The sequence below is a fragment of the Triturus cristatus genome, chromosome 3_2 (assembly GCF_964204655.1).
Source record: "Triturus cristatus chromosome 3_2, aTriCri1.1, whole genome shotgun sequence".
Taxonomy (NCBI): domain Eukaryota; kingdom Metazoa; phylum Chordata; class Amphibia; order Caudata; family Salamandridae; genus Triturus; species Triturus cristatus.
Window position 1 is genome coordinate 408,466,942 of NC_140584.1, and position 72,089 is coordinate 408,539,030.

Genomic DNA, 72,089 nt, shown 5'->3' on the forward strand with positions numbered 1-72,089 from the left:
CCATACTACTTGTGGTATTATTATGAAAAAGCTGGACCTTATGGTTTGATGATGTCAAGTATGAATCTACACTGCATGTTTGCCTAAACCTATTGTACCCTCTGAGTCATACTCTAAGACTACATAACATATGAGCGTTTGATGCAGTATCAACCTATAGCAAAGCATTACATTACATAAGGAATATTTGCAGTAACATAATAGACAAATATGTGTTTGTATGAATAAATAAATGCAACCAGGGCTTCAGAAGCAAAAAACACAAAGCACGTGACAGTGGAGGACTTCAGGTCACCCATCAAGCACCACAAATGTGAACCCGCTGTTGACTGAATCTGACATTCGCCCCACAAAGGAACACATCCTTGTATGCTGCTGGCGGCACATCTTCTGTCAGACTCAGTCTGCAATGGAACCGTCCAAAGCATTTGAAAAAAGTCAGCTCCGGACTACTAAAAGCGCCGCGATGCCATACCAAGGGCAGACTGTGCACTATCCAAATGCCAAGAACTCACTCTGGAAGCAATTTCCATCGAAACCAGCTGAAGAAGATTGAATTACCTGCAAATCTCCTGCATTGCATATAATCACCCCCCAATTCCCTGAAAATGAGGCAATTAGCTTCCCTTTTGCCTTGAAATGTAGACAGTTAGCTCAAATCTTTATAAAAGTACTAAAAATGTTGAAAATGACAGAAACAGCCAGTACTAGAATTAGCACAGACTGATTAGCTTTGTTCCATTATTGAATTAAGTAGTCACAGCCCCATCCTGACTAACCCTCATTTCTGTGTGTCCTGAAGCCGGTTTGTCAGACTCTGAGGGCCTGGGATACCTCTTGCTGAGAAGGGAGGGGGGGTGCTGTTACGTCGCCGCCCACAAAGTCAGGCACAGTCAGGAAACTTCGCTTCGTCGAAACGATCAACGTTTCTTGACGCCACTTGACCTCACCTGAGGCATAGTCCAAACTAGCGGGTGCCCCGGATGTCCTAGCAGAAGATATCCCTTAGGTGGGACATCCTGCACCATGACATGCGACAGCCGAAGCTGCAACTCCCCCCTGTGTATATAAGAGGTGTGGGGAGGGTGAAGGGGGATAGTGTGTGGGGTGGGTGTAGGGAAAAGGGGAAGCTGAGCAAGCAGGGGGAAGCCTGGGTGGTGACAGTATAAGGGCAGTTGAGGATGTCACCACACAAAGGAAAGGGCGCAAAGGTGATACCCCTTCAAGAGAGGTGCCCGCGAACAAGGGGCGGTGACTGCTCCTGAGTGACAACAAACCACCAGCTGCCCCAAGGGACCCTTTGGCTTTAAAGCAAAAGGTTTCCCTCGTTCTGCTTCAAAAAGAAATTTGCAAAGTTGTGAGTCATGTTGTTTTACAACTTAGACAAGAGGGAAACAAGGAAGTAGGAGTACAGCAATTTTATTAGCTGTCGTCGGTGTGAGGTGTCTCCAAAGTAGGTGTGAGTGTGCAGAGAGGAGAGGGACGACGGGTAGGTTTCCCGTACAAGGAAGAGGGGCGTAAACCGCCTCGGTCTGCCCACGGATCCGCCGAAGCAGTTCATCTTCTATTAGGGGAGGGCTGAGTACAGGGCATACGCATAACGACATGTTCCAACAAACATACCTGTTTACCTAACCTCAACGAAGGGTTAATGGGAATATAGGGCGTCTTTTTCCCTGATTCCCACACTCTATTCTTTTTTGGTCCTGATGAAGCGCTTAGGGATCCACTAGGGACCAACACACAGCGCGAAACATGTCGACCTCCTTCTACACCTAACACCTTAGTAACTCACCACACGGGTTGAGAGCAGCGGGATCTACTTTGCTTGGCTTCCCCTCTCATTTTTGCAAAATTTGCGTCTCCTTCCCCGTGATACTTTTATCTTGATCCAGAGGAACCCCCGAATAAACTGATCAGGGTATCCCCTGGGTTATTTTATCATCACCCACTATCACCTCCGGACCCACACACCCCCATGCACAAAAACGGCAACTCCTAGAAGATCTCCGTCAGAGTGCCATCTAGTAGGGCCCGTGAGGGACTGCAGCGCCACCCCCATGAGGAGCATTGCCCAATGATGATGCTAGACACTCGCAAGGGTGCGTTAGGGCACAACGATTGACATATAGGAGTACCTTCTCTCCTCTCTGCACACTCACACCTACTTTGGAGACACCTCACAACGACGACAGCTAATAAAATTGCTGTACTCCTACTTCCTTGTTTCCCTCTTGTTTAGGAACTGATACCATCCATAGTGTTTATACATTACCTTTAGGAGCATTGGTTCAGGACCTTTTTCTAATAGCTCCTTGTTCCCCTCTCAGATGTTTGAAGAGTTTTACAACTTAGCACATTTCCCTAGTATGGGAATGTACTATCTGAATGAAGGTAATCAGGACTTTCCACTTCTATGACTGGCTTTCTGGGAAACAGGAGAGAAAACTGAAAAGGCTGCAGGACATGAGAACAGAGGTCCCTTGTACACCCACCATCCTGCAGCCCTAAAGGTACACTGTTTGAGGTGGTCATCATTTTGATGCCAACATCATCCAGAACATCTTTGCTGGTAAAAGAAAAAACTGAATTTGAGCTGAAACAGAATCGAATCGATTCTAAATTCTCCAGGAAGTGTCATCCTCCACATCATCTGTCATCTACTATAGTCCCCTGCCTGCCCTTGACGACTACACCATGTAAATACCAAGAGTATAAAGGCACATGCTGACTCCAGAATTCTAGCGCCCACTAACAGTGGCCCAAAGAGAGCAAGGCGCGTTATTACATGAAGATGATACAATCTGTAACCAAGAAGCACACACGAAGTGGCATGTCAGCCTCCTTCAAAACTCCATTAATCAATACATTGAGTATAAATATTTTTTTAGCCTAGTGCTAGCAATTTTCCGAGCTGCTGAGGGTCATTCATTTTCAGATATGCCTGAGACTGGCGTGGTTAACCGCTTCTTCCTCTCCTTCGGGCGAGGGGACCTCCTCCCCAGACGGGGGATCCCCACCAGAGATCTGGAACAGGCAGATGCCGTCGACTGTCGGCTCTCAGCGTCTCCTCAGGACGGCAGGGACTGTGCGGTTGGGGCTGTGTGTGGCGGCAAAATATGTTACAGATGTAGGGGTGACAGGTAGAACGAAATTAATAGAGAGTGGCTTGGTCGGACCAAGAAAGCATTCTTTCATTTGTAAAAATAAGCAGTCGCGCGAAGGCGTCTAATATTTCAAGGCGCACTTTCATTAGAGGCAGAGCGGCGGTTAGGAATAGAATGCAGCCCTCGCGAAGGCCAAATACTCTCCGAGTACGGTTAAACGTCTCCATGCACCGCCTGCCCTGTTTTGTGCAGGGACATGGTTGTGTAATTAAAGCTTCTGAAGGGGCCTGGATTCCTGAGAAGGCGGGAGCCTCTGGTGATAGAAAGCTGCGTTTGCATTGGCTGAGTGGGGAGACACGGTAGACACCTATCACAAGTCAGTTCACAGGTTTGGCTGCGGTTATGTTCAAGAGGTCTTCTTGGACCATAACTACGGTTAACAAGCACTGGCAAAGCTAATAGGTTCTGCTTACCATCCTAGTGTTTTTTGCAGGTTCGAGATAGGGGGCAACAGGGCACAAGTCCCAAAAAAAGAAGTGGGGGGACTAACCTAATTAGGCAGTATGCAAGTGACATCACAGTGCGTGACATCACGACGCGTGACATCACGGCACATGGCATCACATGACATTACATGTGGCATCACAGGAATTGACCTCATAGGAAGTGGCATCACAACCCACGACTTTAATATGTACGTGTGTTGTAAAATGCTCTGACACTCTGCTTTGGGATGAGTAGCACTATACAAGACTAATAGTCGTTAAATTATTTCAACGCTTCCTCAGGGGTAGTAAGCGCTATATAAATTATATTTATTTTGTGTAAATACTGGGAGAGACCAACACATCTGACATTCTCACAGTGCATGCATATCTAGTAAACAGAGCTTGAACAAAGTGAAAAGCTGCCTCACTTAAGTATGTGTGAAGTGCTAACCTTCGCCTCCCCTCTGCTGCATTTGCTCCCAGGTGTGAGGCTCCTGACTGCTCCCAGCCAAGAGACTCGAACAAAAGGAGGCCTGATGACCCCTCAAATTCGGCCTTTGTTATGGGCCCAGCAGGAGTTACAAATAAGAAAGCCCTGTCCCCGCCTGCACGTTGTTGCTTGTTGTAGATGAAAAGCAGACAACGTGCAGGCGCTACTGAAAGTGTCCCGGTGTTTGGAAATGACACAGGGACAAGTTTAGCACATTATTTATTGGGGCCCAACTTCTTGGCAGGGTGGACGGCGTTCACCCTGTGAAAATAGTGGGTGGACACCGTCCACCAGCGTGTACCCTGACTCAATCCCTGGGGGGCAAGCAACAAGCCTGGGGGGTGGGGGGGAGTGGAGCCAATCAACAAGACGGGGGACAAGAGGGGTGTGGGAGGGGCAAGCAGCAACGCGGAAGGAGGCAGGAGGGGTTGGGCAACCAGGGGCGACTCCTCCGTAATGGCAGAGGGGCGTCACCCCAGAAAAATAAAACATTCTACTTTCATCGTTTAATTTTTCAGTTGCTGGCTGAGTCAGCATGCAATAGGGAGGGGACAGGCCAAGGGAGGGAGGAGGAGGAGTGCTATGTGCACTTCTAAGTGGGCATTAAACTCCCTCCTCTTGTGCTCGCCCGGCGCTCCCCCTCCCATGCTCCGCCTGTTCCCCCTCCCCCGGCCCACCATTTGTTGTTTGTGGAGGCTGCCAATGATAGCAACTACGCCAGAGGAGGCGGGGGGGCAAGGAACATCAATAGGGAGGGGGCAGCCAGGAGGGACAGGGCAAGCAACAACAATGCAGGAGGTGGAACAAGAGATGGAAGCAAGCAACAACAAAGCGAAAGGGATGGGCGAAAGGGACAGGGCAAGCAAAAACAGAATGGCAGGGCAAGCAACAACAATGTGACTGGGCGGGAGGGACGGAGCAAGCAATAACAATGTGAAAGGGATAGGGCAAGCAGCAAAAAAGCAGGAGGGATGGAGCAAGCAACAACACAGAAGGAGGCAGGAGAGACAGGGCAAAAAAGCAGTATGGGGTGGGTAGGATCGAGCAAGCTACAACAATGCGCGAGGAATAAGGCATGCTGCAACAACACTGGAGGGACAGAGCAAGCGTAAAGCAATGAAGGAAGGGCAGGAGGAACAGGGCAAGAAAGAAATAATATGGGAGAAATGGGCCAAGCAAGCAACAATGCAAAAGGGGACGGGAGGGATGGGGCAACCAAGCAACTATGCAGTAGGGGGGTTGTTGGGACAGGACAAGTAAGCAACAATGTGGGATGGGGCGGGTGGGAGAGAGCAAGCAATGGGGCAGGAGGTGGCAAGCAACAACTGTGAGTGGCACTGGGGAAGGCGGCCTGCAAACAAGGCCAATAGGTCTCCCCTATGCGAGATCAAATGATTTTGTTAGTGGTTTTTAGCAATGTTATACAGCAACAGTGCAGCATGGCTGAAATCAAAAATAAGAAACACTATAACGCGGCTAACGCTGGCTACATTATAGTGTTTTTGTTTTTATTTTCAACCATGCTGCACAGCAGCCATACTAAAAATTGACAAAGCAAAATAGCTCTTCTATTTAGCTTTGTCAAGGTTTTTTTAAGCTTTATAGTGCCCTACACACCTGTGCTGTACTGAATGCTCTGTGGCATTGCTACGCCTGTAAGGATGAATTATTGAACCTCACTGCAACAGTGAGTGGTACTCCGACACATGCAACGGGGGCTGAACACACTCACCTATCGCCCAGACCATGAAACTAATTATTTCCCTTTATACAGGGAATGCATTCGAAGTGTCTTCATTACAGGGGAACATATTTTTTGACCATTTATAAAAGTGTTTCTGTCTTGTCTCTCCCAGGACATTGTTAGTATGGACAGCAAGGCAAACTTGCGCTATGTGCTTACCTTGCTTCTTGACAGACTTGTCTGCAGATCCCATGGGTCGACAATCCCGCACACCATGCTAGTTCCCAAAATGTGCAAATAGATGCATAGAGTATTCTTTTCTGGCACAGCTGATGAAAAATGAAAATGGATGTCTAACCAATATGTCTGTTTGCAGAAAGATATATAAATACACCTTTCAAAATGCAAGACTGTGCTAAAGAAAACATGGAAGAGATGTAAAGCACTGAATGGGTGGGGGTGGGCGGGTAAAATGATAGCGACGATGAAGCCAACCAATTGTAAATACCGGGCTTGCTCTAAGCCCTTTTTAGATTTTTTTTGTTGTTAACAAAAGATCTTGCAAGAGACAGTGCAGGTGCTGTCTCCAGTGAGACCGAAGAAGTAGCTTCAAAAGCACCAGAAGTGGAAAGACATTGGGCAAGGAAGCAGTATTTGGGCCATACTCCAGAGGAGGAACAAACACACGAAGACAAAGTGAAGCCAGCACATGCTGACCCAAGAGTAGCAAGGAAATGACATTGGCGATTAAACCAACCAATAGTAAGCCCTAGGCTGGCTCTAGGCACTCCTATAAGTAAACAAAATGTTTCACAAGCGACAGTCTCAGGAGAGACCTAAAAAGACTTTCCCTATCTTCTGTACCCATCTTCAGCCTACTCTGGCAGTCTGTTGTTTAGGCAGATCCCTTCTCTTCACCTATCCTTTCAACATTTCCAAGCTGTTGCGCAAAACAAGTTTCTGGGTCCACAACTGGTCATAGTGGCCATCACCTGCTTCTAGCTCGAAACAAAATGGTCACCTTAGAAAAATACCTGTCACAGAATCGTTCCACGAGCCCCTTGAGCCACAAGGGATCTTGGTGATTGGGGTTTGTGAGAACAATTAGCATGAAGAAGCAAAGGCCTATTTTAACTGCTTCACCAACATCTTTGAATAACGGAATAGTAGCTCGTTGTATGAATGTAACCATTTGTGCTTGTGTTCTGCTAGTTTAAGATCATCCAGCAGCACAACGTGTGGTAGTACTGTGACCCTAGTATTAAATTAGACTCTGGTGAAACACAATGGTGGTTGTGTGATTGAACCGAAGCAAATTAGTCTGTGCTTTGTTTTGCAAATGCTTAGGGGCCAGATATACGACCATTTTTTGTGGTTGCAAACAAGCAAGTGGCCCGTTTGCGACCGCAAAATAGGTCTGTGCAATGTACAAACCCTATTTTGCGAGTCGGTAACCTTTTACCGACTCGCAAACTAGGGTTTGCGACTCGCTATTAGGAAGGAGCGTGCCAAGGGCGTCCCTTCCTAATAACAAGTCGCACTTCTATGTACAATTGTTTTGTGACCACTATTGTGGTCGCAAAACACTCGCAGTTTACCACCTATTTGAATAAGGTGGGAAGCCACTTGCAAACGGGCAGGGGTCGCCAGACGCCCCCTTCCCTTTGTGACTGTCAGCAAAAATATTTTACGAGCAGGCAGTGGTCCCACGAACTAAAAATGTAAACAGAATCATTTCATATATCTTTTTTAAATACAGCCCGTTTTACCATAAGGAAAACGGGCTGCATTTAAAAAAGAAACTGCTTTATTTAAAAAGCAGTCACAGACATGGTGGTCTGCTGACCCCAGCAGGCCACCATCCCTGGGAGTGCTGGCCATTCCCAATGGGGTCGCAAATTGCAACCTGCCTCATGAATATTAATGAAGCAGGTCGTTTGCGACCCCTTTGGGAATCGCAAACAGTGTCTGAGACACTGTTGTACATTCAATTTTGCGAGTCACAAAACAATGCAATTTTCTACTTGCAAAATGGAAGGGTCGTACCTCTGGCCCTAGATGTCTAGGGCAGGTCCTGTGGGTGCCTTTTACCTCATATTTTCAAACAAAGCGCAAGGCTGTTTCAAAGCCCTCATGGCAGCCAAATCGAGAATCTAGGAGCCCTATGGTGCCAATCGAGGGTGTCAAAGCCAGTGGAACAGAAAAAGGGCACATAGCACACGCCTGTATAATGTTTATATGGAAGGTTGTGCTGCAGCGCACATAACTTTGTAAAAATTGTCGATTACTGTTATATATAAGCAGCAGTTTGGCTGTACCACTTTAGAACTGCTAGAAATGTTGTATTTATGCTAGCTCCGTCACTATATGGCTGACTTTATGCTTTTATATATGATCTGTACAGCGTATATATTCAAAACTGTTCAGGCGGTGTTTGTGCTATATTAGAAAATTAATAAATCAATAAACAATCATTCAAATATTGCACAACACAGACTAAATTGTCTCTTGCTGCTCACTTAAATAACAGAGGTTTTTATAACCCATCTCAACAGCCCTCATTATGTTGACCTCAGAGGTCTGACCTGCTATGTGGGTCTTGCCTGGATCCCCTCTCTTTGACCTGTAGATTACTAATCCTTCTCCTCAGAGGGTGCTCCACCCACTGCAATGACTACAATGTATTTCCATTTTACCTAGGATAACAAGATACCCGTGGTGTCTCTTGAAGATAAAAATGAATCCTGCTGGATTGGATTGAGGAACTTTTGTTATTATCTGTATATGAAAAAAGAAATGTTTGGTGTAAAGTTTATAAGAAACACTTCATCGTGGCATTTGAGAAAATGTTAGTGAATTTTGTGTTAAAAAGCCCTATGTTTTTCACGTTTTTGCCTGCCATACCGTGCACTTATTATGTGCATTTGTCATGGGCATCTGTTGGATTTTAATTGCTCTTTATGTTGATAAAGTTGAGGGTTCAATATATGTTTTTCTGCACTTTTGATTTTGTGCAATTTACTTTCTGCAAAAATGGTGTATTCTGTGTTTTGGACTCTCTTCTGGACGTTCCGGAAAAGTATTAATAATAATATTTATTCCAACTTTCACAGTGGAGGAAGCAGTTCAGAAAGTTCCCTAAGGCCAGCACTCTTTTGTCAGGAAGTGTGATGTACTTGGTGCCCCTAGGGTTCATTCAGCATGCCCGAGGCACAATGCGGCTTATTTACAAGGCCCTTGCACCACAAGTGTGTCACTTTTAATATGAGAAAATGTGATGCACTTGTGGTGCAAGAGTCTTGTAAATAGGCCCCTATATATTTGGTGACAATTGTGGTGGGTGCTTTGAGGTAAGAGCACAATCAATGACCAGGCTGTTGTGCGGGGAGTGTAGGCGTAAATCTCAATCAGGCTATAGAACTCTCAAAACTAGGATTGAATCCATTAGTCTTCAAAAACAAGGTATGTGCTGATCAGTTTACCAGATGACGCTGTCATTGGGGAAACTCTGTTCCAGTCATCACAAGCGTCCATTTCACAACATGATCTATTCTGTTGTACTTTTTATTAGTTAACATACCAGGTGAAGAGCGAGTGCAGACAGGAAAATACTCTGAGGTCAAAAAAGCTGTGCAGTGTTGAAATCATGATTTTAACCCACAGAGTACCATTACAGCAGTAGGGAACTGTAAGGGTTCTACTGGATACCCGGCACAACTACTTTCTGCTTCTACAGACAGAGAAGGAAAGAGAGATGGGAAGAGCTAGAGAGAGAGAATGTATCATCATTCTCAAAAACGTAGCTAAATACCTACATTCTTGCCTCAGCCATAGTCTATGAAGGCATCATCTCACGATTAGGGCTGGGCAGAATTGGCGTAGCGCGAATACGAAGAATTTTGGAAAAAATGTGTGGAAAAGGAGCGCACGTCCTGAGGGTCCGTGTGCCCGGGACAGGGGTCCCTCGTGCCCGGGCTCCCTGGCCTGGCTGGGTTGAGAAGCAGGGACCTGCCCCGGGGCCTGGGTTTCGGTCAGGGCCTGGGGTTTGGGAGCCCCCGTCCTGCGGCCTGCCAAGTGTCCATCTGCCCGGGACAAGGGTCCCTGGTGCAGAGCCCCAGAGACCTGCAAGGGTAGGTGGGAGCCCTACCGCTAAGGCTCGGGGCGGGCAGATTGGAGTCCTTTCGGTCCCGGTCATCTGGACGCACCAATCCCCTCGGACATCTAGTCGCACGCAATGCTTTCCAAGTCGCGATGGGGGCTCATTCGCCTCCCCGATCCCAGCCAGGGCTCCAGGAGGTCGGGCAAGTCTGGGCCTAGGGTCCCCTGAGTCTCTCGGTGCGCACGGTTTCCCAGAAAGAGGGGTAGCCTTCCTCTGGATTAGTAGTGGCAGGGTATGCCGGGACACCCCTCCCGGGCTGGCGGTTCTCAGCAGGGGACCAGATGAGCTGGGCACGGACGACACCTCCCCTCTGTCCGGGGGCTCCCTCCTCCAGCCCACGGCGTGGCAAAGTGCCCGGTACGGGCTTCATGTGTCCCGGGCAGTCCTCTGCCGGGCATCTGGGCCCCAGGAGCGCCTGGGGGCCTCCCCATGCCTGAGGCCCAGCGTGGGATCTCCAAGCCCCCCGAGCCCTGCAGCCCCAGAGCCCTGCAGCCCCCAAGCCCTGCAACCCCTGAGCCCTGCAACCCCCGAGCCCTGCAGCCCAAGCCCTGCAAGGGCAGGCGGGAGCCCTCCCGGGAAGGCTCGAGGCAGGCAGATTGGCGTAATTTCGGTCCCGGCCATCTGGTCGCACCAATCCCCTCGGCCAACTGATCGCACGCAATGCTTTCCAATGGGTCGACCAGATGGCCGGGCCGGCCTGGAAGTCCAGATGAGGGCTCATTCGCCTCCCCGATCCCAACCAGGGCTCCAGGAGGTCGGGGCCTCCGCGCCTAGGGTCTCCCGAGTCTGGCAGTGCGCACAGGTTCTCAGAAAGAGGGGTAGCCTTCCTCCGGATTACTAGGGTCAGGGTATGCCGGAACACCCGTCCTGGGCTGGCGGTTCTTTGCCAGGGACCAGATGGGCTATGCCCGGACAACATCTCCCCTCCGGCCGGAGGGCTCCCTCCTCCGGCCCACGGCGTGGCAAAGTACCCGTTACGGGCACCATGGGTCCCGGGCGTTCGGGCCCGAGAGCTCCGGTGGACCTCCCCGTGCCTGAGGCCCAGCCGGGGTACCCGAGCCCCCTGGGAAGCAGAGCCCCCAAGCCCTGCGTGAGCAGGCGGGAGCCCTACCGCGAAGGCTCGGGTCGGGCATATGGGAGTCCTTCCGGTCCTGGTCATCTGGGCGCACCTTTCCCTCGGCCATCTGGTCACACGCAATGCTTTCCAATGGGGCGACCAGATGGCTGGGCCGCCCTGGAAATCCCGATGAGGGCTCATTTGCCTCCCCGATCCCAGCGAAGGCTCCAGGAGGTCAGGCACGTCCGCGCCTAGGGTCCCCTCAGTCTTGCGGTGCGCGCAGTTTATCAGAAAGGGGGGTAGCCTTCCTCTGGATTACTAGGGACAAGGTACTCTGGGTCCCCTCTCGGCCTAGTGGTCCTCAGCCGGCAGCTGGACGAGCCAGGATGCCGCCCCAGCCCTGGGTCCATCCCTGGGCCTGCCGCGTGGCAGGCTGTCCTGGATGGGGTCCGGCGGGCCCGGGGAGCCTCTTCCTGCTGGGCTGGGTCCAGGGGTCCAGGGGCCCCGGGGACGGCGGCCCCCCAACCCCAGGCTCTGTCCTCGGTCCTGCTGTGTGGCAGGGTGCCCGAATGAGGTCCCGCAGGACCGGGGAGGCTTCCCCTTCGTCTCTGGGCCCGGGAGCCACGGCTGGGTCCAGGGGCCCCACCGGGCCCCGGATCGGGTGTTCCAGCCCTGGGCCCCGTCCCCCGGCCTGCTGCCCTGCCAAAGGCCCGGGATGGGGTTCCATCGTGCCCGTGGAGCCTCCCCTTGCACGGCTGGGTTCAGGGGCTCCCTGCGTCCCAGGGAGGGTGTCCTCCCCACCCCGGGCTCCGTCCTCAGTCCCGCTGCGTGGCAGGGTGCCTGGGATGGTGTCCGGCGGGCCTGGGGAGGCTTCCCCTGCACCTCCAGGCCTGGGAGCCATGGCTGGGTCCAGGGGCCTCGTCGGGCCCCAGGTCGGGTGCTCTGGCCCTGGGCCCCCGTCCCCTGGCCTGCCTGCCTACCAAAGGCCTGGGACGGGGTTCTGTCGTGCCCGGGGAGCCACCCCCTGCTCGGCTGGGTTCAGTGGCTCCCAGGGGCCCCGGGGAGGGCGGCCTCCCTACCCCGGGCTCTGTCCTTGTTCCTGCCGCGTGGCAGGGTGCCCGGGATGGGGTCCGGCGGGCCCTGGGATTCTTCCCCTGTGCCTCTAGGCCTGGGAGCCCTGGCTGGGCCCAGGGGCCCCGCCGGGCCCCAGGTCGGGTGCTCCGGCCCTGGGCCCTGTCCCCCGGCCTGCCGCTCTGCCAAAGGCCTGGGACGTGGTTCCGTTGTGCCTGGGGAGCCTCCCCTTGCTTGGTTGGGTTCAGGAGCTGCGGTCGGGGCCCCTGAGGGCCCTGGGAAGGGTGGCCATCCCACCCCGGGCCCGGTGAGGCTTCCTCTGTGCCTCTGGGCCTGGGAGCCCTAGCTGGGTCCAGGGGCCCGCGTCGAATGCTGCTCCACCAAGGGCCCAGGACAGGGGTCCCTCGGTCCTGTGCCAGCCTCCCCTGCTTGTCAAGGTGTCCGTGGGCCCAGGGTCTGAGGGCCCGTCACGTCCACCTCGCAGCCTCCATGGCTGGGGCCCAGCTGGGGCCCTGGCGCCCACTCACTCTTTCATTGGGGCACAGAGCAACCAGATGGCTTCACTTTCGTGCCCGGCAATCTGGTCGCACCTTTTTTACCAGAAAGGGGGGTAATTTTCCTCTGGATTACTAGGGAGAGGGTCAATCAGACCTCCGTGAGGTCTGGCGATTCTGAAACAGGGGAAGGGAGCACCCGGGCCCGCCCGCCGAGGCCCCCAGGGGCCCAGGTACGCACCTGCCTCTCAGCCCCTTTTCGATGGTCCTTTTTCTCCAAGTTTGCTCAGTCAGACCTCTGTGAGGTCTGGCGATGCTGAGACGGGGGAAGGCAGCACTCGGGCCGCCTGCCGGGGCCCCCAGGGGCCCGGGTACGCACCTGCCTCTCAGCCCCTTCCCAATGGTCCTTTTTCTCCAAGTTTGCTCAGTCAGACCTCCGTGAGGTCTGGCGATGCTGAGACGGGGGAAGTCAGCACCCGGTCCCGCCCGCCGGGGACCCAGGGGCCCGGGTACGCACCTGCCTCTCAGCCCCTTCCAGATGGTCCTTTTTCTCCGAGTTTGCTCAGTCAGACCTCCGTGAGGTCCGGCGATGCTGAGACGGGGGAAGGCAGCACCTGGGCCCACCAGCCAGGGCCCCTAGGGGCCCAGGTACGCACCTGCCTCTCAGCCCCTTCCCGATGGTCCTTTTTCTCCGAGTTTGCTTAGTCAGACCTCCGTGAGGTCCGGCGATGATGAGACGGGGGAAGGCAGCACCCTGGCCGCCCGCCGGGGCCCCCAGGGGCCTGAGTAAACACCTGCCTCTCAGCCCCTTCCTAATGGTCCTTTTTCTCCGAGTTTGCTCAGTCAGACCTCCGTGCGGTCCGGCGATGCTGAGACGGGGGAAGGCAGCACCCGGGCCCGCCTGCCAGGGCCCCCAGGGGCCTGGGTACTCACCTGCCTCTCAGCCCTGGGTACTCACCTGCCTCTCAGCCCCTTCTCGATGGTCCTTTTTCTCCAAGTCTGCTTGCCCTGGGAGCAGGCAGGGATGCTAAGGCAGCATACCCCCTGCGCAGGGTGGCCTGCCAAGGGGATGCCCCAGCCGTTCTCTAATCGATTGGGCACTCTTGGTCCGTTTAGGGATGGACTGCTTGGCCAGCATCGGCAGTTTCAAGCAAAGCGCTTCCACCCCACATTGACCGTCTGACTCGAGGGCCTGCCACCTGGCGGGAGACTCTTCACCCTACCCTGCGGAGCGAAGGCCGTGTGGCCCAGGCAGCTCGTGCCCCCCAGTGGTCTGAACTGCCTGAAGGGGTCGGGTGGTGCCAGGCCCTTGGATGCTGCTGCGAAGCAGGTCCAAAGGCCCCGTGCGCCACGTCATCACCCCTCTCTGCCCAGCACCTTTCCACAGCAGCACGAAACGACTGTTCTGAGGGGTGCTGCCGCCGCCAGGCTCCGGAACCCCTGCGTCTTGCTCAGGTTGCGCCTCGGCCTGCCTCTCCCTCCCGGGGGAGACGGCTGGGCCTGCCAGTGCCCATGCGACCGCACCTCTCCACACCCCTCCAGTGAGCCCTGCCGCCCAGGCAGGTGGGCTCCTTCCCCTGGCAGGTTCCCGAGAGATGGAGGGGTGCGCGAAGGTTGCCGTGCGGGGAGATGGGCACGCGGCCCCACCCCGTCAGCAGGTGCGGCTACCTGGTTGATCCTGCCAGTAGCATATGCTTGTCTCAAAGATTAAGCCATGCACGTGTAAGTACACACAGCCGGTACAGTGAAACTGCGAATGGCTCATTAAATCAGTTATGGTTCCTTTGATTGCTCCATCTGTTACTTGGATAACTGTGATAATTCTAGAGCTAATACATGCCGACGAGCGCTGACCTCCCGGTATACGTGCATTTATCAGACCAAGACCAATTCAGGCTCGCCCGGCCGCTTTGGTGACTCTAGATAACCTCGGGCCGATCGCACATCCCCGTGACGGCAACGATACATTCAGATGTCTGCCCTATCAACTTTCGCTGGTACGTTCTGTGCCTACCATGGTGACCACGGGTAACGGGGAATCAGGGTTTGATTCCGGAGAGGGAGCCTGAGAAACGGCTACCACATCCAAGGAAGGCAGCAGGCGCGCAAATTACCCACTCCTGACTCGGGCAGGTAGTGACGAACAATAACAATACTGGACTCTTTCGAGGCCCTGTAATTGGAATGAGTACACTTTAAATCCTTTAACAAGGATCCATTGGAGGGCGAGGTGAGCTACCGCCTGTCCCAGCCCCTGCCTCTCGGCGCGCCCTTGATGCTCTTGAGTGTCCTGGAGGTCCGAAGCGTTTACTTTGGAAAAATTAGAGTGTTCAAAGCAGGCAGGTCGCCTGAATACTTCAGATAGGAATAATGAAATAGGACTCCGGTTCTATTTTGTTGGTTTTCGGAACCGGGGCCATGATTAAGAGGGACGGCCGGGGGCATTCATATTGTGCCGCTAGTAGTGAAATTCTTGGACCGGCGCAAGACGAACCAAAGCGAAAGCATTTGTCAAGAATGTTTTCATTAATCAAGAACGAAAGTCGGAGGTTCGAAGACGATCAGATACCGTCGTAGTTCCGACCATAAACGATGCCGACTAGCGATCCGGCAGTGTTATTCCCATGACCCGCCGAGCAGCTTCCGGGAAACCAAAGACTTTGGGTTCCGGGGGAAGAACAGTTGCAAAGCTGAAACTTAAAGGAGTTGACAAAAGGGCACCACCAGGAGTGGAGTCGGTGGCTTAATTTGACTCAACACGGGAAACCCCATTCGGCCCGGACACGGAAAGGATTGACAGATTGATAGCTCTTTCTCGATTCTGTAGGTGGTGGTACATGGCCGTTCTTAGTTGGTGGAGCAATTTGTCTGGTTAACTCCGATAACGAACAATAACAATACTGGACTCTTTCGAGGCCCTGTAATTGGAATGAGTACACTTTAAATCCTTTAACAAGGATCCATTGGAGGGCAATTCTGATGTCAACAGCCGCGGTAATTCCATCTCCAATAGCGTATATTGAAGTTGCTGCAGTTAAAAAGCTCATAGTTGGATCTTGGGATCGAGCTGGCGGTCCGCCGCGAGGTGAGCTACCGCCTGTCCCAGCCCCTGCCTCTCGGCGCCCCCTTGATGCTCTTGAGTGTCCTGGAGGTCCGAAGCATTTACTTTGGAAAAATTAGAGTGTTCAAAGCAGGCCGGTCGCCTGAATACTTCAGATAGGAATAATGGAATAGGACTTCGGTTCTATTTTGTTGGTTTTCGGAACCGGGGCCATGATTAAGAGGGACGGCCGGGGGCATTCATATTGTGCCGCTAGTAGTGAAATTCTTGGACCGGCGCAAGACGAACCAAAGCGAAAGCATTTGTCAAGAATGTTTTCATTAATCAAGAACGAAAGTCGGAGGTTCGAAGACGATCAGATACCGTCGTAGTTCCGACCATAAACGATGCCGACTAGCGATCCGGCAGTGTTATTCCCATGACCCGCCGAGCAGCTTCCAGGAAACCAAAGACTTTGGGTTCCGGGGGGAGAACAGTTGCAAAGCTGAAACTTAAAGGAGTTGACGAAAGGGCACCACCAGGAGTGGAGTCTGCGGCTTAATTTGACTCAACACGGGAAACCTCATTCGGCCCGGACACGGAAAGGATTGACAGATTGATAGCTCTTTCTCGATTCTGTAGGTGGTGGTACATGGCTGTTCTTAGTTGGTGGAGCAATTTGTCTGGTTAACTCCGATAACGAACGAGACTCCTCCATGCTAACTAGTTAGCGACCCCCAGCGGTCTGTGTCCAACTTCTTAGAGGGACAAGTAGCGTTCAGCCACACGAAATCGAGCAATAACAGGTCTGTGATGCCCTTAGATGTCCGGGGCTGGATGCGCGCTACACTGAACGGATCAGCGTGTGCCTACCCTTCACCGACAGGTGAGGGTAACCCGCTGAACCCCGTTCGTGATAGGGATTGGGGATTGCAATTATTTCCCATGAACGAGGAATTCCCAGTAAGTGCGGGTCATAAGCTTGTGTTGATTAAGTCCCTGCCCTTTGTGCACACTGCCCGTCGCTACTACCGATTGGATGGTTGAGTGAGGTCCTCGGATCGGCCCTGCCGGTGTCGACAATGGCCCTTGCAGAGCGCCGAGAAGATGATCAAACTTGACTATCTAGAGGATAGGTAGGTGAACCTGCGGAAGGATCATTAACGGCGAAGTGGTCCGAGCGACGGACGGCGCCAGCCCGTAGCCCTTGGCCCGCCTCCTGCAAGCACGCACCATAGGCACAGGTGCCCTGGTGCGCCCCGGCCGGCGGAGCGTTCCATGGCCGCATGGGGTGCCTGGGTGAGGACTGGGACTTCGGCGGGCCTCTTCCCCCCCAGGGAGGGCTCGACCGGCATGCGAGGAACCGGGGATGGGGGGCTGCCCCCGTCTCCTATCCCTTTCCTGGGACTGGCTCAGCGGTAGGCCCTCCCGAGATGGAACCCAAGCTCACCCGGCACGACCCACGTGGTTAGGGGGAAACCGAATGGCAGTGCATCCCCGGGCTGGTACCGCCCCACCCTCGAAAGGCCCTGCTACCGGCTGGGCCCTCCCATGTCCGAGTCCCAGCCCTACCGGGTTCTGTGGGACCGAGGAGCGGCCCTTCTCACACGGCAGGGCGGCCTAGAAGAGACGGGCAGAGGGCATGTGAGGGGACCCCGGCTCCTCTCGGTGGGAGGCGTGTGGGATGGGGAACCATCTGGCTCTTCCCTTCCGGAGCCTCCGACCCTGCCGGCCGGCGACGGACGGCTGATGTGCAGGTGAGGCGACCGTCCCTTGTTGCCAGGTACCCTGTTTGACCCGGTCGAAGGGTGTGGTCGGGCTGAGGGGCTTGAAGACTCGCGTGGTCCCTCCTGGGTTACCCCGGGAGGGCCAGCGGCTGCAGGGATGTCTGCTCCCGTTGCTCCGGGTGCCCCCCTCCCTTGCCCCCGCGGTAGACTCCCGGGCCTGGCAATGTTTTTTTCTCCCAACGGTGCAGTCTGACTCCCAGAGTGGAAGCCTTGAACAGGGTACCTGGGCCGTCTCGCCGCACGGGCGGTGGACAGACGGCGTCGCCTTCCTCCCGCACCCGCAGGTGGGCGAATGTTTTCTAAAAGTTGCCCGGGACTCTTGGAGGTGGATCACTCGGCTCGCACGTCGATGAAGAATGCAGCTAGCTGCGAGAATTAGTGTGAATTGCAGGACACATTGATCATCGACACTTCGAACGCACCTTGTGGCCCTGAGTTCCTCCCGGGGCTGCGCCTGTCTGAGGGTCGCTCGATCGTCAATCTCCCCGGGGCTTCCCCGGGACATGGCTGGGGCCGTCACAGGGTAAGCTCCTCTTCCCCTTCATCCCCCCACAAGGTCAGACCCCCGATCGCCCGTGGCAGGGGCCCTCACCGGGTCCTACCACGGAGGTATGCCGCCTGTGCGCCTAGCCCCGAGAAGGGGTCTGGGGACCGGTCCGCCCGGGCCAGTTCCGGGGCGCCTGGCTGCGTGCTGCGCGTGGCTGACTGTGGTATCCCACCGGGCGCCCTCCAGGCGAGGGCGAAACCCCTCCAGATGCGATCCGGGAAAAGAGGGCGTGTGCTGCCGGGACGCCAGGCCCCTGCTCCAGCAGGGGGCTGGCCTTCCCCAGAGACCGACTCCCCGGCGTTGCTCAGGGGGCCCAAGTCCTTCTGATCGAGGCTCACCCCGCGGACGGTGTTAGGCCGGTAGCGCCCCCCGGCGCGCTGGGATCAGGTCTTCTCGGAGTCGGGTTGCTTAGGAATGCAGCCCAAAGTGGGTGGTAAACTCCAGATAAGGCTAAATACGGGCAGGAGACCGATAGGCAACAAGTACTGTAAGGGAAAGTTTAAAAGAACTTTGAAGAGAGAATTCAAGAGGGCGTGAAACCGTCGAGAGGTAAATGGGTGGGGTCCATGCAGTCCGCACGGAGGATTCAACACGGCGGGAAGGTTGGTTGCCCGAGAGTTCCGGATCCCCTCCGTGGGACCGGTACCCGGGCCCTACCCAGCCCCCGTAGGGCACATTTCCTCCACGGCGGTGTGCCGCGATCAGCTCCGGGTCAGCTGGGAAGGCTTCAGGGTGGCAGGTGGTCCTCCATTCCGGCAGAGGGTGTTACAGCCCCCCTGGCAGCAGCATTGCCATGTCCACGGGGCCAAAAGAGATTCAACCGCCTCCGCGCCCTCCCCCGGGCACCCGTCCACGGCCGCCTCTCGAGGCGCGCCAGGGCGGTTGAAGGGGGGACGGGGCCCCCTGCTCCCGGCACGACTGTCGACTGGGGCGGACTGTTCAGTGCGCCCGACTGTGTTGCGCCGCCGGGTGGGGAGGCCCACGCCGGGTGCCAAGGGTCTGCGGCGATGACGGTTACCCACCCGACCCGTCTTGAAACACGGACCAAGGAGTCTAACACGTGCGTGAGTCGGAGGGGCGAGCGAAACCCTATGGTGCAATTAAGGTGAGGGCCGGCGCATGCCGGCTGAGGTGGGATCCCGCCGCGCTTCCAGCAGCGGGCGCACCACCGGCCCGTCTCGCCCACTCTGTCGGTGAGGTGCAGCATGAGCGTGCGTGATAGGACCCGAAAGATGGTGAACTATGCCTTGGCAGGGCGAAGCCAGAGGGATCTCTGGAGGAGGTCCTTAGCAGTCCTGACGTGAAAATCGGTCGTCCGACCTGGGTATAGGGGCGAAAGACGAATCAAACCATCTAGTAGCTGGTTCCCTCCGAAGTTTCCCTCAGGATATCTGGCGCTCGGAGCCCCCAGTTTTATCTGGTAAAGCAAATGATTAGAGGTCTTGGGGCAGAAACGATCTCAACCTATTCTCAAACTTTAAATGGGTAAGAAGCCCGGCTCGCTGGCGTGGAGCCGGGCATGGAATGCGAGTGCCTATTGGGCCACTTTTGGTAAGTAGAACTGGCGCTGCGGGATGAACCGAACGCCAGGTTAGGCACCCAATGCCGATGCTCATCAGACCCCAGAAAAGGTGTTGGTTGATATAGACAGCAGGACGGTGGCTATGGAAGTCGGAATCCACTAAGGAGTGTGTAGCAACTCTCCTGCCGAATCAACTAGCCCTGAAAATGGATGGCGCTGGAGCGTAGGGCCCATACCCGGACATCGCCGGTGTTGAGAGCCACGGCGGCTAAGCCGTGACGAGTATTAGGGCCGCTGCGGTGAGCACGGAAGCCCGTGGTGAGGGCCCGGGTGGAGCTGCCGCAGATGCAGATCTTAGTAGTAGTAGAAAAATATTCAAACAAGAACTTTGATGGCCCGAAGTGGAGAAGGGTTCCATGTGAACAGCAGTTGAACATGGGTCAGTCGGTCCTAAGAGATGGGCGAGCGCCGTTCGGAAGGGACGGGCGATGGCCTCCGTTGCCCTCGGCCGATCGAAAGAGAGTCGGGTTCAGATCCCCGAAACTGGAGTGGCGGAGAAAGGCACCCTCGCAGAGTCCAGTGCTGTAATGCAAACGATCCCGGAGAAGCTGTCGGGAGCCCTGGGGAGAGTTCTCTTTTCTTTGTGAAGGGCAGGGCACCCTGGAATGGGTTTACCCCGAGAGAGGGGACCGAGCCTTGGAAAGCGTTGCAGTTCCGGCAGCGTCCGGTGAGCTCTCGCTGGTCCTTGAAAATCCGGGGGAGATGGTGTAAATATCACGCCGGGCCGTTCCCTTATCCACAGCAGGTCTCCAAGGTGAACAGCCTCTGGCATGTTGGAACAATGTAGGTAAGGGAAGTCGGCAAGTCAGATCCATAACTTCGGGATAAGGATTGACTCTGAGGGCTGGGTCGGTCGGACTGGGGTGCGAAGCGGGGCCGGGCACGTGCCGTGGCTGGACGAGATGCCTCCCTCCGGGGCGGCGGCGACTCTGGACAGTTGCCGGGCCCTTCCTGTGGATCGCCCCAGCTGTGGTGGTCGCCTATCCCCGTGCCCCCTTCCTGGGGGTGCGGGGCCGGCGTTCTGCCTCGGTCAGCGCCTAGCAGCTGACTTAGAACTGGTGTGGACCAGGGGTATCCAACTGTTTAATTAAAAGAAAGCATCGCTAAGGCCCGAGGCGGGTGTTGACTCAATGTGATTTCTGCCCAGTGCTCTGAATGTCAAAGTGAAGAAATTCAATGAAGCGCGGGTAAACGGCGGGAGTAACTATGACTCTCTTAACCTATTCTCAGTTGTAGTGGCCTTTACCTCCCAGTGGTCCCGCCGGTAACTGCCTCTATGGTACTAGACTCTGCGTAGAGAAGTATATAGAGACAGGCTAAACAAGGTTCTATCATGGCAGCGAGCGTGATAGTGAGAAGTGGCGAAGCAAACGAACACATTTCCAGATGGGGTAGTTCCTGGAGAATAAAAACCCCGCTAAGATGGCGTAAGGAGGTGCTGTCTTTTCAAGAAATCATTAACCTCCTCACCGAATTTGACAAACCAGCACTAGCTTCAAACAATGCAACAAACAACAACGATCCAGGTCACGTTATAGGCCTTAGTTCACCCTCCGAAGCAGAAGAAGACACAACAGTAGACCTCAGCGAAACCATTGAATTTGTGGCCTCCTCAGCCAAGAATAACATTGATACAGCCAATTTTGAAAACCTACCGGATGTATACGAAATCAGCAAAGAACTGGTAACAAAGAAAAGTGACTACTCCAAAAAAGTCACATATTGGAAATACCCAAACGAAAAGTATAAATGTGACTTGTGTGGAGACATATTGGGAACCTTCAAAGAATTGAGAAAACATGTCTCCAACAAGCATAAAGGCTTCTATCTCAAAACGTATTGTTCAAAATGTGACAAAGAAGCCGACTATCACAATATTGCATGTCACTATGCAAAATGTAAAGGAAGACCTCAAAAAGGAGAGCTGTCATTCCTGTGCAGCTACTGTGACCTCAGATTTGGAACAAAGATTGGAGTTTCACAACATGCTCGGCACGCACATCCAAGAGCGCAAAATGAGGCTAGACTGGCAGCTCTAGCAAGCAACAAACCATCAAAACTATGGTCACAGGAGGAAATATTGTTATTAACAGAATTGGAAAAAGTGTACGAGAACAAAAGAAACATTAATGCGCTGATGGTCCCACATTTTGACAATAAAAATAGTAAACAAATTGCAGAAAAAAGAAGAGATAGAAGAGATAAGAGCAAAAAATCGACAAAGGATGTACTGCAAGCATCCAATATCTCTGAGAATGACTCCTGCGATGAACCAGAGATTACAGTAGAAGTAACAACAGAAAGGCGCAGAGACTTTATCAATCGAAAACGAGCGCCAAAAATAAGAAACTTTGATGAGCTGAATGATAGAATCACAGAAATCGAAAAGTACACAAAAAACATCCAGCATCATGATGCTGCTATGGATCTGATGGATGAGATAGTGACTTATATATCAGAAAACACCAATGATATAAGTCCTGTACCATCAAATCATACCGAACTAACGAGCGAACCCGATAATGAACCTATGAACTCTGCTCAAGTTGAGCAACAGACTGCCCCTGTACAAAACAAGATACCAAAGAAAGATGGAAGGCCCAATCAAACACACAAGAAAAAATATACAAAAGCAAAGGGCAGTTACAAAGAATATCAGACAATGTTCCAAAAAGACAAAAAGAAAATTGCCAGGATAATCACTGATGGGGCAGAAGATGCCACTTGTCAAATCAGTGCTGATGAAATCTTCCAATACTATAAAGGCATAATTGAAAAAGAAAACAAGAAAAATCCCAAATTCATCCCAATTGACCGGATACCAGATGAATGGGAAATTGGAAGTTTATGTAAAGAAATTACACTGCTCGAAGTAACTAAAGCCTTTGATGAATCAGATTTAAAGAAAGCAGTGGGGCCTGATAAAATTGGTCTGAATGACTTAAATAAAGTGCATAGCAGGCAACCAAGACTACTACCCAGAATCTTATCGTCTTGGCTATTGATGAGAAGAGTACCAGACAGTATTAAGAAGAACCGGTCAATACTAATACCCAAGAATGTACCGATTAGCGAACTCAAAAAGATAAGTAATTGGCGTCCAATTACTATCGGTACGGCATTCATGAAGTTGTGCACGAAAATATTAACTAAAAGACTCACATTTTTCGTTGAAATAAATACGAGACAAAAAGGCTTCATGAAGGTGCGAGGTTGTCTCGAAAATCTGACTCTTCTGCAAAACATTATAAAAGGGGCACGAAAGAACAGAAGCTCGTTGGCAGTGGTGTTCATAGATATATCAAAAGCTTTTGACTCTGTCAGCCATGGTCATATTCTACAGAGTCTTGAAAGACACAGGGTTCCATCATGCATCAGAGACATAATAAAAGACTTATACACTGACTCAACAACATTTTTCAAGGGAAAAAACAATGAAGCAACTCCAGAAATAACAATGAAGTCAGGAGTTAAGCAAGGTGACTCTTTATCCCCACTGCTGTTTAATATTGCCATGGATCCTCTAATCTGTGATCTTCAGAAAGAAGGCAAGGGCTTCACATTTGGTTCCAATAATCTCATCAAGCAAATCACCGCTCTGGCCTTTGCCGATGACATCGCAGTACTCAGCAACACCTGGGAAGGAATGAGTACAAATCTGAAAATCATTGAAAAATTCAGTAAAATAACAGGATTAAAACTTAATGTGAAAAAAACACATGGATTTTATATAAGTCATCATAAAGATAAGATCCTAGTAAACAACTGTAGACCATGGCAATTTGAAAAACAAAACATTGAAAACATCCACCCAGGAGAAAGTGAGAGATACCTCGGACTGAACTTCGATCCACACACCGGCCATTCAAGCAACAACAAAATTAATGAGGTTCTTGTTGACTGGGCTCAAAAACTCAACAATCTACCACTTAAGCCCACACAGAAAATAGAAATATTCTGTCAATACTTGATCCCTAAACTGTCATTTAAACTGGAAATGACAGGAACAGAAGCGAAAACTTTAAACATTCTGGATCAAACAATTAGAAAGTATGTCAAACATTTCCTACACCTTCCTGCATACACATGTGATGGTCTCCTGTACTCGAAAAGATCCTTTGGGGGCCTCAGTATTCCAAAGTTATGTACGACAATTGGTCTGAACAAAGTTAATAACTTATTGTACCTCAGGGAAGCTCCAGACCTGTACATAGCTCATTCATTCATGTATGCAGGAGAAGTAATCAATGAAAAAATTGATAACATCATTAAAACACACAAACTCAACATAGTAGGCAGTAGATCTCTGAGTCATGAACTAAATTTGATAGCAACATATGACTGGAGGAAAGAAGAATTTGAGAAATGGGCAAATCTCCCTGTCCAAGGTGATGGTATAAAATACTTAGCGAGTAATCCAACCTCAAATTTTTGGATCAGCAAACATAACAAAATTAAAGAAAATCAATACATAGCTGCGCTAATGCTGAGAGCAAATGTATTGTATACTAGAGAAACCATCACTAGGGGAAGAAATCGTACATTTGCTACTTGTAGATATTGTAAAGATGTGTGTGAAACAATTGCTCATATTTCAGGTGCATGTCCTAAAACCAAGGACATAAGAATAAAAAGGCATAACAAAGTGTTGGAATTGCTAATTGATAGAGCAAAAAGGTGTGGGTGGATGACATACAGGGAACCTCATATCAAAAATAATCAAGGTGAACTAAGAAAACCAGATGTAGTGTTCACCAAAAATGGTACTGCTGTAGTGGTTGATGTCTCAATTCGTTATGAAAACTCACAGAATTCCCTTGAACTAGCGTATGAGAGTAAAGTTAAATACTACCAGGATCTATCACAGCAAATCAAAGATCTTACCAACTGTAAAACTGTAAAATTTCATGGCTTTATTGTAGGATGTCGGGGTATTTGGCCTCAATGTAATGATGTTGCTCTGGCTGATCTTGGTCTGCAAATGTCGTTCCCATTCAAGAAGAATGTTTGCCTGACTACATTAATGGACACTCTAAAAATGTGCCAAGTATTCATGGACAAATAAACTTCAGGTCAAACACTGAGATGTACACTATCGTACAGCACACATGTCACTTTTACAAAGTATTAGATTTACATATGGTTCAACAGTTACGTAATAGTTAATAGTTAATAGTATAGATGTGGATTTTATAAATGTGAAGTTATAGAAATATTTTTCCAAACTAGATGTGCAATTTATAGATGTGTATTCTTGTTATAGTTGTGTGCTTACATTATAATGATTTAGATATAAATGTGTACATAATGCGTCTTGAATATAATAGGTCTCAAATAACTACATACACATAGTCACTACTTATTGCATTGATTATTGATGTCCTGCTAATCAGGACTGTTCGTAGACAATTTTATATTGTTGGAATAGTACTGCAGGGTGTACTATCTCTGGCCTATACGAGACCCCAGTTCCAGTGAGGACTGCTTAAAGTGTGGCTGTACTCCGGAGCGAACAAATGTTGTATTGTTGGAAGCAAACCCGATTTGACGCTGATGGGCAGCATAATAACCCAGAATGAGCCACCGCGAGGTGGTACAGATAGCCAAATGCCTCGTCATCTAATTAGTGATGTGCATGAATGGATGAATGAGATTCCCACTGTCCCTACCTACTATCTAGCAAAACCACAGCCAAGGGAAAGGGCTTGGCAGAATCAGTGGGGAAAGAAGATACTGTTGAGCTTGACTCTAGTCTGGCACTGTGAAGAGACATGAGAGGTGTAGGATAAGTGGGAGGCCCTTTGGCCGCCGGTGAAATACCACTACTCATCGTTTTTTCACTTACCCGGTGAGGCGGGGGGACGAGCCCTCGTGGGGCTCTCGCTTCTGGCTCCAAGCACCCGGCGCCCGACGGGCGTGACCCGCTCCGGGGACAGTGGCAGGTGGGGAGTTTGATTGGGGCAGTAAACCTGTCAAACGATAACGCAGGTGTCCTAAGGCGAGGTCAGGGAGGACAGAAATCTCCCTGAGAGCAGAAGGGCAAAAGCTTGCTTGATCTCGATTTTCAGTATGAATACAGACTGTGAAAGCGGGGCCTCACGATCCTTCTTACTTTTTGGGTTTCAAGCAGGAGGTAACTACATAAAAGGGACTGGGGGTCTACAAGAAAGCACAGTAAGTGATGTATATGCTGATGGATGGTCTTCTTTTATCCCTGGCAATCCGAGCTGAGCATGATTTCCATCAAATTGTATCATGTAATGGAGCTAAATTGTCAAGCCCTGTAGGTCATTATTATCACGTGGTAATCTGCCACATCCATGAGGGTGACCTTTAGATCATAAGGGTCCCCTCCGTGGCGAGCTCATACGCTCTGCGTGGATGCCATTCCCCACCGAGGCAAACAATTAATGCCACAATGTGTGCAAAAAAACATAGAAAAAACTGTGAAAAAAACTATGTAATGCAGTGCAGTGAAATATAAAAAGGTTATGTGAAAAGATGTTTTGACAATATCTCTTTCCTCACACCTAGTAAAACCAGAAGGAGTTAACTCAAGCTCCCGCTATTGATTCATAGTAGAAAACACTGTAACTCCTTATATATGGTCAACATGTTTCAGCCTAAACGGAAGTGATCCAGGCTTTCTTCAGGACCAAATCGCAGCTACTGCATATTAACCAAGCAACTTCTAAACACTATAATAAGAAGAACCATACAACCTCGCTTGGTGCGAAGCCTTCATTTGCAGGATGCAATCATCACCCTGAGTGGTCAAGGCCCAAACCTCACCTCCCTGGAACCTTCCTCGGGTATAGATGAGGCCCCGCTCTGTCCGTCGGTACCTCTGGACTCCCGCCGAGTTTAGGGAAGGAGGCCAAGCAGGAGGTGTCAGAAAAGTTACCACAGGGATAACTGGCTTGTGGCAGCCAAGCGTTCATAGCGATGTCGCTTTTTGATTCTTCGATGTCGGCTCTTCCTATCATTGTGAAGCAGAATTCACCAAGCGTTGGATTGTTCACCCACTAATAGGGAACGTGAGCTGGGTTTAGACCGTCGTGAGACAGGTTAGTTTTACCCTACTGATGTGTTGTTGCAATAGTAATTCTGCTCAGTATGAGAAGAACCGCAGGTTCAGACATTTGGTGTATGTGCTTGGATGAGGAGCCAATGGGGCGAAGCTACCATCTGTGGGATTATGACTGAACACCTCTAAGTCAGAATCCCTCCTAAACCGTAACAATACCGCAGTGCCGTGGAGCCTCGGTTGGCCTGGGATAGCCGGCCTCTCTCGGTGGGCCGGTGCGTAGAGCCGCTCGCTTGGGGACCGGAGCACAGACGGAAGGGGGCCGCTTCTATTGCCCTTAGTGCACCGCATGTTCGTGGGGCACCCGGTGCTCAATCATTCGTAGACGACCTGATTCTGGGCAGGGTTTCGTAAGTAGCAGAGCAGCTACCTCGCTGCGATCTATTGAAACTCATCCTCTGAGCCTAGCTTTTGTCTCTCTGTGTGCGCCCATGGACGCCCTCCTCCACCACACCCAGGGGTGGGTCCCTCTGCCGACAGGAGGGACACAGAGGGGGTAACGCGGGTTTGCGGGAGGCTGCCTCTACCACATGCCCTCTGGCACGGAGGCCTCCCCCTCCCGTCCCTGCCCCACCAGGGTGCGGGAACGGGGGCCACCATCACTTGCGAGTCGGAAGGGTGACCAGATTGCATGGGCCGGCCGGGCCTCCTCTCCTTCCCGCTGCTCCTGCCCCAGTTGGGCAGGGAGGCGAGCAGCAGCCCCGGGGAAGGAGCCTCCCGAGCGGCTGCCTCGATGCACCTGGCCACCCCTCGCCGGACTGCAAGGGTGATTGGGTACAGCACCCCCCCAGGCCATCTGGGCGCTGGGTCGTCCAGGGCCATCTGGTTGCCTGGCTGAGTGACCAGATGGCCCTGTGGGCCGGGTGACCAGATGGCCCTGCGGGCTGGGTGACCAGATGGCCGGCCTACCGGCCGGCCGGGCTAGCTACCACTTTTGTCCTTCCCCAAAGTTCTGTAAGCCTACGTGGGGGCTTAATAGTCGAGAAAAATGGGCTCCCCGGGCAGGCCGTTGGGGGGAGAGGGTGTGGCCTGGGCTTAACCCTCCTTGATTCCAGCCGAGGGTCCGGGTGCTGGTAACCAGGGGTCCCCCGGGGCCCGGGGAGGCTCTCCCTGGCCTGGCTAGGGTTCGGAAGCTGGGACCGGGCCTGGGGCTTGAGCTCTGTCCAGCAGACCCTGGGGTGAGGGAGCCCCATCCTGCATGCCAGCCGAGGTTCTGGGTGCTGGGGAACACCGGGGCCCGGGGAGGCTCTCCCAAGCCTGGCTAGGGTTCGGAAGCTGGGACAAGGCCTGGGGCTCGAGCTCCATCTTGTGGACCCCAGGGTACTGGAGCCCCCCTGTCCTGCAAGCCAGCCGAGGGTCCGGGCGCTGGGGACTGGGGCCCACCGGGGCCCGGGGAGGCTCTACCCAGCCTGGAAGGGTTCTGAAGCTCAGTCAGGGCCTGGGGCTCGAGCTCCGTCTGGTGGGCCCCGGGGTGTGGGAGCCCCTGTCCTGCAAGCCATCAGAGGGTCCAAGTGCTGGTTACCGGGGTCCATCAGGGCCCGGGGAGGCTCTCCCCAGCCTGGCTAGGGTTCTGAAGCTGGGTCCGGGCCTGGGGCTTAAGCTCCATCTGGCAGGCCCCGGGGTGTGGGAGCCCCCATCCTGCAAGCCATCAGAGGGTCCGGGCGCTGGTTACGGGGGTCTATCAGGGCCCAGGGAGGCTCTCCCCAGCCTGGCTAGGGTTCTGAAAATGGGTCAGAGCCTGGGGCTTGAGCTCCATCCGCAGGCCCTGGGGTGTGGGAGCCCCTGTCTTGCAAGCCATTAGAGGGTCCGGGCGCTGGTTACGGGGGTCCATCAGGACCCGGGGAGGCTCTCTCCAGCCTGGCTAGGGTTCTGAAGCTGGCTCCGGGCCTTGGGCTTGAGCTCCATCTGGCAGGCCCCGGGGTGCGGGATCCCTGCATCCTGCAAGCAAGACAATGGTACGGGGGTCTCATCGGGGCCTGGGAAGGCTCCCCCGGCCTGGCTAGGGTTCGGAAGCTGTGACCGGGACCGGACCCGGGGCTCGTGCTCCGTCCCAGGTTGCGGGAGTCCCCCATCCTGCAAGCCAGCCGAAGGTCCGAGTGGTGAGGACGGGGGTCCACCGGGGAGGATCTCCCCGGCCTGGCTAGGGTTCGGAAGCTAGGACCGGGCCCGGGGCTTGTGCTCTGTCCAGCGGGCACCGGGGTGCGTGAGCCTCCCTTCCTGCAAGCCAGCTCAGGGTCCGGGCGCTGGGGACGTGGGTCCACCTGGGCCCAGGGAGGCTCTCTCCGGCCTGGCTAGGGTTCCGAAGCTGGGACCGGGCCCGGGGCTCGTGCTCCGTCCCAGGGTGCGGAAGCCCTCAATCCTGCAAGCCTGCCGAGGGTCTGGGCACTGGGGACGGGGGTCCACCGGGGCCCGGGGAGGCTCTTCCTGGCCTGGCTAGGGTTCAGAAGCTGGGACCGGGCCTGGGGCTCGTGCTCCATCCCAGGGTGCGGGAGCCCCCGTCCTGCAAGCCAGCCGAGGGTCTGGGCACTGGGAACGGGGAGGTCCACCGGGGTCCGAGGAGGCTCTTCCCGGCCTGGCTAGGGTTCGGAAGCTGGGACCGGGCCTGGGGCTCGTACTGAGTCCCAGGGTCCCAGGTTGCGGGAGCCCCCAGTCCTGGAAGCCAGCCAAGGGTCCAGGAGCTGGTGACGGGGGTCCACCGGGGCCTGGGGAGACTCTCCCCGGCCTAGCTAGGGTTCGGAAGCTGGGACCGGGGCTCGTGCTCCGTCCGGCGGGCCCCAGGGTGCGGGATCCCCCCATCCTGCAAGCCAGCCGATGGTCCGGGCCCTGGGGAAGGGTGTCCACCGGGGCCCGGGGAGACTCTCCCCGGCCTAGCTAGGGTTCGGAAGCTGGGACCGGGGCTCGTGCTCCGTCCTGCGGGCACCGGGGTGCAGGATTCCCCCATCCTGCAAGCCAGCCGAGGGTCCGGGCGCTGGGGGCAGGGGTCCACCGGGGCCTGGGGAGGCTCTCCGTGGCCTGGCTGCTTTCAGAAGCAGGGACCCAGCCGGGGAGCAGGGGTGGCTGGCTTTATCCGCTACGCTGGCGGAGTGGAGTTTTCTGCCCACCCCTACTCACGATGGTCACTTCAGTAAAGTCATTTGACTTCTTGCTTGATCCCCAGCAAGCTCTGAAAGCCGATATGGTTCACAGATGGAAAAAGAACAATTGGTGGACAGAATGCTGAACAATGTCAAATCTTCACTCCAGTACAGAGAACTGGGCCAAAATCCATTGTTATTTGCTCCCCACACCATTTCAGTTTAAACCCAGCCATATGCAAATCAGTCTTGAACCTGTTTGTCCACCCCGAACTGCCAGGCCAGGTCCTCCCTGGACCAAAAACAAGCATCCTGGGACGGTTTTGGGGTATCGCCCATCATCAGCCAGGCTAGCTTGACTCCAGTGGCATGGAGAGCACTGGACCTACATCTAGGCATAACCGTCCAACATATAATGACAAATGCAAAAAGAAAAATTGATGGTCAGAATGCTGAACAATGTCAAACATTCACCCAAGTACAGAGATCTGGGCCTAAATTCATATGTTTTTTTGCTCCCCACACCATTCCTGTTTAAACCAAGCCATATGCAAATCAGTCTTGACTCGTCTTCCCATGGGAACAGTCCAGCCCGAACTGCCAGGCCTGGTCCTCCGTTGGCCAGAAAAAACTATCCTGGGACCAGTTTCGGATTATCAACCCTCATCAGCCAGGCTAGCTTGACTCCAGTTGCATGGAGAGCACGGCACCCACGTCTGGGCATACCCGACCCACTCAGGGTGACAAATGCAAAAAGAACAATTGATGGGTTGAATGTTGAACAATGTCAAACATTCACCCAAGCACCGAGATCTGGGCCTAAATCCATTCCAGTTTAAACCCAGCCATATGCAAATCAGTCTTGACAAGTCTCCCCATGAGAGCAGTCCAGCCTGAAATGCCTAGCCGGGTCCTCCCTAGACCGGAAACAAGCATCCCGGGACCAGTTTCGGGGTATCACCCCCTCATCAGCCAAGCTAGCTTGACTCCAGGGGCATGGAAAGCAAGGGACCCACATCTGGGCATACCCATCCCATTGGTAACAGAGCACAAGTAGTTCAGAACCGGCCACATCTTTTGAAATGTATTCAGCTCTTTACTCAGTCTGGCCTTTTTTAGACCTGTGGCTCAGGCGTGGACTCTGTTTCATGTTGATGTGCTCTTGCTTCTTGCCTGGTTTTCCCAAGAACTCTCTTTCATTAAAGTCTGTTGTAGCTACTTCTGTAGCAACTTGCTGTAGACCCTGGTGTATGCAACATATTTTACCCAATCTGAGGTCTCTTCAAAGCCTTCCTTCTCAGGAAATATTTGCATTTTATTTAAGTGTAGATAAATAATTTTAAAGAGAAGTGCAGAATCAAGCTAACTTGCTGATGATATTCAAATTTTGTGTTTTAGTTCTGGCTTGACAGCACAGCTGTCAAGAGAACTACTGTTAAAAATAGAATGGGCTTTGACTCCCCTAAGAGAAATAGCTCTCTCACACTACAAGCTCTTGGCTATTTGGGATATTAGCTGACCTTTTAAGAAGTGCTTCCTTTGGTTTGCATATGGGTTAGATATTTGGTGTATTATTCTGCCTCCTAAGAAGTGCTTCCATTCGAATGCTTGAGGGACAATGTTACACCTAAAAATACATTCAATAATCACATTTTTGTCACATTAAATGTTTTGTCTCCTATATGTATTCGCTACAGAAAACAAGCTTTTTGCTACCTTTTTCCAATGCCAATAATTTGGCTTTAATGTGCTGCTCTAGTCCTTTTAGATCTCAGTGCCGCTTTTGACACTGTTGCCCATCACACGCTGCTTCAACGTCTGAGAGAAGGTGGCGTGGGGGGCAAGGCGATGGAGTGGTTTTGTTCCTTTCTAGGTGACCACAGTTTGCAGGTGTCACAGAAACCTTTCCTATCCAAAAGCATCAAGCTGGACCAAAGGGTCCCTCAGGGCTCCATACCTAGCCCAACTCTTTTCAATCTCTACATTGCTCCTCTGGCTGAGATTGTGGGGAAATTTGGAGTCATTATGGTGTCATATGCTGACGATACTCAGCTTGTGGTGACTCTTACTCAAGATTCTGAGGCAGCACTGAACTTCTCAATGTGTCTCCAGGAGTTGGCGTACTGGATGGCCTTAAATTGCCTTAAACTGAATGGCAACAAAACAGAGGTTTTAGTGGTAGGTAAGGCCCCCTCGATCTGGTCCTCTACTTGGTGTCCCCAAACCTTGGGCCCGACTCCATCTCCTAAGGACCAGGTAAAGAACCTGGGGATGTGGTTGGACACTAAATTGTCTTTTGAGACTCATACCAGGCGAGTGACAGGAAATTGTGTTGGGGTCCTGCGCACTCTCCGGAAGACTTTAGATATACTCCCCGTGTCAGCCGGAAAAACGATGGTCCACGCTCTTGTGACGTCCCGTCTGGACTACGGTAATGCTCTGTAGTTAGGAGCCAACATTAAATGTGTTCAGAGACTCCAGCGCATCCAGAATGCGGCTGCACTACTCGTATTAATGCTCCCGAGGAGAGCCTCATCTAGCATGGCCCTGGCTTCCCTGCATTGGCACCCGGTGAGGGAACGAGTTTTGTTTAAAGCCATGTGTGTTAGCCTTCGCATTATACAGAAGAAGGACCCTTCCTATCTGCATGACCTCCTTACCCCGTATGTTCCTACACAGGGTTTAAGATCTAGTTTGACGGGTCTGGTCAGCATCCTGAGGATCAGAATAGCCAGGATGGGCGGACGCTCTTTTAGCTTTTTAGCAGCCACCTATTGGAATACGCTCCCGATAGAGCTCCGGCTGGAACCGTCGGAGACTGCTTTTCGGAAAAAGCTCAAGACGTGGCTTTTCCCATCTGACTACTCCACTGTCTGACCTCTCTCTCTGTGCTGTTCTTTTCTGTCTGAATCGGGTCCTTGTCGTAGCGCTGGGACGCACTAGCTAGTGCAGCCATGCGCTTTATAAATTTGATTTGATTTGAAACAACATTTGTGCATGAAATGTGTGCAAACAACATCTATGCGTGTGTGTTTCCATGAATTAGAACATTAATGCCAGACCTATTAGGTTTGCTAAAGGTTGTTTTTTGTGTTGCTAGGAGCACATCAGTGGCATTGGTAGAGATTTCACACTTATTAGTTGCTGTAATACTGAACTGAAGGCCAGATGTACGAATGTTTTTTGGAGCTCATAAACGGCCCGATTCTGCAAATCGGGCCTATTGCGACCTGAAAAAACTTTTGTTTCTGCCGCGAAAAACATGAACGCCATTCCATGAGTAATGCGTGATTGAGGCCATCAGTACTTTACTGGAAAGAACCCCATATACTTAGACTTTGGACAAGATTTATTCCTCTGACTCTCCCAGGACCACATGTCTAATTAATGTACCACACGGACCTATTAAACGTTTGTACCCCTTGAAGTAGGAGGCAGTTCCAGTGTTAATGTGTCCCTTCAATAAAAAGCTTCCCAGCCCTGAAGAAGACCTTCATTGAATAATATAGAAGGCCCAGTACAAAGGTCGAAACACGTCAGAGTATTCACAGGGGTGGCCAGGAGTTATTATCGACCATAAAGATCGTAAATTAATACATGCAACATTGGTGATGTGAATTAAGACATCACCTATAAACAGATAATAGTGTTCCGACCACCACTACAAAGGGCCTAACAGTATGTTCTGGCCTGTGCAGTAGAGGGTTAAAATATGTTACAACCCCACATATTCTAATTGGAGGACACCACATATGTTATTTTTATGTCCTTAAACACACATCTCAAATATGTGTATGTTTGCTCTTTGTTTGATTTGTTCATATTGTAAATTTATGTATTCATGGGTAATGATGTCATGTGTATACATTTGTTTCATTTAAATGTATGTTATTGTTTATAATGATAAAATATATATTGACAAACATAATCCCTTGTGTTAATCTTTATCATCATGAGTACACAGTTAAATTTGTGGACGTGATATATTCAGTGCACAGTGGTTAAGATTTCTTAATTCACCAGTTGTCATTTATTTGACGTCCAGAGAAACAATGGTGTCACATCTTTCTCTGTGAGATGATGTAAGATTGATGGCTTAGGGGCTGTGAGAAGTTGGCCTGGCATATGCTGTTCCTAGTTATAGGGACACCTTGCACCAGTCCAATTCGACTCTTATTGATGATAGGTTTAAGACAACCTTTAAAGAAAGCTATCCTAGTGGTAGCTGTGGAGAGCAGCCTTCAGGCTAAGTCTTGAAGGAGTGTTAAGCTTATTGTTTTACTATAATAACCTCTTGAATAACCAAATGAAAGAGTAGCCCACACAGGTATATATATAAAATATATGTATTTATTCTAGACAGAATCCCACAGTCACTTTATGTGGCTAGTGGCAAAGTTACACTTCAAACAAGCATTTATAAACACAATAAATAGCACAGAAATCAATGGGCCCCAGGGGGGACCAAACCATATACTAAAATAGTGGTATAAGAACCACGACAATTCTACAGGCAATGCCTAGGGCATTCAGGATCGCTTGCCCCTTCAGAATCCACCCACAGTTATGAGGAAGGGGACCCACGGGAGACGCGTGCAGTGCAAAGAGCTGCTATCGGGATCGCAATGTTAGCCTATGGAGAATGTCACGGTTTGAAATAAACAGATTTAAAATACTTCTAGCAGGAGTACAAAGTTAAAACTTTAGACTTAAGCTTTTGAGATGCCCACAACCCTGAGAGTACCGAGGTACCACTGTTACCTGCCCCAGGGAAGCCGGGTGCATAGGTCGTTTCTGCTGTCGGGTCGCGGGCTGATTTTCAATGGAAAAATAGTCAAAAGTTCTGCTAGCAAAAAGCGTCGATGATGCCGTGAAGATCAAAGATGTGAAGAATGTAGAGAAGAACCTGAAAGCAGAGGAGACAGAGTCTGGGTCACGGCAAAGTGACCAGGAGGCTCAAAGCAAGGAGCCCTTCGATGTCGGGTGCTTCAGGTGAGAGGTGCTGTTGCTTGGATCTGCAGCCACGGGCTCCAGGAGGCTTCAAGGAAGGCCAGCTTCCGGAGGGCGACTGTCCCACGTTGGATGAGGGTCGCTGCGGTGTTAGTGTCCGGATTGGATCCACTAAGCCTTGGCAACCGCAACCCACGAAGAATAAACAAATCAGCTACAGTGCAGACCCACGCGGTCTGGGAGAGGTCTCCTTCAAGGAGACTGTAGAGCAGGCCTGGAGCAACCAGGGGAACTCTTGTTTTCAAAGATAGACCTCCGCTAGGGCCCACAAGTTGAGAGACAAGGGACCGTGGGAGGCAGCAATTTGGAGTGCGTAAAAGGGCACCCACCGGAGGGGGCTAGGGCGCTGGTCTTTGGCACAATTGCTGTAGAGTGGTTGGCTCGTAAACGGGCCAAAGCACAACTTCCCCACTGGTCAGGGTCGTGTGCTATGCAAGAAGAGGCCGGGGTCTCGGGGTATTGGGGATCTCGGCACCCACGCGGTCCACGGTGCCCAAACTCGTTGAGCACACTCACTGGCCTCTGGGATGCGCTGGAAATCCACCTCAAGGGTTCTGGAAGTCGTCAAAGTTTGTGAGAGCAGCAAAGTTCCAACCGGGTCACTTGCAGTGTTTCAGGTGCCTGCCAAGCAGGGGGATAACTCCTTTATCCCAAGGGAGATTTCTTCCGTCAGCTGGGCAGCAGCTCGTTGAAGGTCGGTTCTGTAAAGTTCCAAATTAATCTGAGGCTCTGGGGCCATGTTATTCACCTTTATCCCCAAGATTAGGGGAGTGTCCAGAATAGTGTCCACCAATGGCTGGTGAGGCGGGAAAGGGTGGCTACACCCTCTCCCCTTTGTGTGTTTCCCGCCTGGGCGAGGGGCAGGATGCCCCTGAACTAGTTCCAAGCGGTGTATGCAGAATTAGGTCTCTGCAGCTGCCTACGTGCAACTCTGAAAGGACATTTGGTGCACCCACCCTGTTCCAATCCACATTATCCTGTCTGGGGAGATGCTAGCACCTCCCTGCCACAGGAGCCCTATTGTCCAGCTGGCGAGGCTGGGTTTTTCCCCAGCAACAGCCAGCCAGGGTCGTGTAGGTGGCGGGCAGTAGCCATTTTGTGTAACTTGTGCACTTTTAAATTGGTGTCTAATTTCTACCGCTTTTCCCGTATAGCCCTTCTAGCAAGAGTATATGGTATGGCTACACTACAAACAACCCAGTAACGATTTTACGAAGGTTGCAGAGAGGCCCTACTCACGTAGGGGTCCCCCCTCACACATACCTCAGCACCCAGCCCTGTAGGATTACCAGGGCCTGCTATAGGGGTGACCTATGAGAGTATATGTGTTGTAATGGTGTTGGATATAGGGTACCTACATCCCTGTAAGGGGTGCTAGCACCACCTTACCCAGAATACAGTAGTGGTCTGGTGGTGTCAGTTTGTATGGCTGTCCCAGGGTGGCACAATAGGTGCTGCAGCCCTGGTAGGCCTACTGGGGGACCCATGCCCTGGGTACCTAGGGTACCATCTACAAGGGACTGGTAGGGCATGCCCAGCATCCAATTAGGTTTGTACCTAGAGTACTCACATCAGTTTTAGGGAGAAAGCAGATAGGCTGGGGTCCTGGATAGCAGGATCCCAGCCAGACTAGTCAAAAACCACTCAAATACCAGGCAAAAAGTTGGGGGCAACCATTAGTCAGATTCCACTCTCCTACAGGGGCTTTCTCTCAAGGTAGAGTATGACCTGAAAAAAAGCATTTTTAAATGTACAAAGCCATATTTGTAATTCAGTAAGCTATTACTGAATCGTAAATTGGGTTTGCGAGTGGCTATTAGAAAGGGGCATGCCAAGGCCGTCTCTTCCTGCTAACGAGTCTCATTGGTATACAGGAATGTTTTGCGACCAGAAATGCGGTTGCAAAACATTTGCAGTTACCATCCACTTCAAGTTAATGGTAACCCTTTCGCAAAAGGGAAGGGGTTCCCAAGGGCCCCTTCCCCATTGTGAATGAGGGCACCAATATTTTTTAAGAGCAGGCAGTGGTCTCATGGAAAATAAAAAGGAAAACGGGCTGCACTTCAAAATAAAAAATTGCTTTATTTAAAAAGCTGTCACTGGCATGGTGGTCTGCTGACTCCAGCAGGCCACCATGCCTGTGAGTGCCGGCCATTCCCAACAGGTCGCAAATTGGCAGCTGCCTCATTAAAATTAATGAGGCAGGTCTCTTGCGACCCATTGGGAATTGCAAACAGTTTAAAACACACTGTTGCAGATAGCTGTTTGAGATTTCCTAATAGCGAATCGCACTATTACGGAATCGCAAACAGAAGTCTATGTACATCTGGCCCGAGTCTTTTCTGGCTCTGCACCTTGTTTTCGCAGCAGCCTGCCACACTGTTCACGTATCCCTCCGCCAACACAATGTTTGACCAGGGATTAGTAACGTCATAATTGTTATAAACGCCGATCAATGGATAACTGAAAAAGTATTTGGATGAATGCTTCCTTAACCCAAGAAGGACAGCTATAACAGGATTCCTACTCGATATTTCTGCCTTATATTTTCTGAGACAAAGTTTCTATGCCTGCTGAGCCCTGGACATTAGACGTCCCCCTTTAAATACCACCGGACGCGCTAGCCTCCTCTGTCAGCTAGGCCCTAGTGAATCGGTAGGCAAAGGGAGATTGGCTTTATCTATGCTTTCTGTTGGTACTAGTAGGCTGGTGGACTGGGGGCAGTCTGAGTAGTCAGCTGCTTTGCAGTATCCCTTTTCTGTAAGTGTAATGTAAAATCCAGCATTATTTGGCATCAGATGGGTTTAAATTAACTGAAAACCCATAATAAAATAAAAGTTAATTAGAAAAGGGGTCTCCAAAATATGTCTTGCATGGGGCCCGAACACACACTATGGCATTGGCCCCCCATCAAGAATTTTAAAGTACATGGAAACACCACATACTTCTGATGCCTCCCGGGAAGCAGCCTGAATCTCCAGGGGAAATTGCGGGGGAGATTGATGAACCCGTAGAAACCGGCTGGAGAATTATCGATCTCTCAATGGAATTCCTAATTTCTCAGTGGATTTTCAGGATTTCACCTGTAATCCATGTTAATTCTGCACCCGGAGTTAATGGGTCTCTGGGGCTGCCAAATGATCACGTCCTGCGCCCAGAACTTTTAATGAGACTTTAAATGGAAGAGACAGAGGGAGGAAGACAGCGACTCCGAGAGAAAGAAAGGAAATTCTAAGGGAGAAAGGAACCGGGATGGATAAAAATAAGGGAGAGGGAAGAAAAGTAGAGAGAGAAAAAGTTACAGAAGGAGCAAGACAGAGAGGAGGCATGCTAGAAGAGAAAGAGAGAGCAGACAAAAAAAGTGGGAAGGAATGGCACATTAGGATATGCTGCCAAAAGGCACTTAAATCATAGCACTACAATCAGGATGGCTCTCCCTGGGCAAGCTTGCCCTCAAATGTCATTAAGGGATGGAAAGGGTAAAAGTTCTTCTTTGAGTGAAAAACCGGTTTCCAGGCGATAAAGCATTCTTAAATCAAATTGTGGGCTCATACTTTCTGCAATGCACAAGGATAGTCAAAACCACCAGCTGCCATCATGACAACATGAGCCAAGCCACTTGCTGGCACAATGTCATCGTTGACATTTTTGATTTCCAGAAAGACTGTAGTTCCTGGTTATGATCGGTGGCTTACCCAGCCTAACTTGTTGGTCAATTCGTACAATCTATGGGAGTGGAACAAGTGATGTCAGCATGGCAGAAAGTATTCGCCATCTTGGGCGTGCCAACAATACTCAAATCAGACAATGGATCTACCCTCTCATAGTCAACAGTTTGCTGCTTGTGAAAAGCAACTGAGCTGCCATCACCCCCGCATCACCCCCTTATTAGCCACAGGCCAATAGCCAGGTGGAAAGATTGATGAGAATGCTAACCAGAATGCAAAGAATAACGCAACCAGAGCAGAAATCACTAGCAGTGGCCACTAGAGCACTAGTGTTACAGCAATTGCCATAGCATAGAGATATTCACATCTGGTGTGACCACATGTGTAGAAATTCTGCAAGCACAGGACCAAGGCAACATCTGTCTGACATGAGGAGAGAAGAGCCTCCTGCAATAAGGCTACATCCAAGGCAAGAAGGGCAAGACCAACACAACTTCAACCAGGAGATTTAGGGGCATATTTACAAGGGAACTGTCAGAGCGTGGCCTTAAGCCAAGATTGCTAACGCCGCACTCTGACAGTTTCCAAATGCAGGGATGTGCCGTATTTACAAGAATGTGGTGTACCCCCGCGTTTCCCCTAGTGGTGGCGCTGAATTTATCTATCTAGCACCAACGCAGGCCCCCTTGCACCATAGTAAAATAGTGTCTGCGCTGCTGGGAATGATTGCTCATGTGCAAGAAGGTGTACCTTCCTGCACATGAACAATCACTAATGGCGATTTGCTGTTTCCATGTGTACAGCAGAATGCAGCACACATAGAAACAGCAAAACGAGGAGAAATTAATAATATCTCCTCGTTTTGCCAGCTTATGACCAGGTTTTCCCTGGTCTTATTTTTGGCGCTGCCCCATATTTACACCACCCTTGTAAATAGACGGTAGAGTCAAAAAGCAATGGGTGTTGCGGCAGAACGCCGACCACAACACCCATTGCCCACCCCTTTCATGCTAAATGCTGCGTGAAAGGGGGCCTTATTCACAAGGTGGTGTTAAGCCACTTCCACAAGGTTGTGTTAAGCCACATTAAGTGGCTTAACACCACCTTGTAAATAAGGTGAAGGGCTTATCCCCACCAGTCGACACAAAAAGTGACGTTGTGGTGGAGATAAGCTCTTGTAAATATGCCCCTAAGTTTCTCTTCACATAGATCGCAAACCAACCACATTGCACCATCTATTTGATCCTAATGCCTTCGCGGTGGTGCACATTAAAGGTACCATGGCCATGGCAATTAGAAGTGGGCTTTCAGTGAACGGACTTATTTCAGTCTTTAAAAAAGTTCTGAGGCAAGGAAGTCAAAGCCAACGAAAAAGGAGCACTGTAACACACACAGCCATCATAAATGATTTAAAGACCCTGAGCACCATGGGACAATAAAAAATTAAATCACGGAGGTAAGCCAAAAGGAACAACCGTGGCCACTATAACTGACATTAATATGGTGTACTTGTATGCACATCTGAGGCACGGGCACCCAAACTACAGTAAAGTTAAAGTCCTACCTATCAATTCTGTGGCACTCCTTCTGTAATTGTTCTAGTGCTCGCCTGTGTGCCTTTATTCCACCTTTCCACACCACACATTGCATTGACGACGAGGATGAGATCCAAACACGGCACATTACAGGCAAAACCACTGCAATAATGTCAGCAACAAGAGCAAGAAGCTCCAAGAAGATACCCTTCCAGAGTCAGAGCGTTCCCATGATGCCTACTCGATTATGAAGTTTGCTGCCACCAGTCGATTAGTACTTTGTGGAAAGCAAGAGTTCATGATAGAAGGGGAGGGATATGTGATGAACGGGGTACACTCATCTTGTGCACATGTGCAACTTGAAGCGCAGGCCAGAATGCCTGGAATTTTGGGCTCAGTCCTGGTTTGGCCTAGTCTTAGTTTGTGGTCTCATTTTGTGGGGATATTTAAGGACATCCAGAGCATAAGCAGGCAAGAGAAAGCGGAGGAAAAGGGAAAAAACATTAAAAAAATAATATAGATCAACAGACAATGAGAGAAAGATAGAAAGAAAATGTGATAGAAGGTGAAGGAGAACCAGTAGAACGATAAAAGCCATGGAGAGGATAAGATGTCGGCAAATAGGGTCAGTGTGTGACAGAAAGGGAAACAGATGGAAAAAGAGACAGAGAAAAAATAAACAGAGGAGTCTGATCTTAAATGCACACTCGTCTGAATGTGGCAGTGGGGTCCACATAGGTAGAGACCTTCCCACACAGAATTCTGAGGCAGGTCTCGTGCGACCCATTGGGAATTGCAAACAGTGTTAAAAACACTGTTGCAGATAGCTGTTTGAGATTTCCTAATAGCGAATCGCAAACATCCACTATTAGGAAACCGCAAACGGAAGTCTATGTACATCTGGCCCGAGTCTTTTCTGGCTCTGGCTCTGCCCCTTGTTTCCGCAGCCGCCTGCCACACTGTTCACGTATCCCTCTGCCAACACAATGTTTGACCAGGGATTAGTAATGTCATAATTGGTATAAACTCAGATCAATAGATAACTGAAAAAGTATTTGGATGAATGCTTTCTTAACCCAAGAAGGACAGCTATAACAGGATTCCTACTCGATATTTCTGCTTTACATTTTCTGGGACAAAGTTTCTATGCCTGCGGAACCCTGGACATTAGACATCCCCCTTTAAATACCACCGGACGCGCTAGCCTCCTCTGTCAGCTAGGCCCTAGTGAATCTGTAGGCAAAAGGAGATTGGCTTTATCTATGCTTTCTGTTGGTACTAGTAGGCTGGTGGACTCGGGGCAGTCTGACTAGGCAGCTGCTTTGCTGTATCCCTTTTCTGCAAGTGTAATGTAAAATCCAGTATTATTTGGCATCAGATGGGTTTAAATGAACTGAAAACCCATAATAAAATAAAAGTTAATTAGAAAAGGGGGCGCCAAAAAAACCTAGGACCACCCTAGGGGAACATTTGCGTCTTGTGATGAGATGCTTGGCCTTTGACTGCACAGGGGCAAAAGAAAGCAGGCTCAGGGTACTCTCTCTAAGATGACACCAGCCTCTGTTCACTTGTGAGCAGTCTCACTGTGCTGCCTCCTCCATTGGCCGCTGTTCCTGGTTTGGCTCAAGGCTTCCAAAAATTAGGGCTTTGCTCTTAGTGATTAGCAGCAAACAAAACACTGTCTTCAATATCAAAAAGGAAGCCAGTGCCAGGAACAAGACATTAATCTCCCAATACATTAGCCACACTCTCTAGAAATCTATTAATACATACATCTATCTTTGGTCTCCACTAGAAGGCCTAGTGCCTGGGTGGCAATCCTGCATTCTCCTTATGTGCACAGCCGACTGGCATGCAGGTGAACCTTTGTTGATAGTAGTTTTAAATACAATTCAGAAAAAAAATGTTATAATGCGTGGGAGAGTTTCATTCTTCACTAAGACCGCATCAGTCTTTAGTGATCTACAAAAAATCCGATGGAAGCTGCATTTGACCAGTTATAAATGTTTTCTGCTAGTTCTAATTCCTCACTGAACTATCAATAACATTTCCATGTAGATTTGGTTTGCATCATGAAAGTGGTTATAAGTGTCCAGTGGCGGTTCCTTTGTATGGGTGTTGGGGCATTGCCCCACTGATTATTTTGCCCCCAGGGGTCCACCAGCAGCAGCACTAAGTTCTTACTAAATTTCAGCCCGCGGCACGGCTCTCACTCTGTCACTCAGCCGCGGGTATACCATTACCATGAAGACGTCACTCAAGGGGGGGGCGGGAGTTGTTAGGACTCGGAGCAACTTGGCTTGTGGCATGCCAGTGTAGCAAAAATGCGCATGTCGGGTTGGCTGCGTGCCTTTCCCTGGCCATGCGCAGTTTTACTGGTCTTGCCACTCTCGCCGTACAATTAGAGGGAGGGGGTGGATCGAAGCCGCAGACCTAGGGCCTCCTAAGGAGCGGCGAGGTCTCCTGCCCCTGGCAAATCAATCCAAGCGCTGCTTTAGCAGTGCCTGGATTGGCTGCTTTAGTCACTGGGCAGAGTCGGAGCATGTCCAGGAGCATGGGGGCATATTGACCAATCACTGCATTGCTTTATTGTAAGGCCATGCAGTGATTGGTCATGGTCATCAGCCCCGCTCTCTCTTCTCCTCAAAGGTGCTCCCCTTCCCCTCCATGCGTACGTCACGTGCCATTTGCACACACTGAGCGAGTGAGAGAGAGTCAGCCTAACACTCGAGCTCCGCCTGACCTCGTTGCCCGTGGGGAGGCCTGTGTCTCTACTACATGCCAGGCCACCAGTGCAAGCCCAGCTGCTGCTGCTGCTGCTGAGCTGAGCAGTGCGTGCCATCATCATCATTGCATCGAACCTGTCGCCTGTTCTGTCTTGAGGCTGAGCGCAGTCAGTCAGTCAGACTCTGACTCAACCACTCGACTCGGGGAAAAAGCAGGATCGACGACACACCAGTACTGCCACACACACTCGACAGTAGTGAGTAAGTAACTGAGTACGAGTCTACACGAGCCTGCACAGCGCGATTTATTATGCACAAGAATATTGATTTGTTGTTGTACTTGCATGTGATGTGACTGACTGACCAGCAGCACTTGACTCAGTCACTGAATCTTGTGTGGCCCGGCCCGTGTCTGCTCTGGTCTGTGACCGTACGCTGTGGTGTGGCCAGAGCACAGTCAGCAGCTGCTGCTGACTTTACTAATTTGGAGACAGAAGAGAGACACCAAGTCAGCACTGCTGACTTTGGTGTCTCTCTCGCATCTCCAAACTACTAAAGTCAGCAGCAGTTCTGCCCTGGCCATTATTACGGCGGACTGTGTGCTGCAGTGCAGCTGTATCACATCACTCAGTTACTGGTAGGCCCTGGCCTCCTGGCCTGGCCTGCAGGCTGCATAATTTGTCGATCGTCGACGTGGCTGAGCCTGAGAGAAACCCGAGTCGACTCGTCTGAAAAACTGAAACTGAAAGTCACTCAGCAGTCTGTTGTTCTTAACTGTGACGCAGCACAGTGATGGCCGTAATAATGGCCAGAGGCTCTCACAGACAGACTGGCAGGTAGGCAGGTTAGGATCCATCGCCGATCGGAAGAAAATAATTATCTTGGCGCCGGCAGACTTAGCGTGATCAGTATTTGTTTGCTGCTGAGCAGGTCTGGTGGTTCGATTGTTACTTCGTTTGCTGCCGATGGCCCATAGGTGATGATCTGACTCTGAGTCTTAATCTCGCCTCTGGCTTCCGTACTTCCCCAAGTTCCCTGTGATGTGCATGTGTAATCCTGAGCGAAAAACTTAATGTTGTCATAAATGGCATGATAATTTATCATGCCGTTTAAGACTGCAGTAAGTTATTCGAAAATGCGCTAAGTGTGTCACCAGCGGGTCCACGAGAGATTCTAATTTTGCTGCTTTACATTTACACTTGCTTTCAATGCTTTTGCTTGCCATTCATTATTAATTTCTTCGTTCCGACTTTAAGTTTTCCATACGTCGGCCCGTTGCACAAAGGCAAAGCACAAAATAAGATCTGAGTCTGACTGGGTCAAGTGAGGCCAGGGGTGAAACTTGAAAGCAACGCAAGTTCTCAGCATTGTATCTTGAAGTCTGTTATGAAGCTCTGTGGTTATACTAAATGAGCAGCTACCATGTTGTTGTTATATGACATCCCTTTATTAATGTAATAACTGCACTTTCACAATTGCTTTATTAACTTTCTTGCTTCTCAAATTTGCTTGAAAATTCACCATTTACCCACTCTTTTTAAAAACTTTTCTTGGGGGGAGAACCCCACCATAACCCCCCTTTAATTGTTCGGGCACGCTCGCAGCGCTCGCTCTCCAAGGTGCTCTCCTACAAAGTTTAGGCCCTACCACTTTCAAATGTCACCAGCCACCACTGTAAGTGTCTACTGATATTTTCTAAAATTTATCTTTAGAGTTTTTCTGATGTTTGTTTTAGGGATGTACAGGAGCCCCACACTCCAAAATCCCCCATGCCAGTAGAAACCAGCTGTAATTGGGCAACTAGAAATTTCTTTCTTGACTAAAGACTAAAAGTATGACAGATCCAGGAAGTTCATATTACCTCCACAACTGTCGCTACACAATGATAATTCAGGTCCTAATTAGGTAGGGGCAGATCCTCAGCTAAGGTCGTCCCAGTGGTTATCAGCACCACAAAAAAGGAACAATAAAACGATAATTACACGCTGTTATAATCATTTTATTTTTACTGGTTAAAGCTGGGCTGCTCTCCTCACAGAGCAGGAGGAGCAGTGGTTGGGGCACTTTCTAAGTGCGCATGACGGTTTCGCCAGCTTTCTTGGGCCGGCCAAACAGGCATGCGCACTTAGCATGTTCTCCACTGGGTTGTAATGCACATGCTGGGCAGAGAACATGCATAGCCTCCCAGTCCCTGTCTGAGCACCGAATCACAGTGCTCAGACCAATCATCATGCTGCTGCCATGGTAACCGCAGCGTTGTGATAGGCTTAGGCGAGTCTGGGAGCCTGTGTGCTTCCAGTTCACACAGAAGCAGAGGGCGAAGAGGACAGAGGAGAGGCAGCAGCCGGCCAACAGATGAGTGATCTTTTCTTTTTCTTTTTTTTTTTTAAACCCACCCCCCTCCTCTCCCTGCCCCACTTCTACTGCCCAGGAGCAGCCACCACTGTAATTAGAAGCTCTTTATAGGAGGTGTATGAGTTAGAAGCCTGTAGTTAGCAGTATTTCATTATTTATTTGAGAGTTTTATATAGTGCTAGCTAGACCTGAAGGTATCAGATCGCTTTACAACAATAAATGTTCACAACATAGATTACAAGTGTAGCAGACATTCATGCTGCACAATGTGAAATGAACTGCCTCCAGATGCACTGTGCCACCAGGCGGAACTGGCACAGGTTACCGTCCATGCACTGCGGCTGGTCCTAGAAGGGTGCCCGGTAAGAAGCAGAGATAATATGCTCTAACCTGGCTAAATTAAGGTCCCACAGTCTTTACTTTTGCTTTTGACATGTAAATATTTTGACATTATTATTATTATCACTTTTGAGTTTTACATAGCGCCAGCCAGACCCAAAGGCACCAGAGCGCTCCACATGTCATGCAACAACGTCCGCAAGCGGCACACAAGGGGATTCACAAGAGTCACAGTTAAACAACACAGCATTAAGTGGCTACAAAGTCACACAAGTACAACACAAGGACACCCCGAGGAATGGCATCGGGGACAGAACAGGAGACCAAAGAGTCACGTGTCCGTCCCGAAGTAACCAATCAAAGAGGGAAATGCAGAACAGACCGCTCACGTGTCGAAGTAGTTGCCGAAGGGTGGTAATAAGCAGTTCTAGAAACTCTTACTTGAAAAGTGAACTACAGAAGAATTTCTGCTGAGGGGGTAAGGGACCACTGGGTATGGTTAAAATTATCTAGTGGTAGAACAATACATTTTATTGAAGTCTCCATGTGGTAAGGCTAAAAAGTATGGTGAATACTTATTGTATCTAAACACCCCTGTATTCCTGGAATGGTCAATATGTTTATGCCTAACTAAAAGCCCCCCTTCATGGGTCTGAGGCTTTTTTCAGCACTGAGTTCCCTAGGCTGATGTATGTAGGGCCACTATCCTAATTAGTGTGCAGTGGTACCTAAGAATGAAGTTTATGCAAAAACATATTTTAAAGAAATCTTAAAGCAAACCAGTGCCAGTTGTCTCTAATCCTGATCGGTTCATAGAAGTATAAGAACATTAGAATAAATTCAGGTTGCGATTAATTTCACTTAAATCAGGTAGCTATTGGAGAATTAGGATAATTCAATAAGTTACTATTAGACTCTTTGAAATTCAGAACAATCCTCTATTATGTGTGCATTCTTAAATTAAAAAGACAGCACATTGAACACATCCACATCATGCAGTAAAAAACCTGCAGGTATTACTATCATAAAGACAATAACACATTGTTATATGGTATATCAGTAATATATCGTGGCTATTAAGCATCGCTATGGGTGCTTGTCCATGTACTCACCCATTTGTGCAGTAAACCAAGACTATACACTTATTTCAAGTACTTGTCCACAAGTTGTCGCCTTGATCACACAACTGGCGGTGTCCCCCAGAGGCATCTGTTCGGTGGCCAGTCTGGCCGTAGTGACTCTAGCCGAGTAGCCAGTTGGGCAGTTCACTAAAGTCGGAATCACAAATGCCACTGACTGCGAGTGGCTAGCAGGCTGGTGTAGCTAGAAAGGAATCTGAACCAATATTATTAATAAGGGAACTATTGGCCATTTATTTTGTGCACTCCGCAAATGTAACTGCCTCTTGAGCCTTATGTAGCGGGGCCTACTGTAAAAAAAACCTCAACGGCAGACAATGTATGGACCTGAGAGAGATGGAATGCACAGCCAAGAGCCCGGGGAGTACTCGGGTATCTGGAGTGGGCACTCTTGCTGGCTTCGTGGTGCACACAACTCCCGCTTCTCCCCCTCCCCCACCACATATCGCGTCTCGCGGCTGCATCAATAAGATGTGGCCTAACGGCTAGAGCGTACGACCTCGAAGCTTGGTAACCAGGTTCGAGTCTCTGCGGCTCAACCTCTTGTGATTCTGGGCAAATCACTTCATCTCCCCACGCCTAACAAAACATGGATGTGCCCGTCTGGAACAGCTGGTGCTCGTGTAAAGCGCCCTGATACCTCCGGGTTGAGTTCGAGCTATATAAAGAGACACGTGACAAAGTCGGGGTATAGCGCCCACCAATCGCATCTTGGGTTTAAACAAGCATCGTCATACAAATAGAACACGGTGACCAGTACGGGGTTGTTTGCTCTACCCCACACCCCAGTGACACACTCAGGAGTGACACCCTCAGTAATGACACACCCAGTAATGACACACCCGGTAGTGATACATCAATGAGTGATAACCTCAGGAGAGACACACAGGACTGACAAACTTAAGAGTGACACACTCTGGAGTGTAAGTACATGGGCCCCTGTCCCTGCAGGCTGGACTCATTAAGATGTGGCGTAACAGTTAGAGCGTACAACCTCAAAGCTGGGTAACCAGGTTCGAGTCTCTGCGGCTCAACCTCTTGTGATTCTGGGCAAATCACTTCATCTCCCCATGCCTAACAAAACATGGATGTGCCCATCTGGAACAACTGGTGCTCGTTGAAAGCGCCACGATACCTCCGGGTCGAGTTTGAGCTATATAAAACTGCAAGACAAAAAACACGGCTCTGCGGATCTTACACGCCCTCACAAATGCACTCACTGTCATGTGCCTCAGAGGTACTCTCGTGCTCGTGGGGGATGCACTCTCTCCCCTCCATAAGTGCCTCTCTCTCCCAGAAGATTCACGCACTTCCTGCTGGTTGGCGAAGAGTGAGACACAAGCTCTCACGTGACAAGGTTGGGGTATAGCGCCCACCAAGCACCTCTTGGGTTTAAACAAGCATAGGCATACAAATAGAACATGGTGACCAGTACGGGGTTGTTTGCTCTCCCCCACGCCCCAGTGACACACTCAGGAGTGACACCCTCAGTAATGACCCACCCAGTAGTGATACATCCAGGAGTGATAACCTCAGGAGAGACACACAGGACTGACAAACTTAAGAGTGGCACGCCCAGGAGTGACACACTCTGGAGTGAAAGTACATGGGCCCCTGTCCCTGCAGGCTGGACTCATTAAGATGTGGCCTAATGGTTAGAGCATATGACCTCGAAGATGGGTTACCAGGTTCGAGTCTCTGCGGCTCAACCTCTTGTGATTCTGGGCAAATCACTTAATCTCCCCACACCTAACAAAACATGGATGTGCCCGTCTGCAACAGCTGGTGCTCGTGTATAGCGCCATGATACCTCTGGGTTGAGTTTGAGCTATATAAAATTGCAAGACAAAAAACACGGCTCTGCGGATCTCACACGCCCTCACACGTGCACTCACTGTCACGTGCCTCAGAGGTACTCTTGTGCTCATGGGGGATACACTCTCTCCCCTCCATAAGTGCCCCTCGCTCCCAGAAGATAAACGCACTTCCTGCTGGTTGGCGAAGAGTGAGACACAAGCTCTCATGTGACAATGTCAGGGTATAGCGCCCACGGTTGTTAAAGTCACCAGAGAAGCCAGAGACACTTCTCTTTTAGAGCCGTCCCAGTTGGACTGGCTCATCTGACTTCCTTTTGTGCTAAAAGGTTTCTTATCTTTATGGGGCCATGTGTTTGGCCCCATAAAGATAACAAACCTTTTATGCCAGTAGTAAGTCGGGGCAGCCAGTCCAACTGGGACGGCTCTAACAGAGAAAAGTGTACGTCACTGGAAGCTCTTTTCCAATGGCTGGCCACGGTTTACCATAAACGGTGACGCCAGCCAAATGAGGGGCGGGGCTTAAACCCCACTAGTGAAAGCTACCCTAAATCATTAAATCTCGCCAGCAAGACTGCGCATGTCTGCGCAGCCTACACCAGGCGAGACCTAAAAATGACTGTATTTTTCAGCTCTACATACTGCACAGGGTTTACTGGCCATTAGAAGCAAGAGGCCTGCTGGTTGTAATTGTGACACTTTGAAATGGGAGAAAAATAAAATGAAGAGTTCACTTAATCATGAAGGTAACTTTTCATTTTCATTTTCTCCCCTTTAAAAGCATTCAGAAACATAATTCTGGTCTCAGCTCCAATATTGAGGTGGTGGAATGTATTGAAGAGTTAAATACCTCAGTGCCTCAATTATTCACCTATGTACCCTTGTCCCAGCCTGTGTCATAAATCTGACTGAGCATGGCTCCATTTCAGGCCCTGCTATCTGCAGCCTGATAATAAAAATGTAAAATAAACACAGCCTACCCTTAACTTTAAAAGGAAAATGTGACCCTGTGCTTATTTAAAAATGAACTTGATTCTGCAAGCTAGTCTGTAGGTATCTGGGAGCTACTGGTAGCTGGCGATTGGTTGGAGACACCAGGGCTAGAGAAAGGGTTAGTGTTAGATGAGGATTTACAGTGAGGTTAGTTAGTTTTGTTTGATAGGGTTAGTTTTGTAGTTAGTGTGAGGTAGGAATGGGGAATAGATTGATGAGTACCAATGTATATTCATGTTCGGGTCATGGTTAGCATTAGGGGTCTGATAGGAATTAGCAACGCAAAAGAGGGCATTTTTACTATTAGGGTTAGAATTAGCATTGAGGATGAAGTTTAGGGGTTAAGATAGGTTGAGGATTTGCAGTGAGGATAGAGGCTAAGGGTTGGGATAAGGTTAGAATGAGGATTAGCAAGGAGGATAAAGGTCACAGTTAGGGTTTGAGATAATGTCAAATCGAGATTTAGCAAAGTGGGTAGAGGTTATTTAGTGAGGATTATCAAGAAAGACAGAGGTTGTGTATGCGTAGATTTATGTGTAGGATGAGCAATGAAGAGAGAGGTTAGAGAAGGGATCGTGTTAGGTTGACGATGAGCAGTGATGTTTGAGGGCAGGGATCAGGACAGGACATGGTTAAAACTTACCAATGAGAATAGAGGTGTGGTATCATGATAGGGATAGGTTGAGGGTTAGCAATGAGGACAGAAGTTACAGATAAGGAATGGTTATACTGAGGATTATCAGTGTGTATAGAGGTTGTGGTTCAGGATAGGTTGAGAATCGGCAATGAGAACTGAGGACTGGGCAGGGTTAGGTTAAAAAATAGCAGTGAGGGTAGAGATTAGGGGTTGTGATAGGGTAGGTTGAGGATGAGAGATGAGGACAGAGGATCGGGGTTAGGTTGAGGATTATCAATGAGGATAAAGATCACAGTTAGGTTTATCAGTAGGTAGAGGGCCAGCATTCGGGATAACTTGAGATTTACCATTTAGACTGGGGGTGAGTGCTTGCAATGTTCAACACTCCGTCCATCATTTCCTTTGGTTTTTGCTTTGTTCGCCATAAATTGGCAGGGTATGCTCAGACGTGAGTCCCTTGCTCACTTTTCCACTGGATTCAAGCAAGCCTGGCTGAAGACGGCTGAAATGCCAGAAACCGGTCCTAGGAAGCTTGTTTCCGGTCCAGGGAAGACGTGGCTTGGCAGTTCGGGCTGGACTGTTCCCATGAGGCACAGGGTCAGACTGATTTGCATATGGCCATGTCTGAACTGGGGTGGCAGAGTGGGCTAAAGAACGGTGATGGATTAAACCCAGATCAGTTGACTGGGGGTGAGTGCTTGCAATGTTCAACACTCCGTCCATCATTTCCTTTGGTTTTTGCTAGGTTGAGGATTATCAAGGAGGATAAAGATCACAGTTAGGTTTATCAGTAGGTAGAGAGCCAGCATTCGGGATAACTTGAGATTTACCATTTAGATTTTAATTTTTAATGGTGGGGGTATGGGTGTTCCAAGCATGCTTTTTCGGAGAAAGGTTTTGGACAGGACAGTTGATATGTGCAGATGGATTACAACTAAATATAGATAAATAGGCTAAGGATAGCGTTATTAAATATTTGTGGATTAAATAATCCCTTGAAAAAGTGAAGGGACAGGCTGTTTTAATGAAGATTAGTACATTGGAATGTTGAGCGCTCCATTGAAAACAATGGAGTGCTTTGGGCTTCTAATGGCCGGTAGAAGCCCGGAGCATCAACATTCCAATGTTTAACAAAGGCCTCATGGAGCCAGAGGGGATTTCAACCCTGCTAAAAGGCTGAGAGCTTCCACTGGCAGCGCCTGGAGGCAGCGTGAGGGCATCGGTCTGCTACACATCAGTGAATGTGGCCCTGACATACAGCCAAGGAACTGAATGGAAACTCATGTTTTTAATTATCTTTTTACAAGCATTCAAAAAGCAACAACCACAAACCACAACAACGTTCACTGATGGCACGGAACCCGTGTAAATAAACAAAGATAATACATTGTTTTGGTAGCATTTTACAACCCGATAAAAACATGACAACTTAGACAGTGTGCCAAGAAACAGGATAATTGACATATGATGCAGAGGGCAGTACTTTATTGCTGAATTTCATGAAACACCCCAATAAAAATACCAAACTCGATTGTCGTCTAGCTCCTCAATTCTTTTTTTCTTTGGTTAAATTCACCTCTATTTTTTAAGTAGGGACTGGTGTTTGTCATACTAAGGGGCATATCTACAAGAAAAGGGCATGGCGCTGCAGCAACCTTTTGCAGCGCTATGCTGCACCATTTAAAAAAACACAGGGATACACCTTATTTACAACAATATGGTACACTCCTGTGTTTCCCTTTGTCCTGACACTAAAAATAGCTGCCTAGCGCCATTTTATACACCTTTGCGCCATAGTGCGAGGGTGCCTGCGTTACAGGGAATGATTGTTTATGTGCAGGAAGGTCTCCCTTCTTGCACAATAACAATCAATTATGGTGATTTGCATTTTCTATGTGTGCTGCTCAGCACACATAGAAGTTGCAAACAGCCAGTATTTAATGTTTATGTGCAGAAAGGAACACCTTCCTGCACATAAACAATAATTCCCTGCAATGCAGCACCTTTGCACTATGGCGTAGAAGGTAGTACACAGAGAAAAAGCAAAAACGAGGTGAAATAAAAGTATTTCTCCTTGTTGAGCCATTCTAACACCTGCTTTTGCATGGCATTCATTTTTGGCGCTGCCTCAGATTTACAGGTCCTTGTAAATCTGGGGCAACGTAAAAAAGCAATGGGTGTTGCAGTGGAACGCCCATAGCAACACCCAGTGCAAGCCCCTTTCACACAGAAAACTGTGTGAAAGAGTACCATATTTACAAAGCAGCGTTAAGCCATGCAAAGTGACATAACCCCACTTTGTACATATGGCGCAAGGCATTGCCCCACCGCAATGTCGTGAAAAGTGATGTTTCAGTGTTGCAATCCCCTTGTAAATATGCCCCTAAGTGTGACCTTCTAGTCTGTGGCCTGCCCCAGTATTTGCATATTTCCCCCATCTGAGTTTGTTACTTGGGTGTTGTGATGCATTTCTGCCTTGGATTGGTCAGATTACCTCAAATGGAGTTTTCATTACAGGAAATGACCAGCCCAGAGCTGCAGCAGAAGCTCTCACTTTGCATTCATCTTACACCGAAAGGGCTTCTTGTAGCAGAAAATATACATTACACTGGTCAATAGGTAGTGTAGGCAGAAAAGATGGTCAGATCATTTTCCCTCTCCGAACTCTGTTGTAGATACTTGGGTGCATATGTACAAGCCCCGATCACCACCATAGGACCTCTTTTTTTGATGTTGGGGTGACGAGACGGTCTTCGCCTTATTTACAATGTAGCATTAAGCCACTTAACGTGGCTTAGCGCTGCCTTGTGAATAAGGCACGGTGTGCAATGGGTGTTGCTGTGGGCGTTCTGCCACAGAACACATTGATTTTGACGCTACCCCATATTTACAAGGGTGGCGTAAATATGGGGCAGCGCCAAAATGAAGACCAGGAAAAACCTTGTCTTACCCTGGCAAAACGAGGAGAAATGCTTTATTTCTCCTCGTTTTTGCTGTTTCTGTGTGCTGCATTGTGCAGCACACATAAAAACAATAAAACGACACTGATTGTTTATGTGCAGGAAGGTGTCCCTTCCTGCACATAAACAATCATAAAAAAAAGACTAGTTGCAACTTCTATGTGTGCTGCATTCTGCAGCACACATAGATGTTACAAAACGCCATTACTGGTTGTTTATGTGCCCGTTGGTCTCCAGCTCTGAGTATGCTCTCACACTGTGACTACTCTGTTAAAGATATACTCCTAGCCTTGGGCCCACCTGAGGGGTTGGGGGGAGGGCTTCCTGAAGGTGTGGGGACCCCTGCACCGCAGCGGCCTGCATTACTCCCCTGCTCACATAATTTCATAAAACAACCATACGAGTGCTTGCTATAATCAAGGTTTGGTTTGAGCAGCAGAATGATCAAGTGGGCAGCATGCCACACCAGTCGTGCTTACGACTGGTGGACCTCGCGGGACAGCGCCTGCAGCCTGTGCTGCGCTTGTTTGAAGCAGGATGCATCACAGCAGTGTTGTGACCATGCCACCTAACTAACGCAATCCCGAGGATGGCTGGAGACGAGGGGGTGAAAGGCCATTGCTTTATTTTTTTTTGTGTCTTTAGACAAAGGTAACTTGCTGGTGCCCGTATTGTTTCGGTAATTTTAGCAAGTTAGTTTCCCGAGGTGTGTTAATGCTCGCCCATTAGTAGGCGAACCTGGCAATTGCATCTGAAAAGCTATCTCTTCCCTCTCACCCACTGGGCTGCTTAACCCCCGATTACCTGCAACAAAAAATGCAGGAAGCCAAGAACTAAATAAAATTTGGCATTTTACCACTCTGCGCTTTGGCACTTCAACATAGATTACCCACATGTATTTTTTTTCAGCCTACAGCATTGTGAGGCTATAGTTTTGCTTTTAATAGCTTCTTTATGGAATCAAACCTCCAGAATGCAACCTGCTGTTGGCTAAAATACCAAAATTCGCTGCAGGGCTGTACATGACATGGATGCACTTGTCAGCTACACTCTTTCTATTGCATTTCAAAAACTGCTTGTTTCATGCATAAAATCAAAATTAAACCCCTTCAAGTGTTTTGTGAGAGTTCACTCTTTCACTCACATATTGAATTGACACAACCAATTGCAATGTGGATCTTTTTTTCTTATGTGGGGTGGAAAGTTTTATGCCAAGCGTCACAATACAATAAAGGTACAACATGGACAGCGGCAGTGCAACCTTCCCTAACGCAAATAATAAGTTACGGGCTGGTGAGAGTAACAGAAAGAACGTCACGCAATACTTTACCACAATCAGGACAGGTACAACACAGGCAGCTAATGCACTAAAGAGAGAATGAAAGGATTTAAGGGACTGTTGTATAATTTTCATAAACAGACAAACTTATTAGAAGTACAAAACTTCTGCAAGAAATAGCTGAACTTATTCCAGAATTACCATACATTCACGTACTCATATAGGATGATGAATGCTCACCTACCTAATATGGTAGGCTTTATCAATGGGAGCCATATCCTGCACTGGGAATCATTCTAGAGTACTATTGTCCATCAGATGTATAGCCTCCTAGTTATGCGTTCTCTAGTTTGGGTAAGGTTATGTCACTTATTTCGACATTTATGTACTTCATTTGTCAAACTATCAGACCTATATTACAATTTTACGTGGGTAATCTAGAAATGTTTCTACCACCCTATGAGTAAAAACAGGAGGGGTGAGCAAAGAACCCTATGTCTTGTTTCCATCAACATGTTTCGGTGCTTGAACATTGCCACTTTTGACTGAGGTGTCTTCCTCAGGAATATTGGTATCTTACATCAAATATTGTGAAACAATCCATGTTTCATAGGGCATATTCAGCTGTCTCCGAAGGGGGAGGGGCAATAGGGCAGGCCTCACTTCGGACTGTGGGCGAGGTTGTCAGTAAGCAGCATGTTTCCCAGGGCAAGTCATTGTAGTCACAGCCTGCACTATGAAACCGACCATGCTGCTAAGCCACACTTGCAACTGACTGGGTTTGGGCAGCGGCTGATGCACGGACCTTGCGATCGCAAACTATACACCTAACATCAAGGTATCTTCGGCCTTGCTGCACTAGAGCAGTGATAGTGATGCGGTGCCTGCCAGGTCCCATAATTCTCCACAGACCCACCTGTGTTGCCTACTGTCTGGAAAAGCAGTGCTCTGGAGGCTTAAGGGAACAGCGCTTAGCTCAGCATGGACTTCCCGTTCTTCTGCAAATGTCGGTGACTGTCACTGAGGTTTGAAATTTTCCAATAAAAGGTATATTTTGGATTATTTCACCATAGCACCTTAGATTATATCACTGCTCCGAGTGTCTTTTAATAAAAATTAGTGAAGCACATACTTCTGCTGTGACAATCTTATTAATGACTCAAGAGGCAAGATAGTTGTCTTGTATCCTCCTATATATGCCTTTTATGTTTTTTAGATGGAGCAACATTATGCTCTATTAAACCATACACAAGAGAGGTTGTTGTACAGTGTGCATTCTGAACTATTTCAAGGTGCTCTCAAATTTGGTGATCATTGAAAACGAGGGATAGTGGAGAAAAATAATTGCTGATGCTGACGCTGTTTAGTCAACCTTGGAAGCTGGTATTGAAACCAGTCTTTGACTAGATATTGTGCAATTCAGATACTGGATGGATATCACATCTTTCCACCTTCTGCCCTGATGAAAATGTTATTAGTCTCCCAAGAGGCAAGACAATGGTCTTATGCCTCCTGTACAAGGCATTTGCTGTTGCTAAAGAAGGTCCGTGGACTCTTTTCTTGGCAATAGATCCTAAACCATGTTCAAATTCAGTTTACATGCAGAAATAGATTCGGCATATTAGTCATTAATACATAATGCACCTTTGAAAAAAGCAATACAGATAACCACTGTTTCAAAGCAAAAACTGTCTATTTCATGCATAGTATAAAAAACACATAATGAAGAGCATTGTTATGCAATTGAATATAAAAGGATTGCTCCAGTGGGAGGGGGGGGGAGAGAGTTAGGATCTATTGCCAAGAAAAGGGTCCACGGACCGATTGTTTTCCTTATCGCACGATACCCGGGTCCACGGACATTGATTGGGTCACCCCATTAGCTTATAAGGGTAGTCAAAGAAGGAGCAGCATCATTGTCTAATTAACCATGTACAAGAGAGGTTTTTGTACAGTGCACACCCTGAAGCAGATTATTTTGAGGCTCCCTCAATGGTGATCAGCACTGAAAAGGAGACAAAGTTTAGACAAGTGATTGCCCAGGATCACACAGTTTGGTAAGGCTGGGGAGCTGTGATTGAAACCAGAGTCTCTGTGTCAGGACCCCAAAACTATTTTTTTCCTGGGTCTAATAAAGCTTCTGACTGACTTGAACATGTTATGCAAGAGCATCCTTTGCGTTTTTTATAAGATGAGGTAACAGCTGTGGAAACGCCCCTTATAACGGAACATCTCCACCTTGGGCAGAGACCGTGCAAGCATCCCTGCTTCAGAGGACAGGTACAGCTAGTGAAACATCAGCACAGGCAGGTACAAATAGGGCAACAGCAGCACTCACAGAACTGGAACAGCACTTGTGAGTTCTGCCACAGTTCTCACTTAGGTGATATTCCAGGTCAGAACCCAGAAAATCCTGCTGCTGCCACTCTGAGGCCTGTTTTTATTGATTCTTTGTTTTTCTACATATTGAGAAATTTCAGTAACCTAAATAGGTCATTGTGTTTATGGAACAGCCTTCCCATAGCCTAAGTAGCTAAGTTCTGGACAGGCACCCAGGCGTGAACCTCTTTGAGAAGGTTTTGGACGTGCATGTACGAGGGTGCGTACAACTCCTGCCCCCGTGCTGCACCAGTTCACAATGTTGAGGGTCCCCACCGGTCCTTACAGAAGCAAAAGCGAATATTGTGTTTTTTCTCAGTTAAAATCTCTCGCCAACTGAACTTCTTTTCTATTTGTTTTTTAAATTCCTCCATCCTTTCGCCCAGTCTGACACTCCCAAAGAAAATGTAAAAAATGTTTGCATTTCATTTTTTCTTTCCTCTTATTAGATCTGATAACCCTTACTTGAATACTGCGTGAACGAATCAGCTTCCCTTCACGCCTTCAAGAACCTTCCCTGAGGAGGACCCTGGACATGTTAAACGCGGAAAGTAGCAGCACGAACACGGGCCTCTGGCCAGCATCCAAGCAACAGGCGGAAAAGCCCACTTATTGCAACTGCAGAGTGCAGACTCAGCAGAACAGATGTTACAGCCTTCGATATGTGCGAGAATAGCGCCCTCTAGTGGAAAATCTGAATATCTTCAAATGGACCTGCTTTTCTTATTTAAAACTGGATTCTCCCAAAAGGCGAAGATACTCAGTAGGAGTACGTGCTAGGTGCAGTTATTGTGCTTTCTCATAAACTTAAAATATTCAAATTCTACTCGGGAATAGACCCCTGGCCATCTGCAGAAACTGGCCACTCATTTAAAATCAATCGGAGCTCTTCGCTCATCCACTTCTCAGCTCATCTACCTCGTAGAGGTGGATGTTCAAGTGCCAAAAACATGGAAGTGGACCTTGCAGTTTACAGTCCAGTGCTCTGGAGTGTCCTGTCCCTTGTACAGTGCCATACGTACCCTACGTGGCTTGGATACACGTCGCACGCAGCCCGGGGGCCGGGCACTGCATAAGGGTGTATGGAGCATATTGATGCTATATGCACTAGGACCCTTGTGATTCTGGGTGGACTCTGAACAGGAACTACGTGATATGCAGAGGAAGTGTTAGGGTGTGTTTTGGGGAAGTATGACATAATGTGCAGTGTGTGAAAGAACATTGGAGAATAAAATATACTCAACCGCAGCTCCTGTGTGTGGTGTAATCTATTTGCATGCTACAGGGCTGCGAAAGACAGTACAAAGGGGATAATTAAAACAGCTCAATGCCTCATCAGGTGTAGTAAACATTATATAAATACAATTAGAATTGCAAATAAACGCAATGTGACCTACTCATGGCCACTCCCTGATGGTAACAACCCTGTCCGTGTGGGATCTTGAATTTATGCTGCTCAGCCTCTACAATAAGACAAAAGCACGATTACACTGGCGACAAAGTGGTGTTTGTTTGATCACGCAGTACACACACCCACTGCCTACGGGCTAGCCGTGCCTACTCCCTGGCCTAAAGGGTGCAGTTTTTTCACCAGAGTCACCACCCGCCTCCCAGCTGTGGCTGCACTGTTCCCACCCGTCTCCTGACCTGCGGTGCAGCGCATCCCGTGCCCAGCCTGGAGACAGGTTATCTGTGCTCCTCACCTTTGGAAGGGTGAGGGGAGAGTCTCTCTTCCCAACGTGCAACAGCCTGGGGAGTGCGCTGCTGCAACACTGGCTACATCATAGTGCTTTTTTTCTTACTTTATGCCATATTGCACAGCAGCTTGTGCTGCTGTGCAACATATGTAAAAAAACATTGACAAAGTCACTAGATCGCGCATTGGTGAATCCTTTTGGCTTAGCAAATGCTTGTTTCCTTACCTGCTGCCTCCAACGAGATTAGTTTTTTCTGCTACCTGCCTGTGTTGAGTCTTCTTGTTTCGATCCTCCACTATTGACCGCCTGCTGCTCCCACCTTCTGTGGAGTCTTCTTGACCATGACCAACAAACGCAGCAACAAACTTCCAAATCCTAGAACTTTGGCATGCCTGGAGAATACAGTAATGCAAAATTATGCTGCACAATAAGGGGATTATTACTTACCACCCTGGAAGCACCTTACATTTGGATACTGATCAATGGCGGCTGGCAGGGAACGGAGGTGGTGGTGCGGTGGGACAAAATAGTTTTTAAGAAAAACCTTACCTCCTCACGGCCACCTCCATCTCTCGTTCATCGTTGCTTCGCTGACAGTGTTGTGATTGGTCTGGGCACCATGGTTCAGCCTTTATGACGAGGACTGGGAGCCTGGGCATGTTCTCCACCCAGGCTGTGTATTACAGTCTGGTGGAGAACATTTTAAGTGCACATAACTGTTTGGCCGGCCCAAGATGGCCGGCCAAACCATCATGCGCACTTAAGTGCATGAACCACTCCTCCCCCTGTGGCATCAGCCCCACCACGCCCTAACCCTGTCTCGTGGCTCCTAAAAATAAAATGATAATAACAATGTTATCATTTATTTTTCCTTTTTCCTATTGATTTTGTATGTGTACAACCTCAAAAAACAAGACTTATTTTCATCACAGTTGGGCACCAGACTTCATTTTTGACACACACACACCCTTTGAAGTTCAAAACTAAGTTTATTAAGTCAAATGAAGATGAAAACACAAAATAACACGAAAGTATATGCAATCGCGTGTATATAAGAAAGGAATTAGAAAGAAAATCTATGTAAATATACAGGTTGTACAAGGTTTAAAATGAGAAAATATCAAGGACCAATACTATAAAACATTATACAAAAAAACAGAAAAAGCAGTGATAATCTCAATTAAATAATTATAATAGTATGAGGAAAGTCATTGAGGTTTATAAACTTCTTGTTGCATAGGAGAACGAACAAATGAAATATAGTATCAAGGAACTTAGTAATAGGTAACCATAAAGTTAATTGTTTAGTAGCACAAGAAACGGGGTAAACTAATGCTGTATCTAATCTATGGTTATGACAGAGCGCATACCACCAGGCTTGAAAGGTGAGTTTAGTCGATTTCTTCCAATTTTTGGTGATCTGCTGAAAGGCAGCTGCTATCAATACATCTAAAATGTTAACATTAGATGAACAAGTAATCCAATCTTTAAATAAACTTCCCAAAAATATGTTAACAAAAGATAAGGAAACTGTAGAGCAAAAAATTAAGTTAATCTGATTCCAAATATCTTTCCAAAAATGATGTACTTATGGACAAGTAAAAAGCAAATGTTTTATATCTGCTTGTTCAGAAGAGCAAGTTCAACAGATATCGGGAAGATTACCATTCATTTTGTGTAGTGTCATAGGACAAACAAGAAGTCTATAATATATAAAAATAATGATTGTGTAGTGTTTGCCGCTCTAGAGGATTTCCTAATCTTAGTCCATATCTTATTCCAAAATGGGACAGACCACCCAACTTCTAGGTCATGTTCCCAGGACAATTCCACCTTAGTTTTCTCTCTGATTGAATGAGATACTAGTAAATGAGAGTACAATGTGGATGCCTTGGAGTGCGTGAGAAGGAAGGCATGCAAACTGTTAATAGGGGGGATGCATGAGGCGTGGAAGGGATACATTGTGTGTATGCAGTGAGAAGAGCATGTTGCAGGAGTCTGTACCCAAATTGAAAACAGGGAGGAAGGTTAAAGAGTCGGCTAGCTTGTGAGAAAGGTATAAGATCATTTAGTTCAAACAATTGGTGTATCCAGATTGCACCTGTACATCTCCAGGATTTCCAGTAAAAGGGTTTACCATGAATCAATACAAATTTATTATGCCAGATCGTAGAGTTCAGAAAATTGTTAAGATCTGTGGGCACATATGGAAATACAGATTCTAAAAGCTTATATGACTGCTTAAGAATGGGGGTGGATAGTAACTGTAGTTTACGTGAGAAAATTAAGTACTCTTTAAAAGAAAAAGGAGAAAGAAAGAGAAAGAAAATAATGTTCTAACTCAACCCATAGTGGAAACTCTGCAAGCGAATCGGAGAGCCACAAAGAAGATTGGCGGAGCAAAAATGCTTTAAGATAGTTAGGAAAGTCCGGGAAATTTACTCCACCTTCCATCTTTGGACGTATTAACTTTGACAGTGACATACGCAGTTCCTTGTTATTCCACAAAAAAAGAGTTAAATAGAGATAAACTTTTTAAAAAATCACTGAGGAATAGATACTGGAATGTTGGAAAAACGTATAATAGGAGCTAACATCATTTTAATTATATCTAAGTGGTCCCACCAGGTTAGATATAAAGGATGCCATTTAGTAGAGATTTTCTGAATACATTTATCCATACACAGAGAGAGCGATGTTTTAATTGATGAGGTGAAATAGAGACCCAAATATTTTATATGAAGTGGATTCAATGTAAAATTGGAAACTGTAAAATCTCACATTTATCATTATTCAATTTATATCACGAAACGGAGGCATAAGAGGTTACTTCTTGAAGAAAAGTGGGAAGGGAGGTCTGAGGTTGTGCAAGAAATAATAACACATCATCAGCATAAGCCGCTAATTTAATCTACTGATTATTAAAATGAATGCCATGCATGTATTTATTTTGACGTAATTTAGATAAGAAGGGTTCTAAGGCTAAATTAAAAAGGAACAGGGAGAGAGGACACCCCTGACGTACACCTCTGCCTAAACAGAAATAAGAGTAAGTAAGGCCATTAACAAAGACCGCTGCACGAGTTTGGGAATATAGAATAAGAATCAGAGAAATAATTTTTGGACCAAAACCAAACTATTTAAGTGATTGAAAAAAGAAGGGCCAGTACCCCCTATCAATTGCTTTTTCTGCATCTAGGGCAATTGCTGCCATAGGTTCAGAAAGTTTAGAGGATTTTGACAAAATATCAAAGAATAAGCAAGTATTGCCAGAGATGAGACGTCCTTTAACAAAACCTGACTGCTCCTTACCCAGTAATTTGGGAAGATGTTCTTCCAATCGTAGGGCTAATGCTTTGGAAAAAAAATTGTAGTCTATGTCAACTAAAGAGATGGATCTGTAATTTTTACAAAACCGAGGGTCTTTCCCTTAGTTTGGAATGAGACAAATTAAGGCTTCTAGAAAGGAGCCAGAAGGATTATCCGTAAGTAAAAAAGAAAAGAGAAGAGAATGTAGTTCGGGGAGAAGTAATTGTGAGAAATGTTAAAAAACAATTCCACTGTAAATCCATCTGGTCCTGGAGTTTTGTCTTTTTTAAGTGTATGCAAAGCTGTGTGGAGTTCCATTTGTGATATATCAGTATCTAATGATGTAAGGTCAGTTTGATTATCCGGGGATTTTTGAACTGTGGAAAGATAATGAGAAATATGTTCGTCTAATGGAGAAACTTCAGGTGTGTGTAATGATTTGTAAAAACTTAGGAATTTGTCCAAAATGTCAGAATCTTTGAACCTTAGTGTATGATTTGTATCCTTAATGAATTCGAGGTCCAGTTTATTCTGTTTGACCTTAAGGTAATTTGCCAACAATTTACCCGCTTTATTTTGACCTACATAAAACTTTGCACTAGTGGGGGGGCGTGGCCAGCAGCCGATAGAGACTGACGCGAGCTAAGGAGCTCCGCTGCCATCTCCCCGCTTTTAATCATCCTGATCCCCTGACACAGCGGGGGGAGCCGCAACCCGCATCACTGCCCTCCGGAACATGTCAGCCGAACTCTGCGAAGATCTGCCCGGAAATTACAGCTGCCCCTGGGGGTGAACTACCGCTCGCCACCTCGGCAGACCTGGAGATAAGATGGCGGCCGCGATGTGACTGCTGCCGCGGTCCCTGTCTTACGAGGCGGACGAACATCCCGACGCAGGGGGAAGTGCCGGTGCTGCATGACGGACAGTAGCACACTCCTGAGGAGGTGAGAAGGGGAAGACGCGCTTCCATCGAGACCGACTAGCCTGCGGCGCAGCCCCCGGAGCGTTCCGATCTGCTGTACGAAATGGCGGCCGGGCGGTGAGCGCCCTGCTATGTTGCCTGTGTGGGGCGGCAGCCTGCTTGTGATGGTTCTGCTGTTGTACCTCCTCTGACCCCCGAGCTGATACGGCCGCGCTCAGACGCGGAGTAGTGAGGTGGGGAGTAAGGATCCTGGTGTTGCCCGCAGTGAGGGCTTTGCGGAGTCACGATCAAACTTGCGCCGAGCGCCCCATAAAGGCACCGTCTTTCCCGTCCCTGACACAACAATTAGGGCGGAGGACATTGTGGCCCTGAGCAGTGGAGCTCCTGTTCACCCCACGCGCCAGCGGAGCCCAGTGCCTCGCTTTGACAGGCCTCACCTCGATACTGAGCCTGGGGACGGCCGCTGCAGGAAGATGTGCGTGCATCCCATGAAGAAAGCCCTCCCCCACTGAAGTGCACTTACTGCAGCAGGTTGCTCCGTGAGCCATAACTTTGCTGGGGAAGCCACGAGGAACACCTGCACTTGCCGCATCAAACCCCCACCGGGTGCAATCAATGTCCAGCGATAGCAGCCCTGCGTAAGCATACTATATTTTGGCGCCACTGCCACGAATGCAGCAACAGCCCCGTAAGTAAACTTGCTGGCTTTTAGTGGGGCATCACTGCATTCGACGGCAGGACAGTGGCGCGATAACGGAGGGGGACACTTGCACTGAAAATCAGGCCTGACACAGGCTACAGAGAGGAAGCAGGTTGGATCAGCTGTGGGGTGCTGCGGTGTACAAGCACTGGGGAGAGCTAGTGAGACTTGTGAATTACGGAGCGGTGAGACCCCTCGGCTCACAAAGTCGATGGTGGGGAAAGCTACCTGTGACAAAGCTGATGAGTGCTCTTTGAATCGAGGAAATCCCACGGACTGGAGACTGTCTAGCGAACTTAGTGGTGTTGAGACGCTACACCCCCGGAGATCACTGAGTTCCCTCGAACGTCAGGTCCACACGCCAGAGCCTTGTAATGGGGAGACCACAAAAGAAGCGGAGTTTCACTGCCCTTCACTCCGATGAAGAAGAGGAATCGCCCGAAACAAGTGGAGAACTGCCCTCACGGAAACCTACATTAGCGGACATAATGCAGGCCATAACGGACTCCAGGAAGGCACTAGAAGGAAAGATAGATGCCATCGGCACAGACCTCAGCTTACTCAAAGATGATCACCGTAAGCTTAAAGACAGGGTGTCAAGCACTGAAAAAGAACTGTGCGGCCTGCTGGACGATGTGCGTGAGATGCGCCGATCTCTTACTGTCCTGGAAACTAAGGTGAAGACCCTGGAATTGCATGCCGAAGACAGCGAAGGGAGGTCACGGTGGAACAAAATATGCGTCATCAGGATACCGGAAAAAACGGAAGGGATTGACATGGTCCGCTAGTTGGAGGACTGGCTCCGCAGTGAGGTGGCCCCATCAGGACTGTCCCCCTTCTACGCACTGGAGCGGGCCCACAGAGTACCAGCTCGGCTGCCAAAACCAGGAGCTTCCCCCTGACCTGTGGTGGCTAGACTCTTACACTTTCGGGACAGAGACCACATATTGCATTGTGCCCGCCAAAAACAAACATTACGCATCGCTAATAGTAATGTAATGATTTTCCCAGACTTTATGAGGGAAGTTCAACGAAGTAGGGCGTCCTTCGCTGCAGTTAAGGCTAAGCTGCGCAAACTGAACCTGTCCTATGCAATGCTATTTCCCGCTCTTCTTCGGGTGGCTGACCCGGCGGGGGCACGCTTTTTCAATTCGCCACAAGAAGTTTGAGACTGGCTAGAAGCCCACAGCTCCATGGATAATCCAACTTCAGCTTCAGGGACCCCGCAGCAGAGTCCTCGTGGCCATGGGGCTGGCTCCAAGGCTCCTTCGCCCAGGGAACTTAGCCTTGAACGGCGTAAAGCACTGCAGGCAGTGGTGTCACACGGCCAGGCCAGCCCTGGTTCCTCTCCGGGTGGTAGTGGACACCGTGATGGTGGTTCGGAAACCTCGCCGGACCACAGCGACAACGACAGCGTGAGAACGGACATGCCAAAGGTTACGCCCCAAACAGCCGATGAGCTAATGTAACGTACGGGGCCTGCCTTTCAACATGCTGATCCTCCCGAGGCCTTTCAACCCGGCTCCATAAGTGCAGCCCGGCCCAGGCTCCTCTTCAGGCGGGAACGAATGTCGCGCTAGCAGATCGGAGTCCTCAACAGACTGCGGTGAAAACGGCAGCTTGGGAGCGAACTTGCCGCTGGTTAACCCCAAACGACCGATGGTCTGGTGTGGGGAGCGTGGCTTGCCATTCAACCTGCAGATCTTCCTGAGGCTTGACATCCCTGCGCCGTTGATGCAGCTTCTAAGAACTGGTGGCTTCCCCCCTTTGGACTTCTAGGTAACATCCAGCCGACTTGACGCTTATCGATTGGGACAGTTAACGGGGAGGTGGCTCTAGAGGACAACTAGTGGGGCTCTTAGCGGGAGGCCGCCCCTTCCTTTGTCACTTGACACTGGTTGGTGCTACCACAGTTTGGATGGGGACGACTCGTTGAACACCTGTACTGGGGAGAGTTGGGATTGTTTTTCTAGTTGGGGTATTTTAAGGGGATCCAGGCGTGTCATGGGGGGGAATTCATAAGGACTATGTGAGTAGGTTTCAGCAATGGGACCCCCATTAGGCTTGGCTTGTCTCTCATGGAATGTGAGGGGTATGCACTCCATGACCCGGCGCCACAAGATACACTCCTCTTTGATTCGCAGAGGTATTCAGATCGCATTCCTTCAAGAAACCCACCTCCTAGCGCACGAAGGGAAGGCACTGCAGCGCCGCTGGAAGGGTCTGGTTTACTATACTACATATTCTACCTTTGCGAGAGGGGTATTGATATGGGCACGGGCAGGAGGTCCCCTTCCAATGCACAACACAGGTGATTGAACCGGAAGGCAGATTTGTGGTAGTGACGGGGAAACTAGATGGTAGAGACCTTACCCTGGGTAGCATATATGCACCTAACGTGGACCAACCGGCCTTCTTCTCATTATTATCACGAAGGTTAGTGACCACTCTCACAGGATCACTGTTACTGGGGGGGGGCGACTTTAATTGCACCACTGATGTTACCCTAGACCGCTCCCACCCCCACTCCCTACACCTGCACACAAGCTGGCAGAATCGCGCCGTAACTGGCAACAGAAATGGGGATTAATCGATACCTGGCAGGCGGGACACCCTTTAGCTCGGGATTACTCCTTCTTCTCAGCCCTTCATGAGTTGCATGTCCGCCTAGATGCCATACTATGTTCAATCGATGTCCACGAGGGATAGCTGCAGCGAATACCTCACTAGGATACTCTCCGACCACAATCCTGTCTTGGCGCGGTTGCAATGGTTGCGTACACGCCCCACAATCCCCACCTGGAGCTTGCATCCAGAGGCCCTAGATGACCATGTTTTCCATACCACTATTGGAACAGCTATCACTGAATATTTCCAGGCTAACGAGGGTACAGCTACATCCACGAATGTGGAATGGGACGCCTGCAAAGTAGTGCTTCGAGGGTGGTGCATATCTGAACTGGCTGGGTTAGGAAGGTACTCCTTCAGGATATCCAACGAGATGATCAGTGTCTGCGCGTCCTGGAAAAGGACGGACCTCAAAACCCGGGCAAGCACCGGGAGTTACTAGAGGCGAGGGAGGCAGTGGCTGCTCACGTGGAGTGTCTGTGCTACTTCGATTATAAGACCTATATCACGGGGGCACATTCGGAAAGAGACAAGTCGGGAGCCCTCCTGGTTTGGTTGGCGAACCCGGCTAGGAGAGGATCAGTTATTTTGGAGCTCAGAGACCAGAGGGGAGTAGCTAGATACAACCAACAGGGGATCAACAATATATTCTTTGACTACTACACTGAGCTTTATCGGAGCCGACTGGCCCCATCGGAAGATGGCCTGCAGGAGTTCACAAGAGACGTTGAACTGCCTGCGCTTGATGAGGATGTAGCAACTTCGTTGGGACGTGAGGTCGAAGTACAGGAGGTGCGTGGTGCCATCAAAAGCAAGGCCCGTAATAAAACCCCTGGCACTGTTGGCCTCCCGATAGAATTTTACCTCGCTTACATTGACCTCCTTGCTCCCCAACTTACACAATTATATAATGATGGGAAGAGGCTTGGAAAATTACCTGTCTCCACTAGAGAGGCGATCATCATTCCTCTACTAAAACCGGGCAAACAGGCATGGGATAGAACGACATATCGCCCTTTGTCCATGCTCAATCTCGATTATAAAATACTAAGTAAGATCCTGGCTCCCGATTGCTCCCCCACATGACCACCCTCATACACGCAGACCAATCCAGGTTCATCCCCTCCAGAAACACAGCCCTGAATATCAGACGACTCATGCATATATTAGAGGCAGATTCCTACAACATTAATACCGCTGCGATCTTCGCAGTAGACATAGAAAAAGCCTTTGTCAGTTTGGAATGGGCGTTCCTGTTTCATGTGATGTGGAGAATGGGGCTTGGTCCTGAGTTCATGAAGTGGACAGCTCTTTTGTACGCTGACTCCACCGCCAGGGTCAGGACTGGGGGAGTAATCTCGGAAGCATGCAAGGTGGGACGGGGTACACGACAGGTGTGTCTCCTCTCCTCTCTGTTGTTTGCTCTGGCGGTGGAACCTTTGGCGGCACATGCTAGGGCGATGCGGGCATATCCAGGGCTTGACATACAGTCAGGTGCATCATATTGCACTTTATGCGGATGACCTTCTGCTTTTCCTTGCTGACTTGGGGAGGCCTTACTAGGGGCAAAAAACCTGCTCCACGACTTCAGCAAAGTGGCAGGATTAAAAGTGAATTGGTCAAAGTCATGCCTATTTCCGGTGCGCAGAATTAGAATGGGCCCACAGAGTACGGGAGGGGTGAACTGGGAGGACAGATACTTGCCCTACCTGGGCACTCTTATTTATCACGAACAGGAGGATATTCTTGAAGGCAACATTGGGAAGGCCATCAAGGGGCAAAAGCTAACTTTGAATTCTGGAGTTCCCTGCCGCTCTCAGTGGCAGGTCGGGTGGCGCTGCTCAAAATGGTGACCCTCCCACGGCTCCTATATTCCTTCGGAACCATGCCGATCTGGATCCCAGCATCCTACTTCAAGCAGCTCCGTGCAATGAGCACTGCTTTCCTGTGGGGCAAGGGCAGGCGCAGGGTAGCCCTCAGCACACTCATGCGCCCTCGAGCAGAGGGAGATCTAGCGGTCCCAGACTACGAGACTTATTTAGCAGCCCAATTTCAATGGCTCACACAATGGGTACCCCTGATAGTGCTAAGGCTCCCAATCGGTCCTACATCCCTCACCATAGAATTCGCCACAGTGCGGAAATGCTGGAACAGGTATTTGTGGAGGGCTTCTATTAAGAGCCCCTATGCACCGTAAATACGATTACAGATGTGCAGGGCCCTGCCTCAGTTTGCAGGGGCACTCCAAAGCAAGCTTGTTGCTGAATATCACTTTGAACATCTGGACGTCATCACAGATGGCACACAGAGAGGGAAGGTTGTAGAAGAGGCAATGCCATCATTGACATATTGGTCACTTTTTCTTTTGCCACTCGCCATTGCTGTGGTACTCCTGTTAATGAGCTAATATTCTTATAATTCCCCCCATCCAGTCACCAAAATTAGACAACTCTCTGTATTCCTAACCACTGCGTCCCTTTGCCCCACAAATACACACCTTCTAAAACGTAATCTGCTACATCTGACCCTTTCGATACTCAAACCATGAAATCTCTTGCACTTACATCCAATGTAACCTCTTGCGTTTGCACTGAATGTACTACTCTGCCTGGCCTAATTTAATCACTCATTCTTATCTGGTACCTCTCTTTCATGATTTTAATCGGTGGTGGTTCCACCCTTGCTATCAATTTTAACCGCAGCAGACCGCTCATCCCCCTGCTTCTTCCAGTGTCTCAATTTCCTTTTTTCTCCACCGAACTATGTATCTCAAATGTTACCGTCTGCTCAACAGCTGTCACTCAGGTTTCCGCGCTGTCAACCCTAAAGAAACTGTCCCAACAAACAAAACTAACTCCAGCACCTCTGCTCAGCACCGCCATTCTCAGTTATTCACAGACTCCCTGGTCTGTTTGCAGCCTTCAACATCTCTGATCACCTTACTGCAATTTGCTCATTGTAGACCAACTGGCATTAAAAGCTCTGCCCTCATCTGATTCTTCTCCTACATTCTGAACCGACCTTGCAATCTGGAAAGTGACCAGCCACCCCGCTACCTGTCCCCCCTAATCTCTCTGCTGCCTCCCTTTGGTGACATCATCTCCTCAATTGAGTTCTTGTGATAAATATTTAGACATTAAATACATTTTTTTCTCCATTTCCAACTTTCTCACCCCATCTCCAAGTACATATTTATAACTCATTCCTCATTGGATACTATACTTATAAAACAAGAGAAACCACTTTGCCCACGTTACTTACATTGTGGCACACTGGTTCCCATGGGTCTCATTTACATAAAGGATTACATTTAAAGTGAGATTGCTGTGCGCAATAAATGCTTTACCATATTTTTTGATCAACACAATCCGTTTCTTAATCCAAAATTCAAAAGATTTAGTACAGGTCCCCCACAAAAGTTTCCTTGGTGATAGTCATGCCAAATAACCATGTAAAAGTGTCGCAAGTGAAGAAAGAAAAAAAGCACATAAAAGGATAGGAGAAATACGTTGTGTGTTTACAAATAACCCAAACCACGTTTTCATTAAAAAACGTTGGCAATCTATGCCTAAATCCGAACTCTATTCAGATTGGCAACCTGCTTGTTTGTTATTTTTGTTGTCAACCAGGTGCGTACCTTGGTCAGTAAGATTGGGGGTGGGGTGAGCTTTAGATTTCCCAACAATCACGTTGGCATATAATGTTAAAATACATTCTACACCAAGCAGGCTGCATGAGAGGGGCTTAAAGGGCAATGGAAAGGCACAGGAATGCATATTGATAGGAGTACTATGTGAGAGAAACATAATATTTTGTAAGATAATCAACAATTTTTAGGGCTTTCACACTAGAGATGAGTGGGACTAAGTGTGTTTTTTGTCAGTGTGTGCATGCGAACATCCCAGGTGAAATCCAACAGACATCTCACCATAGCCAGCTGAAAACGCCTGTACCCATCTATTCATCAGAAAATACATTTATAAGAGGGGTGTAACACCCTAAACACCTCCCCCCACCAAAGTTAGGCCTCTGTGGTAGACAGCATTTCTATCCTTGTCATGATACTATGGTCTCATCAGAACGTGTGCGATGAAAGAGATGCCTTATGCAGCAGAGGTCACAAAGATGATCAACTGGGACGGGCAGAGAACCCATCACTGGGTGGCCTCACCCTCAGGCTGAACTCATTTAGGATGGAGGTCTGTACTTTCCCTCCTCTGCTTCTAGCTCTGCTCCCAGCTGTAGTTCCCTCCTGACACACGAGCATTTGTAATTTCTTCAGGAAACCTTGTTGTTCTTTTTAGCCCACCCCTTGCAGTTGGAAACCTATCACCACCAAAGTCATGGAAGCAAGACTTAAATATATATCAAATGCACCCTCATAACTTATTTCACACAAGAAAAACACATATAGTAACTCATTAGTATTCAGGGAACAGGAATTTTGCAACAGCCATGATCACTTATTTTATCCTTCGTGTGTTTTGTATGGATCTTTCTTACTCAGTCTAACTCTTGCTCACCGCCCTCACTCTCTGTCAGGTTACTCAACTGCTATTGGGTCAAGAATGTTACATCCAGGGGCGTGGCTTGGAGGTCGCTGAAGATAGGAGCGTCCAAGTGAGACGCCTCGGAGCAGCGCGGTTTGGCAACAGCTCAATGCCGTTTTCCTCGCGTCTCAACAGTCGGCTGTAGGCGCAAATGTTCCGGGAGCACTTGAGGTGATTTCCAGCCGCGGTGCGTCCATTGGGGCGTAGGGGCGTAGCCCCACCAGCCCTGGACCCGCGTTAAAGAATTAAAATAAATGTTAAACAGAAACTCGAAATAATTACCTTAATTACTTATTCCACGGCGCCGGGCAGCACCCGACTTTATCGGGAGTGTGCAGGGGGGGGGGGGGGCGGGCCGGGCTGGCTGGTGTCTTTGTTTAAAAAAACGTTTATCCCCGCATGTATGCTTCGGGCAGCAACTTGCCCGAGCATGCGCACCCAGGCCGGCCCCATTAGCTAGTAGGGGGGGGGGGGGAGTGCAGGACCTGCTGGCGGCAGCGCTGGCAGCAAAAGGGCGACAGGGCGAGGAGTCACTGTGCCCTCCAAGCCAATCCTGGTGCTGCATGCAGCGCCACTGCGCCAGGATTGGCCGGTCACCGCAGGGGCGGGCAATCCATATTGGATGCCGAGCGCGTGACGTAAGTAACGGTCGGGTTCACTTCTTCACTCTGTCTCGACTGACTCGTGCGCGTCGCTGCCTGAGCCCAGCCTGAACGGATTTAAAACAGTAGAAAGTGTCAAATGTAAGTATTCTTCGAACAATTCATTAAATGGAAATAGGTAATTTCTCCGAAGTGTCTAACAGCTGTCGTAACTCGTAACACAGGAAGGAGTGGATAACTGGACAGCACTCGAGGGGAGGAGCAGGGCAGACGTGCAGATTTTGTTGTTGCAGTTTTTTATAGCGCTAAATCGACCCGAAGCTATCAGAGCGCTTTACTTGAACACCAGTTACATGACAGAGGAACACATTAATTCTTAAGGCAGGGGGAGATTTGCCCAAAACTTTCAGGGCGAATGTATTAATGTGCCGGGACATGCAGGGGGACGGGAAGGGCTTCTCTACGTGTTAATGAGTGGAATGGCTTTTTAATCCCGTTCAATTTGTATACAACGGATTTAAAACAGTAGAAAGTGTCAAATGTAAGTATTCTTCAAACAATTCATAAAATGGAAATAGGTAATTTCTCAGAAGTGTCTAACAGCTGTAGTAACTCGTAACACAGGAAAGAGTGCATTACTGGACAGTACTCGAGGGGGGGGAGCAGGCCAGACGGGGAGATTTTGTTGTTGCAGTTTTTTATAGCGCTAAATCGACCCGAAGCTATCAGAGCGCTTTACTTGAACACCAGTTACATGACAGAGGAACACATTAATTCTTAAGGCAGGGGGAGATTTGCCCAAAACTTTCAGGGCGAATGTATTAATGTGCCGGGACATGCAGGGGGACGGGAAGGGCTTCTCTACGTGTTAATGAGTGGAATGGCTTTTTAATCCCGTTCAATTTGTATACAACGGATTTAAAACAGTAGAAAGTGTCAAATGTAAGTATTCTTCAAACAATTCATAAAATGGATGGAAATAGGTAATTTCTCAGAAGTGTCTAACAGCTGTAGTAACTCGTAACACAGGAAAGAGTGCATTACTGGACAGTACTCGAGGGGGGGGAGCAGGCCAGACGGGGAGATTTTGTTGTTGCAGTTTTTTATAGCGCTAAATCGACCCGAAGCTATCAGAGCGCTTTACTTGAACACCAGTTACATGACAGAGGAACACATTAAT

General features: G+C 49.1%; 1 non-coding gene and 3 pseudogenes across 1 annotated transcript; all 4 read left to right on the forward strand.

Annotated features, from left to right (window-relative positions):
- Positions 1-14,218: 14,218 nt before the first annotated feature.
- LOC146857445 (18S ribosomal RNA) lies at positions 14,219-15,220 on the forward strand (annotated as a pseudogene).
- An 855-nt stretch (positions 15,221-16,075) lies between these two features.
- LOC146857446 (18S ribosomal RNA) lies at positions 16,076-16,739 on the forward strand (annotated as a pseudogene; the record flags this gene model as incomplete).
- A 952-nt stretch (positions 16,740-17,691) lies between these two features.
- On the forward strand, positions 17,692-17,845 carry LOC146857447 (5.8S ribosomal RNA). Its single transcript, XR_014980497.1, has one exon. It is a non-coding gene; the product is annotated as a 5.8S ribosomal RNA (ribosomal RNA).
- Positions 17,846-18,124: 279 nt separating this feature from the next.
- LOC146857448 (28S ribosomal RNA) lies at positions 18,125-27,008 on the forward strand (annotated as a pseudogene).
- The last annotated feature ends 45,081 nt before the right edge of the window (positions 27,009-72,089 follow it).